The sequence below is a fragment of the Pipra filicauda genome, unplaced genomic scaffold (assembly GCF_003945595.2).
Source record: "Pipra filicauda isolate LSUMZ 115617 unplaced genomic scaffold, ASM394559v2 scaffold63_size3267554_pilon, whole genome shotgun sequence".
NCBI lineage: Eukaryota > Metazoa > Chordata > Aves > Passeriformes > Pipridae > Pipra > Pipra filicauda.
Genome location: NW_024104798.1, coordinates 2,172,283 through 2,243,233, shown reverse-complemented (window position 1 = coordinate 2,243,233; position 70,951 = coordinate 2,172,283). Strand labels below are relative to the sequence as shown.

At 44.1% G+C, this 70,951-nt stretch overlaps 2 protein-coding genes across 6 annotated transcripts; both read left to right on the top strand.

The window, feature by feature from the left end:
• The first annotated feature begins 5,200 nt into the window (after nt 1–5,200).
• On the top strand, nt 5,201–14,733 carry KBTBD8 (kelch repeat and BTB domain containing 8). The gene is made up of 4 exons (XM_027723027.2): nt 5,201–5,277; nt 7,341–7,551; nt 8,162–9,276; nt 11,052–14,733. The coding sequence occupies exons 1-4, from the start codon at nt 5,262–5,264 to the stop codon at nt 11,513–11,515; spliced, it is 1,806 nt and encodes a 601-aa protein (XP_027578828.1). The 5' UTR covers nt 5,201–5,261; the 3' UTR covers nt 11,516–14,733.
• Nucleotides 14,734–20,566: 5,833 nt separating this feature from the next.
• Nucleotides 20,567–59,156, top strand: LOC113988920 (monocarboxylate transporter 2-like). 5 transcript variants are annotated; one of them, XM_039388381.1, is made up of 7 exons: nt 20,570–20,639; nt 22,798–22,872; nt 23,501–23,758; nt 23,989–24,246; nt 48,117–48,260; nt 53,545–54,399; nt 57,159–59,156. In XM_039388381.1, exons 4-7 carry the CDS (start codon nt 24,030–24,032, stop codon nt 57,449–57,451), a joined length of 1,509 nt encoding a protein of 502 aa, XP_039244315.1. In that variant the 5' UTR covers nt 20,570–20,639; nt 22,798–22,872; nt 23,501–23,758; nt 23,989–24,029; the 3' UTR covers nt 57,452–59,156. The 5 variants fall into 5 exon arrangements, with proteins under 5 accessions (XP_039244317.1, XP_039244315.1, XP_039244316.1 ...); XM_039388383.1 differs by lacking the exon at nt 22,798–22,872 and having other exon boundaries at nt 20,567–20,639; nt 23,605–23,758; XM_039388382.1 differs by lacking the exon at nt 23,501–23,758.
• The last annotated feature ends 11,795 nt before the right edge of the window (nt 59,157–70,951 follow it).

The following is a 70,951-nucleotide window of genomic DNA, read 5'->3' as shown; positions in this document are numbered from 1 at the left end:
GAGTGATTCAAGTTTGCTGTATGCTCCCTAAAAAGAAACAAATGAGGTTGCAGCTTTGCTGTCTCCTAAAACTAAAAAGGAAAACTACTTTGCTCTTAACCTTCTTGGCTTGTTCCAGAAATGGCAGTCTATTTTTTGCTCTCCCCTTTCTCTAGCCATCTGTGCTCTTTGGGAAGGGCCTGCACCTTTCCCAGAGCTGAATCACATTCTGACCACACTGGGATCAGCTTGCAACTACATCAGTGCCTTTAAGTCCCAGCTCTTAATTGTTGGAGCTGGACAGGCCAGCAGTGACATATTTCTGTGGAGGCCAGTATGGGTTTGTCCATGTGAAATGCAGAGTTTTAATAACACACACACATGTAGGTAGAAGTAAATATGGATGGAGGAAAGAAAGGGCAGCAAGAAGTCCTTGTTCTTCTCTGATGTTACCTCTTCCATCATTGCAAAGGTCTGTTTGATCCAGGCCCTCTGGAAGTAGACAGGAAGTAGCCAGAAGAATCTGGAAATGAGATGGAACCACTTGTTCAAATACTGGAGACAAGGACAGAAACATGTCTCTTCCCACTCTGGATGGGGCATAATTTCTCCTTCCTGTGTGGTTTATTTTACAGTGACCAAGAAGCCTGAAGGATATGGGTCATGTTTACTGGTAAGAGGGATTCTGTGGACTCTGGGTCTTATATGCAGTGTTTGTTCCAAAGAGCTAGGAAGCTGGTAATTTCTTAAATGGAGCTTTTAAACCCCACTTTTAGGAATAATAAATAAAACATGCACAGATGTGCATGAAATACTAACAGAAATAGGTTACCTGCAAAGAAGCTGGAGCTAATTCAGTTTTGGTGGATGCTCAGCAGTGCCACATTTTCTGTTGGCAGCCTAGGCTCTGGTGCACACCTCTAACACAGCCACGAGAAGCTTGAGGGTTCCAGTGTGTTAAGGAAGAATCATCACAAAAGTACCACTAGAGACTTGAGAAGTCAGGACAGAGCTCACACTCTGCTGTAACTGAAACAGCTGTTTCCTTTGAGATGGCTATTGGGTTATACCTGCTGAAAAATAAGGTTTCCACCGGGACCAAACTCAGCCGCCTTTTCCTTCTCCCTGTGTTGGGCAGAGCAGTGAGATCCAGCAGAGTGCAGATTTCTCATCTCTACACAGGTTCCCCAGTCTTCTCTGTCAGGCTCCCAGCAATCACACACTGCTCTTGCCAAACTTTATTTTGACAGTGGATGAATGGGCATTTTGTTCTCAAGTGGCTGCTCCAGGATGCATCACTGTCACGTCACCCAAACAACTCCAGTACCACTGATTTTCAGTAGCTGCCGGGACTCGCTGACAACATCAGAGCCCTTCATTCCCAGATTAAGGAGGGATTAGCTGTGCGATTTCAGCCCTAAGAGAAAGGTTAAACGCTTTGGGGGGAGGAAGTGGGTGTGTGTGTGCGCACACGTGTCTTCCAAAACAACAGATGGCTCCAATAAAGTTGCTCCTGCTGCTCGGAAGTGGCACTTCTTGACATTAACAGAGCCATATCTCATCGGGGTTCTTGTTTCTACCAGCCTGGCTCAGCAAGGCCAAATCCACTGTCTGGTATGGGGTAATCAGGAAAGGCACTCCCATATCTGCGCCATTAATTGCCCCCTGCCACTCTTCCCTCCCTTCTGATGTAATGCCCACTGTGCTCAGTGTGGCGGGATCGATCGGCTTTGAAGGGCAACTTTCCCTAATGATCCGCAATTCCCCTGCTTAAACCACAGCCAGAACTGTCTTTTTACGGATTCTGCAAGAAATGTGTGGATTTCTTGGAACCGCTAAACAAAAACCTCTCTGCTTCAATCAATGGATCGATGTATTAAATTATTGTGCAACTAAATTAATGTGCCCCTTGGTGACAGAACTGCAGAAAATGAGCAGTGTTTTATGCATTAAAGACCAACTGGTAAAAGATTGTTTTTCAAGGTTAGATTGTTCCACAGTGAATACCAAGATTTTTCCAATTAAAATATGAGGGGTTTTGGGAGTGAAGCTGCATCAGCTCTATTACTTCTCACAGAGTCACAGCACAAATTAACAGGTACATGTAAATCAAGAATAGTAAATAGTAATTGAGACATACTTGAGAGATAGCAAGTAATGTTACTTTTTTTAGTAGTCTTGTATTTAAATTTTATAGTTAAACAATTTTACTGGAAATTATTGTGAGGTTATTTTGGTGGGGTTTTTTTGTTCTTTTGTTTGTTTGTTTTTGGTTTTGTGGTTTTTGTTTGGTTGGTTTTTTTGTTTGGGCTTTGGTTTGGGTTTGTTTGGTTTTTTTTTTTGTAAACTCAGGAGTTATGAAAAATGCCACCTTTCTAATGTTTCCATGAAAAATTCTAAAGTCTTGTCAAGCTTCTGCAGCCCTTAGTTTCCTCCGTTTGGGCTGCATGGTGTGTGTGTGAGTAGGCTGGCCCTTCCTTTCTCTGCTATCTTTCAAGTTCTCAAATATTTGAAAAAGTTTGTATTTTGTCCTGAAACTTTTTCCTTTCACTCTTTTCTTTCTTGGGCTCATGACAAAGACATTCTTTATTCTGAAGGCAGGAATCCCAGAACATGCAGTGCCAGTTCTGAGTTCATAAGGGGGGCAATGTTTCTAGTCACTTATGAAAGACAGACATGGACTCTGTGTTTCTTATCAGTTGATATTACTCAACTTTTATTTTGAACCTTTGGAATATCAAGCGGGAAAATTTCTCCACCAAGTGTTTTCAGCTATATGTTTTCAAGCTTTATCTTCAGGAATGATAAATTAGGTGTGAAATTAAAGCATAAGTGCAAGCATCCCAGTCCCTCAATAACAAGGATTTCAAATTCTTGCAAAATCTGAAAATGGTACCAACAGTTTCAGTGCTTTGCTGACCAGAAGAATTAAAAAAAAAAAGTACCAAAAATTATTAAAATACATACAAAAAATATTACAAGATAAAGGAATTTACATGAATAAATCTATTCACAGCTCCCTGTTGTCTTCTGGCAAGCCCAAATCCATGAAATCAAATTACTTGATCAACAGCATGCAGTAAATTAGTAGCAGCACCAAGCCGAAAGCCCAATTTTCTTACTTCTACACTAAATATGGGCCTTCATTGCTTCCCTGAGTAAACAATGTCAGGAGAGAGAAGGATGCATCAGAAGGAAAGGGAGATGGAACTCTTCAAGCATCTTGTAATTTCTCAAAAAACAGAAATATTTGTGTGTAATGCAATTGCCATTTGTCATATGAAGCTTTAACATGGGGTGTGACTTCCACAGATTTCAGAGCGACTTGCACAGACAACACGTCTCACTCTGCCCTTCAGAAATCCGGTGAATAATATGCAGAGCTGGGGGGGAAATCCAGATCCCTGGACTTCCATGGGAATGCTTCTCAGTTCTACACCCTCTGAGTGCTTGGGAGTTCTAATGGAGGTTTCCATAGAGGGGAGGGGGTGATGGTGTTATTACACTTGAGAAAGGCTTCAGTCCAAGTGAAAATCCTGCTACTGAAGCCTCTTAAAGCACATCTAAACCTATTTGTATGGCAATTTATTTGCTCCACCAGAAAACATACAAAGATAAGCTATTTCGAGAAGAGCTTGTGCTCCAAAGGGCTTGTTCAGTGTGGGATCTGTATTAAAAAACATTCTACATTTGACTTCTGCATTTTGAACACTCATCCAGCCCAGCCCACGCGCCCACACCGAAGGAAATGAACTGTATCAGGCAATGTCATTTGCTAAAAGGCAAGAGTGGAGGAATTCTCCAGCCCTTCGTTTTATATTTCTAGGGACAATTTCACAGGCCGTGCTGCTGCCGAATGGGGAAATTGGAAAACTGCAGAATCGATTTGCAGACGTGAAGTTCTATTTTCTTTTACACCTCCTTTCATCAGGGCCTCCATCACCCCTGAGTTGCGCAGCATTATCATGGACAGCAGCCTGGACACTGCTGATAATTGCTGAGCGAGGGGAAGGCTGTGCCTTGCAAGTGAAAGCAAACCCAGTCAGATGGCACTGCCTTTAAATTCGTCTGCTTTACAGCACTGTTCAAGTATGGAGGCTACTATTTCTGAGGGCTAAAGGGGAGTTTATTTTTAAAATATTATTTAAATTGGTTTTGTTTGCGTTTATTTTCTCTAGCAAAACTTCCCAGCTAAAAGCTGTGAAATTGCCTTAAATCTGTTCTGAGTAAACCCACACAAATATACAGGACTTCACAACGCTTCCTTTATTTAATTCTTTTGTTGATTTCGCACAGAAAAAAAACCAACAAACCTCTTCCACAGCAAATGTCTGTTAATGTCTCAGTCCCCAAGAAGGAGACCAGTGGCTAATTGCTGCAGAAAACTGCAAAAGCTGGTGACTATCATCCCCTTGACCCCCGGGATGGAGAGAGAAATGTGCTTTTGATATTAAAGGTCATGGGCTACAAAATGGTCGCTTGTGTGCTGGAGTTGTTCAGCTGCTCTTTGTGGGATGGGTACGGCTGCGTGACCGCCCACAGCGTGTTGGGGGAACAAACCCTGGGGAAATAAAGAATATCCTGGCATGACGAGCTTTCAGACTAAGCAGCTGATTATTGGTTTTCATTAAAGGTCAATTCAGCCTCACACAGCTCTGGTTCTCACATCCAGTCACTGCCTTGCCCCTCACTGCATCCTTGCAGCATTAGGACGTTTGCAGGTATTTTCTTTTCCCCTTTTCTGTGTGTTTTCATCAGTGATGGTGGTGGCAGCTCTGCCCAACCTGCTAGGCAGCCATCTCTGAGTGACACCTTCACTCCTCTTTGGAAGGGTTTGCCCCAGGAGCTGCAACTCAGCGTGGATAGAAGAATTGCAGGAATTGGAGGATAATTTATTTACGTGGAGAGGCTATTTCAGCCGGTCAGCAGGGAACAGGCTCCAACATTCCGGAACAAGGCGCTGGAGGTGCCCCCACATCTCTGCCCCAGGGCCCAAAATGGCGGCTCGCCCGGAGGCGCCGCCTCGTTGCTACGCGACGGGCAGAGCCCGCCCCCTAGGGAACTACAACTCCCAGGCATCCGGCCCGGGAGGGACTACAGCTCCCGGCATGCTCCGCGCGCCGCGGGCGGCGGGCCCGCACTACATTTCCCGGCAGGTGGCGGGGTCAGCGGCCAATCGGCGCGGCCGATGCTGCGGGGTGTGCGCGGTGCCGGCGGGGAAGCGGCGCGGTGACATTTCCTGCCGGGCCGCCCCCGGAGCCGCTGCCCGAGCGGGGCCCAGGATGGCAGCGCTGGGAGGTCCGTGCGGGGCGGCGGGGGGGGCCCGGGGAGGGGTGTCGGGGCCTGTGTGGTGAGGGGTATGTGGGGGCGGCGGTGAGGGGGTTTGGGCCTGTGCTGGAGGGGGAGCACCGTGTGAGGGTGTGCGGGATGGGGGGGCTGTGAGGGGTCCGGGGGTGAGGGGTGTAGGGGCGGAGGAGAATGCTGTGAGAGGAAAGGGTGTGTGTGAGGGGCTGTGCTGTATGAGGGGGGCGGGGAGGGGGTCCTGTGAGAGAACCCCCCCCCGCGGTATGAGGCGAGTTCAGCTGGGGCTGGTGAAAGGCTTCTGTGAAAATGGGTGTGTGGGGAGAGGAGGAGCGACTCATAAATTAATGTAGAGAGTGTTTTGAGGTGATGTTCGTGAGGGGCAGAGTTAAAATTTTGAGGTGCGAGCGAGAGGAGTGTTGATAGAGGAAAAAAGACGCTTGGGGTGGGAGGAGAAAATGAAGTTGATCAAAGCGACTGGGGAGGTTTTATGGGGTGAAAGCTGTAACGTGTCAAGGATTAAATAGAAAAACTGGAATACGAGGATGAGTGTTCTCAGCACTGGAAGCTGCCCTCATAACGAGCTCGTTGCCTGAGTGACTGGCCCGGTCAGAGATGAACAATTTTGCATCTTTTTCGCTGTTAGAAAGTAACTGAAACTCTTGTGCAACAGTAAATGCATCAAAGTTTTCTTGTAGCTTTGCTAGGTAGGACGCTTTGGAAGTGACCTAGCAAAGTGTTATTTACTTGCAACTAGTGATTAACATTGTTTTTTAACAAGTACAAATTCTCCCCCTCTCTAATGATTGGTTAGTTTCAAATGTTGGAAACATTGAAATTATCAGTAAGGATAAGGAAATTATCCTGTTGTAGATTTTACCTTTTAACTATTTACCGGTTTGTTTGAAAAAAAAAAAAAAAAGAAATAAACAAATGTTTTGAAGACTTTTTCTAACGATACTTTGAAGAGACACTGATGATGTTTGGCCTCAGTGCTGCTGTGGGAAATGGGTGCCCAGCAGCAGATCCCTCCTGGTTTATTGTGGCTGTGCTGGAAGCTGTGTCTGAATTCTGCATAAGAGAAATTGCAGCTGCTGTGTATCACCACGAGTTAGAGTTTAAATCTCCCATTCATCATCGCTGGTCTCTCTCCTTGTTTCCCCTTTGTGTTTCCCAAATTTTATTGGAAGCTCTCTCTGTTGCAAGTCAGCAGCTTTACCTGATTTGCAGCTCTTGCCACCTAATGTTTTTCTTTTGGGCTTTCCTTTGTTGTTGTTGTTGTTGCGTAAAAATTTTGTCGCTATTACGAAACGGATTTTTGTGCTTGAGCTATTGCTCAATTTTCACTTTGGGATTTACTTCATTAGGCTTATCACATGTTGTTTAGCAGCATATGCTCCACTAAATACGTTTCCACAGTGATACGTGAACTCCTTCATACCTGGGCAATTTTAAATGATAATTGTATTTTATTTATAGAGAAAAGCGTGTAACTGTAGACACAAATTTATGTGAGTTTAAATTTGTTGCCCAATATACTTATTGTAGGGCTGTTTCCTCATGAGTCTGTGCTCAAACCATCACTTGTGTAAGGCAGGAGGCAGTTCCTGTTTCGGTGTGAAGTTAAATATTTACATACAGACTTGTGTAATGGTGGGGTAGGTTGTGGACTTATTTTATTCCTCTGCATTCCTTGTTGTTTTCATTTTATAAGTCAATAAGCATTGTGATTCTTGACTTGATTTCCCTAATCCCCAGTGAAGTGTCATAAATATGAAATATTTGTATTATTTTCCTTAACATTAATGAATATAATTTTATGGGTTAATGGCAACTGACATCTACATTGTGAAAAGAAAAAAAAAATATATATATTTACCCCTGAAAATGTTAGACTTGCTGTTGATGGATGTTGACAATAAGGAACTATGGAACAAATTTGTGCTGATTCTTGGTCATGCATGGGGTTATTTGGCATGTGGTAATTTTTTTGAAGGTTGTTTTTTTTAGTTGTTGTTGTTGGTTGTTTTTTGTTAAACAGTTTTGATTTTGCTTTATAGAACCAAGTCAGTTTTCACAAACACTGAACGGAATTCCTCCCTCAAACCCAGTCAGCAGTGGAATGGACCCCTTCCATGCCTGTAGTATCCTGCAACAGCTGAAGACCATGTATGATGAAGGACAGCTGACAGATATTGTGGTGGAAGTGGATCATGGGAAAACATTCTCTTGTCACAGGAATGTTCTTGCTGCAATCAGTCCTTATTTCAGGTATGACAGTCCATTGCTCTAGTGGTAATCAAAACAGAATTAGAGCTTATTTTTGTTAAATGAAAATTAAAAACCCCTGCACCTATACTAATATTCTGTGTAATTATAGATCCTAGCAAGTAAATATTATTGTTATCTTAAGGTCAATGAATTATCAGTGTCTGTGTGTCAAGGAAAGTCTCATTGGAGGAAATGTCACACAACTGTAAAACAAACAAAACTGCCTCCAATTGTTTTCTTTTAAAGTTACATATTTTAACATTCTGGAGTATGCACATGAAACAACTTGTTGAAAGTTGAGTGCTAAGACTCAGGATGGTATGTCAAGAGCTTTGCTTGTAAACTCAGTGAATTTTAACATGAGGTTAGTGAGATAATTAGGCAAGAAGTTCCAGCTCACTGCTTTTGTTTCAGCCAGTCTAGAACTGTCAGACAGTTCAGACAGTCTTAAACTGTCCTGTGTGGGTACCTAAATGTAACACCTGTAATAAATGTATTTGGGCTGATGTGAAGACAAGTGCACTGGGATTAGCTGTACAGTGCAATTTAATTTCATAGCAGTAGTTAGGAGGTAATTGCAGATAAACTGCTGAATGTGTTTCCTCTGCAGATCGATGTTCACGAGCGGCCTTACCGAGAGCACCCAGAAGGAAGTTCGGATAGTTGGTGTGGAAGCAGAGTCAATGCATTTAGTGTTGAACTATGCATATACCTCCAGAGTAGTGCTGACAGAGGCCAACGTCCAAGCTTTGTTCACTGCAGCCAGTATCTTCCAGATCCCTTCCATACAAGACCAGTGTGCTAAATACATGATTAGTCACTTGGACCCACAGAACTCCATCGGGGTGTTTATCTTCGCTGATCACTACGGTCATCAGGAACTCAAGGACAGGTCACAAGACTACATTCGTAAAAAGTTTCTGAGTGTCACCAAAGAGCAGGAGTTTCTTCAGTTGAGGAAAGACCAACTGATAAGTATCCTCAACAGCGATGATTTAAATGTAGACAAAGAAGAACACGTTTATGACAGCATTATAAGGTGGTTTGAGCATGAACAAAATAAGAGAGAAGTGCACCTTCCAGAAATATTTGCCAAATGCATCCGTATGCCTCTGTTGGAAGAGACATTTTTAGAGAAAATCCCTCCCATGTTTGCACAGGCGATGGCCAAAAGCTGTGTACAAAAGGGACAACCCAGTGCCAATGGCTACACACAACGGCTTGGAATGACCGCTTCTGAAATGATCATATGCTTTGATGCTGCCCACAAACACTCAGGAAAGAAGCAAACAGTGCCTTGTTTCGATTCGGTCACAGGGAGAGTGTTTAAACTATGCAAGCCACCAAATGACTTGAGGGAGGTAGGAATTCTCGTGTCTCCTGATAACGATATTTATATTGCGGGTGGTTACAGACCGAGCAGCAGCGAGGTCTCCATCGACCACAGAGCGGAGAGTGATTTCTGGATGTACGATCACTCTGGCAACAGGTGGCTTCCAAAAGCTCCTTTGCTGCGAGCCAGGATAGGCTGCAAGCTGGTTCACTGCTGTGGAAAGCTGTATGCCATTGGGGGCAGAGTCTATGAAGGAGATGGCAGGAACTCCCTCAAGTCTGTGGAGTGCTACGACAGCCGGGAGAACTGCTGGACAGCTGTCTGTCCCATGCCAGTGGCAATGGAGTTTCACAGTGCTGTGGAATATAAGGATAACATCTATGTTTTACAGGGTAAGGTGGTTTGGCTGACTGTGGCATTTTGTTGGAAGTGGGGAGTTTTCAATCTCTGTGCTCTCTTAAGCACCTTGGAAAAACCCCTGGGGCACTGGGGTGGGGGAAAACTAGGGAGAGCAGTGGGCAAGAAAGAGGGAGGTTGCTGCTTGAATTCTCATGCCCTGGAAACGTGTCAGTAAGTTGTGTTGAGTTATTGCACAAATGGCAGTTTTGGTGTTCTAAGTCAACAGCATAAAACGTTTCTGTGAAAATTCTGTATTAAATCTTTACCTGGGTGAAATGTGCTAGTGTTGAAGAAAAGATACTGTCCCATGAAAAAGCATTTTACATTTTATTGGGCTAAAGCTGTGGGAGTTGCTGGTGTCTGTGTTTTTGGTGACTTGTAAAAGTCAGTTAACCACTGTAGGTCTTTGTTTCCTGCCCTGCCCTGCTTTCTGAAATCATTCTAGTAACTAGAAAGAGATAAATTGTCATTCTTAATTAGCTCTGTTTCTTTGGTCAGTAATTACAGTACTGCCTTTACATCCTTCCTTCTGGTAAGTGATCAGACTTATTGGTGTATTAGATATTGATTCTTAAATGAATAAAAAAGATCATTATGGCAATGAATCAAATAATTTATTCTTCCCTTTATTTTACTTATGGAGATCTTACATAAAATATGTATTTGAGTGTGTGTGTGAGCCATACACAGCCTACTCTGAAAAGTGCTGAGACTGGTCTGTGGGGCTGTGGTAAGAGGCCCAGGAAGTGGAAAGAAAGAAAGGAAGACGAGGAGGTGTCTCAGTTACCACCTCTGTAAACACCTGTAGAAGCTGGGTTCTTGCATCCATACCAGTTCCCTCTTTGGGTCACTTCCCATACTAAGCTGAACCACAGGAAAGAAACAGGATAGGGAATACTTGTTATTTACCTTGTAAGGTCCTTGTTATTTACCAGAGAAAGTCAACCTGATTTCTTGACTTTACATTCCTGGGCTTTCATGTGATTTACAGAGAGTTTTTTTCCATTTATTCTTTATCAGGTTTGACTCTTGTTGGTTGTGGCTTTAAATGATTCTGTTACGTTCACAAGTTCTCTCAATGTCTCTCTCTCTCTTGGGTCAAAGAGACATTAGGTGGTTAAAAAAGAATGCTGAACTTCCATTATGCTGCCCTGAGCAGTGAACAGCAGAGGTGTTTTATGACCTCATCACAAAGCTAACAATGAATCAGTACTTTCATGCAGGGATTCACCTGGCCTCCTTTTAAGCAAATCAGCCTAAGTGTGTAACTTGACCACCTCATATGAGTAGCTTCAAGATCTGTGTGAAGTACAAAGCACAGTTATTTGCTCAGGTTTGGCAGCTTTAAGCACTGAATTCTGAGACTCCCCAGTCTGTAGGTGACATGTTTTGAAGATGTTAAAGAGTGAAACAAATGTACTTCAGACATTTCAAGACTGCAATCTTGAAAGGTTTTGTCCCGAATTAATAAGCGTGGTTTAGAAGGAATAAAGGGTAGCTAGGAAATATGTAAAACATTGTGGTTTTGATGAGCTTCAAATTCCCTTTTCTACTGCTGGAAGAGAAACTCAAAGTAGTTTTTATTCATGATGTTAATGTTGTTGTAATGCACTTGAAGGAAAGCAGGTGATGGTACTGGGAGTGAGTGTTTGTTATGGGAAGAGTATTTCTGTCTGTGGAAGAAAGCACCTGAAAGCTTGATGGCCGCAGAACTGCTGGTCTGGAAACGAAGCGTAAGTTATGTTTTATTTTTCCTCTCTCTTTTCAGGGGAATTTTTTCTCTGCTACGATCCTCAGAAGGATTACTGGGGATTTCTGACCCCCATGACTGTGCCTAGACTCCAAGGCTTGGCGACGGTGTACAACGACTCCATCTACTACATAGCTGGGACCTGTGGGAACCATCAGCGCATGTTCACCGTGGAGGCCTACGACATCGAGCAGAACAAGTGGACTCGAAAAAAAGACTTCCCATGTGACCAGTCCATTAATCCATACATAAAACTCGTACTCCTCAAAAACAAACTCCATCTGTTTGTCAGAGCTACTCAAGTCACTGTTGAAGAACACGTTTTCAGAACCAGCAGGAAGAATTCTCTCTACCAGTACGATGAGGTTACTGACCAGTGGCAGAAAGTATACGAGACTCCAGACAAGCTCTGGGATCTAGGCCGGCATTTTGAATGTGTTGTTGCTAAATTGTATCCGCAGTGTCTTCAGAAAGTTATTTAAATTTCTTTTTTTTTTTTTTTTTTCGGTAACAGGCCTTAGTGATTTCAGTGGTAATTTGATGCTAGAGAAAACATGTCTTAAAAGAAAACAAAGAAATTCTGTCAGTATTTATTGTAAGCTGAAACAGACAGTTTTTTGTCTGTGGGGATGGGTGCTCTTTAAAGGTTGCAGTCTGGGGAGGGAATTGCTGGTTCAGTTTCATATTTACTGATATCTTCCTGGGAAATGAGAAGGAGGTTACAAAGTGCAATTATCAGCATTTTTTTTCTGGTAAACACTTAATCATGTCATACTAGAGGGGTGTTTTGGTGGTAAAAGCAAATTAAGTGGAAGAGCCAGGATAACTATGCACTACAGTGAAAGAAAATCTAGCATTAATAGTTAAGGATGTCCAAGATGTGTTGAAGTGACTTTTCTTTTTTTCTCTTTTTTTTTTTTTAATACGGGTAAAATTTGAGGCAATATCACTAAGTTTTGTTGCTTTTTTTTTTTTTTTACTTTAGATTGAAAGTACATAGGAATGGTAGATCCTGATTCATAATGATCTGTTCTTTTTGTACTGTTTTTGAAGTCCTCTGAGATGTTCGTGATTTGTTTGTGCACTACAATTTGGGAGAAAAGCTCAGTCAGAATTGGATTGTGGAGTACTTTAGCCCCGGATGGAGGCCTGTTCATATTGTTGTACCACTTGTTGTCTGTGGACTTTTGTTAAAATTGAGCTTAATGATAGTGGGGGAAAAAATCCCACACCTGTTTTTTGCCACGTAGATGTAGTGCTGTAAAAACATTTTTTTTTTTTAACACTGATTAAAACCTTTTTTTCATCCCATAAAGGGCTTTAACCCAAAAGTTGATGGTGCTAGTACATTTTTAATACTTGTTTGTCTGAAATGGGCCAGCCTTCTGCTACTGTTTAAGACAGCCTGTTATTTTTCATGGAGTGTGTGTCTGTCTTCGGGCCCTGTCCTGTCATCAGATTGTCTTTTCTAACATAACATTTTTACTGCAGTGGTATTCTTGCACAGAATGGTGACAGGATATGGCCTTAATAATATTGGTTCTCTTTTATTTTTTTTTTTTTTTTGTGTGGAGTGTTCATTCTGTCTCCACTAAAGTACAGTGCTGTGTGCAGAGTTGGCATGTGCTCCAGTGATTTGGAAAAGTGTGGCTTAACTTCACATGTTGTTTTTCTTTTCTCTCTGCAGTCAAGCCCTCAAATATTTTCTCTTCCATTCTGATCTATAATGTGAAAAATTGCACTACTGAGCTGTCATCATTATCCAGTGTATTAAAGCAAAATTGACAATAAATGTCCATGGCTTAAATACTCTTAGAGAAAATACAGAATAAGGATCCAATGTATTACAACACTTTCTGTTATTTTTTAGCTTATTTTTAAGAAGTAAATAAGTTCAAAGTTCAGCCTCCACTTCAGTAGTGAAAACTGAATTTAAAAGGGAAAAGATGAATTCTAAAACTTGCATCAGCTGTAATTTGCCAGGTTTAATTTGTTAATTTTTGCAGAGCTGTAAGTTATCTTACTCTTTCCTATTTTCTCCAACTGACCTAAGTAAACCAGTTAACTTCACATGGCACTGGCCATCACTGGCTGAAGGTGCTTACCACTATCTGACTTAACAGCTGACATTTCAGTCAGCCAAATATTTAGCTCATTGTTTATCCCCCTGGCATGGCTGAGGATTTGGATAATGTTTGTTTACTACGTGGTCTTACTGTTCCCAAATGGAATCTTTCTAATACACGAAAATACTCTCCTGGTTCTATTTCTTAATTCTTGCACAAAATGTCTAAAAAGAAAAAAAAAAAAACAAACAAACAAAAAACTGTGAAATGGAAAGGAAAACAAAAATGCCTCTTTGCATTACATACCTCATCTTCCGGAGATTCACCAAACGCTTCTCTCCAGTGCGAGCACCTGTGGTTCTTTTTGTCCTGAATTTGGCAATTCTCGCTAAGACTGCATTTTCCAACAGTGTTGAGGTGTATTGTTCCTTTGTTTAGTTCTCTTCTGGATAGTTTTATATATATGCATAGCCAAGAATAAGAGGCTTTTTGAAGAGTACAACTAATTTAATTTTTAAAATGGTCCTTAGTCCTTGGCTAGCTCTCTTTGCGCTGTTGTAGGCCTCTAGCTGCAAGCTTTCTGAAGCACCCTCCCTAACAGTGTTGCATTTGTGTGTAAGACCATTTTTTTTTTTGCAAAGTGTTATGGAGCTTTTTCCTTGTTTCTTTGTTTTTGTTTTTGGTTTGTTTTTTTTTTTAAGCTTGGTTGAATATTTACAAGATTTCTTGCTGCTTTTTGACAATCTTCTATATTTATTTAGTAGAACAAATTTCAATATATTACTTGAAACTATGAAATAGGATTGAGTTAGCAGTTGACTGGTCATGTGATGTATAGAAGTACAATATGCTGTGGTTAATTCTGCAGTAGGTTTGTTAATTTTGTTTATCTGCACTAAAGTACGAAGATCTCCATTCTGTTTAACCATTCAAACTGAGGGTGTGATCCAAGTCTGTCATGTGTTTGAAAGCTAAATCCTGGAACTTGCCGTGGGAGTAGAATATACTAAATCTTTTGCATGAGGAGTTTGTTGAGACAGTAATGTAGCTGTGACATTTTGCCAATTCTTAAATGCTTCTACGTTTTGCTGAAAGTCAGATTCCTGGTAAAGTTTTGCTTTAGAGTCAGGCTTAAGTAAACTTGCACAGCACAAACAAAAAAAAAATAATTGCACCAAAGGTACTGGTAATATTTGAACAGTAATCTGTACATTTTGCCCATTTGGTATTTTTTCTGCATTCGTTTATTTCCCTTTATGAAATGAATTTCTAGCGTTGTAAGGACTTAGGTGAGTGTAAATCTCTTTTCCAGAATTATTAGTTAACTTTAGAAGGAAACATTTTGTAACTTCCACTTGATTCCATCAGTAAACTCTAGAATAACTAAAAGCAGTTTTGGTGCACCAGACATGCAGTGTATGTTCTACAAGAGATCGAAGAGCTCCCTGTTCGAGAGGCTGTTGAGAAGTGGCATCCAACATTCAGTGCTCAGGTATGTTAGTAAGAAGTACTGTAGTCCTATGAGGGCAAATGTGTGGATTTTTAAACATTTTGCCATAATTGCACAATTTTGCATTTTTACTTAATGTCATGTTATGTTTCTTAAAATAAACCTATTGTTGAAATACAGTGGAGTTCAACTGGTTTTGTGATAAATCTCTTGTGTGCATTTTAGTAGAGTAAATTTCTGAAAATTAACCCAATGATGTATCTTTTTGATGTTTGTTCAGTTCTTCTGTTTCTGCACTTGTGTCTCAATTGTGTGTGTCACTTCTTTTTTTTGTTTTCAAGGTGGAAGGTGCTTTGTTCTACTTTTTTGTCTCGTTCCTTGTGCCTGTTCAGGTCTAACTTTTTACTTGTTTGCACACAGGCAACATGTTCTTTCTCTTTACTTTCCTTCCCTTGCCTTCTTCCCTGCCTGTAGCTGGAGCTGACATCCTAGCAGGAATGTCAAGTAGGGCTTTTCATCCTAATAATACTGTGTATTGGAAAACCCTGAAATGCTTTATACTGAATTTCCCAGCGTCTTTGCTGCAGAGCTGAGCACAAGAGGCCTCTCCCCTGGCTGTTTAAGCAAAACTCTTCAGCTTTATTTGTGGCTTCTGCTGCAGTGATTTTGCTCAGCAGAGCTGCTTGTGCATGATACTGGTTGTTTGTAAACCTTTGTTCCCTTCCAGAGGGAGGGACCCAATGACCAGTGGAGTTGCCAAGTCATGGCAGCCTGGGAAAACAACATGGGGTTCTCTTGTTTGGGAAGGTGCTGCTCTTGTCAGGCTCTCCAGGCACCACCTGTGTGCAGTCACAGGGCTTTGATCTCACCGGGATTGCAGAGATGTGGTGGGATAGCTGGTGTAACTGGAATGTTGGCATGAAGGGCTGCACACTGGGAAAGACAGACCGGGCAGGTGTGGTGGTGGAGTTGCCTCTATGTGAGGCAACACTTGGAATGTGTTGAGCTCTGTCTTGGGGTGGATGACAAGTTAGTCCAGAGCTTATGGGCTCGGATGAAAGGGCAGACTAATAAGGATGACATTGCTGTGGGTGTTTGCTCCCAGCCACGTGAGCGGGAGGAGGAACTGGATGAGGCTTTACAGAGCTTGAAGCAACCTCAAAGTCACAGGCCTTGGTTCTTGTGGGGGACTCCAACTACCTGGATATCAGCTGGAGAAGCTACACAGCAAAGCACAAACAGTCCAGGAGGTCCCTGGAAAGCGTTGGTGACAGCTTTGTCACAGGGAGTTGAGGATCCCTCAAGGAATGGTGTGCTGCTCAACCTCATGCTCACACACAGGGAAGGGCTTGTGGGAGATGTGGTGGTTGGGGGCAGCCTTGGCTGCAGTGACCATGAGATTGTGGAGTTCAGTATTGGGAGAGGAGGAAGCAGGGCAGCAAGATGGTAACCATTTTGGGAGAGCCAACTTTAGCCTCTTCAGGGATCTTCATATAGCAATCCCATGGGAACAAACCCTTCAGGGAAGAGTGGCCAAAGAGAGCTGGTTGATATTCAAGAATCACTTCCCCCAGGATCAAGAATGATGCATCCCAGTGAGCAAGAAATTGGGAAAAAGAGGCAAGAGATCTGTGTGAATGAACGAGGAACTCTGATATTACTCAAGCGTGAGCAGGAAATACACAGGAGATGGAAGCAGGATCAGAACAAAAGAGGGACAGGAGTGGTTCAACCAGGTTCTTCGATTCTTTAATTTCCCTTCTCTTATTGTGGCAAAGAAAAGATACATGAATTGTCCCCCAGTGTCCCAAATTCCCTTGGGGTCTTGTGAAATCCTCCCAGTGCTTGGCATGTGTTAAACTGCCAATGATATAGCAGAGTGAGTGGGATCACTTTGCAAGGTTAAGTTAACTTGCTCAGGAACGAGGAGGGCAAACAGGGAGCTGGGGAGCCACAGATCTGCAAATGATTTTAGATTTTCCTTCTTTGGACACTAAAGTAAATTCCAATGTAGCTTTTTGAAGAGAGAAGTAGGTGGGCATCTGAGAGATTATTTCTGTTTGTGGGTTGATGGTGGAATTATTTGCTGGGCGTGTTTTTCCTTTCAGACATCCTTTTGGAAGCAAGGTATGTCATTTTGGAAGCATTTGGTGAAGGACAGGAACACCCCCCCCAACCCCCCAAACAAAGAAGCATTACTTAAATGAACTAATCCACTAGGTTTGTAGCCCAAAGCTGTGAACTAGACTCGTGTGTGCTGCATGCAGGGGAGTATCTCACTTGGGAACTTGGCACTTGTGTGCTGTCAATAGGTGGGGAAATAACCACCCAGCTGTTCCTTTCTCCTTATCTCTTTACAACATGTTCTCCCCTCTGGGCCTCTCAAAGAGGGAAGAGTCAGACCAACAAAGCTGGAACCTCTCCCATTTCTTGATATCTTATTAAAGTCCCCTGTGCCTTACTCTTGATTTTTGTATTCCTGTGTTTACAGAAATAATGATGCAAATATCCACTGTGAGAGGCAGGCGTTTACTAATTTTAGCAAAGTTTATGTGATCAGGTTATGGTTTAACAACTTATTTCAGGAGCAGCAAAAAACAGCTGATTTCTAATGTATCTCTTCAAGTGGATTTTGAGTTGTAACAAAGGTGTTTGTCAGCTTTCCCTTTCAGAAGGTGGTGGTGGGATCCCTTTCTTATTTAGCCAACTAATAGGACACAAATCCTGTACAGACTCTTTACATATTTGAAAGCTTTGGCCCTACACAAAATACATTTTAAGGCAGGCACTATCTCAGAAGTTGAGGTGTGTGTGGGAGCAGATAGTGGGAGTGATGGAGCACATGTACAAAACACTGCATATTGTGTTTCCTCGTGGAAAAAAATGCTAAAATCTCCACTTGGAGAACATTTGTCTGGGTTTGACTGTTTTTGAAGGACCAGGTGGCTTTCTGGGCATCACAAGCTTCGAGTAAAGAAGGCACAGATCTGCCTGAAGAGGAACAAAAGGGAAATAAATAAGAACATGATGTCCTACACTTTGTAGTACCTGGGTGATGGTGAGGCCTTCCCAGTGTGGAAGGACCATTGCTCCATGTAATTCTGCAGAAGTGGGGCCTGGTTTCTCCCACGCCTTCCCACTCTTTCTGGCTGTGGGCCAGGACATAACCTGGCCCCAAAGCCACACTGGGTTAACAGGGCAGGAGGCTGTGCCCAAATGACCTCAAGCTCTGCCTTGCAACAGGTCAGCTCCACACTTTAAAGATGGTATGTGCTTATTTAGAACATTTAAGTGTCACTGAGTGCAAGCGATGATAACATATCTGTAAAACATCAACTAAAATAGTACCAAATAAATGTACTTTAAGGAATGCTCTCTGTGTTCCCATATCTCCTTAGATCTGCATGTGACCCCTGCTCTGCAGCTTTTACTGCCCCAGAAAGCTGCCCAGTACAAATATAAGAAGTGTGAATTTTATGCTCAATTTGTGCCAAAATTTGGTTCTCTTGTTTTTTTAATGATACATATCTAGTTTTTGATTATCCATAAACTCAGCTCTAAATTTCATTAATGATTTTGAAGTCAAGATGGCGTGTGATACATCAGCTGCAGAAAAAGATTTGTAGATAAATTTTGAAACACTTTAAACCCTTCCAGTTTGATTCAGTTCGTGTTCCTTCAGGAACAGATTTCTTCATGTATTCTGAAAAGTTTGGGGCAGGAATATTTGGTGAATACCAAATTAATCTTCTTCCAATAAATGAAGTGTTTAAACTGTACTTGATCTGCAAATTTGCATTTTGTTTTTCTTAAATAAAAGAGGTACCACATTTTATATCAAAACTAATATAAGAAGTATTAAGATGACAGAGCCCCTGGCTTAGACACTCAAGCTTCAATTTTTCGTAGGCCAGTGAAATGGTAGAGGTGTCCAAGGTTTTCCAAAGTGATTTTGAAGAGCAATCTCAATGGTGTGAATGGCTATTGTGTCTGAAGTGCATTGACCACTGCCCAGTAACTACCAGCAGAAAACCTTTATAAATTAGGCAATTTCTATTAACATGGAGATGGAAAGAGGGTCAACATAATCTAACAAAGGCATATTCATGTTTTGATTTGGTAAAGCATCAATCTGAAATGGCTCAGAGCCAAGGGAACTGTGAATTATCCTCAAGCAAAAGAGAAAGTACATTTTTGAAATTATAGAAGTTACTAGTGGGGTCCCTAGGAGTTTTACCTTTTGCAATGCCATAAAGTTTTTACAATAACATTATTCCTCAAGGTGTAGCATTGGAAGAAACGACTCCTGTGAACTCCAGGTCTGGTGTGATTGCAGCATCCTCAACAGGCAGATCCTGGTGCCCTCCCATGGGATGGAGCACAGAGGATCCACATGCACCTCCAACAATCTGTAATGAAATCACATAGCACCTGTAACTACCTTTAAAGATTTTTTTCCTTTTAGAAGACAGAAAAAGCACCAGATATACTTGTTACATTTCTGGTCATAAAACATTTTCAGAAAACGACTGGTAGAAGCCATGACCAGTGAGGCAGGAAGAGCTGGACCATAAGATCAATCAGCCCAAGGTATGTGCAATCGGAATTCTCTGCTGAAAGTGAATTAATGGTGGGTGCCTGGGGAGACAAGTATGGAGCTACCTGTCAATACTCCCCAGGCTCCAGCAATTTGCCATCTGCAATGCCAGAGGTGGCATCTCTGTGTTTAATAGCACTCAATGGATTTCTCCCCAGAATTTATCTTCCTGTCTTTTGACCACTGGAAATTTTTTATCGTGCTGTTACAACTGGCTGGTAGAAAATTCTTAAAAGTGAGGAGGGGTGTGTGTGTGTTGTGTGTCCTGTGTTCGTGAGAAGAACATCTGAGCTGGCTGTGGGAGCACCATTGGCAGCCTCTTTTGTTAATGCAAACTGGGAGCCAGTGTGTGGTTTTGAGCACTCATTGTGTCCTTGCAAGGAAGATATTTCTTTTGGGGCAATATGAAATAGTGAAGATGACTCCATGTGGTCACAAGGCGGGAAATATTCGCTACAGTAGATGCTGACTCACAAAGTTAGTTCAGATGGATGATTTTTCTCTCTGTCTCTGTTTATCTTTCTACAGAGTTTTCTACTCAGACTGGATGAAAACATTGCCCTGGACCACCTACAGCCAGTTTTTTCCTGTTTTTCCTGTGCTTAAATAGTGTGTTGCAGGGTCTGGATTATAAACATGGCAGGGGAATGTTTTAAATCCCCCAAATGGGGATTTGCAGCGTAAGTCTTGTGGAAACATTCCTACAGAAACTGGGTTACATTAACCTTTCCAAAGCACAAACTGGTGGTGTGGACGTTGCTCAGTCACTATCCAAGTCAACTGCTTGGTTACTGGCAAAAAACTCAGGAATATTCTGTATCCTATTCTGTCCACTCCAGAGCGACATTTACCCCTGATAGGTGTTGCTGTGGCTTGTGAATCCCTGCATTTGTTTTTGGGTGGTCTGAATTAATCTGATGCAGGATTTTAGGTGACCCAGAAGTCACAGAGGAGAACTTCAGGCAGAGGGTTAAAATTGCCATAGCAGGCTGGGCAAAGACAGGGGATCTCCATATGCAAGTTCCCCCGGAGGAGGGTGGGAGCAGAGTCTGTAAAAACACATTGTAAAGAGAGAATAAGTTAATATGTACAAGGAAAAGGGATATCTGACAAATAATTTATTAACCTCCACAGAGACCCGAGAGGCCAATGTTCCAAGCACTACAAATGGAAATGGATTTGTTGCTCCTGGGTGAAGTGCAATCCTGTTCACGAAAAGTTAGTTAATGTGGGATACAGTAGCCTTTGGATGTAACATGAGGGGTTGGGTGACAGACGATGTTCCAATTGCTGGAAGGTTTTACATCTGAGAGTAGAGCCTCTGATCTCAACCTTTGATCTCAATTGCATTTGGAGTGGGGGACAAGGTCAGCAGATGGCTTTAAAAGCTGAGCAGGTCGCTGCTGAGGGAGCCAGCAACCAGCATTCCCAAGGGAAGGGAGCCCGAGTGGTGCCCGCCTCTGCCGAAGAGGGAACAGTCCCACTGGACAGTGGTTAGTGAGTGTGTGTGTCTGGTGTGTGGTGGCTTCCTTGGGTTGAGGGAAACTTGGCATCAGGGAGTCCCTGGATCGACAGGCGAAGCTGCATTAGACTTGGGTTTGATTTGTCCTGGTGCTCTCTCACTCAACAAAAAACCACAATTGTTGTAGAAAATAATTGTATAGTCCAAGAATAGTCCCCGGTTGATCTGGCTTACAGAATGCAGACTGTGATTGCATATGTTGGTTCCAAAAGACAGCAGCTCGATAAATTAGGGAAAGAAGATGGTAATATCAGCTGGATTGAAATATAAGGGCCTTGATTGTGCAAGAGACCAGGAATTCCTTTATTTTGAAGTTGTTGTTAGTAGCCCCAGACAGTTTCCTGAAAAGGAGGGAAGAATAGTGGAGAGGGAAGATCCAGATGTGACCAGTGAATAACTAAGTCTAAATAAAGTGATGGGAATAAAGCAGGAAACCTACAGGGAACGATAAGTGGAGAAATGGGAAGTCCAGACTTGTATAATTTCACGAAAAGGAAATAGGAATAAAGTGAGAGAGTCAACAAGTAAATTTGTGCCAGATCATGGCTGTACAAAGACAACTCTCACTTTAAAATTACAAAGCAGTGGCTAAGAGGGTGGTAACAAAGGGGTAGCACCCCATGAGGGAATGGTCCTGTGCCCTCCTTAGTGCCAGTGTCCCCATAAACCATGAGAAATGAGGGGAGACTGGGACTGTATCACTGCCTGCTCATTGCTTAGGTTATTAAACTCTGTTAAAATAATCCCAAAGTTTGATTTCCCAAGTCAGCCTCTGTAAGCCTTATTTTACAGTTGGGGAAGCAAGTCAGCTGATGTGATTTTTATATTTTATTGTACACTACATTTTCATTTAACTTCAGTTTGTCTCTTTGGTTTTCTGTGTTGTGTAAGAGTTTACCTTGATATAGAAAACCTGGACAATGGGCTGATACCTTAATCTGATTTTATGGTGATATCTTCTCAATATATGTCTCATTGTACATAAAAGCAAATTAAATGAATTAATATATTCATCATGCAAGACTTTTAAAGGTGGTGTAAAATTAGTCATAATTTTACAAGAAGAATGAACGGGTAGTAATTAAAAAATAACCTTTCTTGTTAGTCCCAGAAAATATATTTAAAGTTCAGGCTCAACCTTTTTTAAAGGACTGCCAAAAAAGATCTAAATTTGAGGGGCCTGAGAATTTTGTGTATCCTAAATTTTTGGTAGATTGTGAATACCAAACACAAAGTTAAATAAGAAAACATATCCTCACTATACCCACCCCTCAATCAGTTTTATTTTTCCTAATTTCAGAACCACAAGTACAGGTCAATATTTTTGGGAGCTTGGTATTCTCCGCAATATTTGGATGGTCTAAATTGAGTAGAATAACCATAAACAAAAGAAACAGTGCAATGAAATGCAACTTGATGGGTAATAAAGTCTCTTAAACATCAACAGGCAGTCATTCCAACATTACCACTGTTGCTTTTTAACTTGGGTTTTCTTTTAAAATCCCACCCTACAGTACGGAAGTATAGCTAATGTAATTCCAAAAGACAATTATTTCTTTTAATGGAAAAGCTTAGGTGAGGGTGGATAGTAAGACTCTACATCAGAATAACTTGTTTATATATTGTGGATGCCTGTAGAGGAAAAAGAATGTTTCACGAATCTCTATCAGATCATTTTATTACCTAATATAAGAGCAAGAGAAATTTTGCAAGTACAATCTTTCTTGATCCTGAAATTACAATATAGCATCCCTCATAGTGTAAAGGGGTATTTTCATTATTATGCATTATTTTGTTGTTGTGAAAAGCTTCTTAGCTGGTCATCTCGATATAGCGATGAAATCTCAGGACAACCAACAACTTGCCATCCTGGATGTTATTAGAGTTCTTAAATACTGGATTTATTGAATATCAGCATTTTGGACTAACGTTTCCTCCAGCTGCAGCTGGGAAAGCTTGAAGCCTGTACTGTAAGGGCCCCATATTGGTGTTACCACTAAACAGCTGTAAAAGTAGATGAAAACATTAATTCAGGAGTTTATCTGCAGACACTCATCACCAGCTTAAAATACCCCCCTTTTTTTTTCCTGTATGGTTAAAGTAGTTTCCTTGTTTCCTCCTACTTACAGGTTGAATCTGAATGACATCTCTCAAAAGGCAATGGACTCTCAAATAGATGCAAATTACACTGTGCTTTTCCTAAGGTGTTTTTTCTTTTTTTTTTTTTCCCCCCTCCAAGATAACCAAAGTTTCCTCTCTCCCTAGCTAGCTGACTGCTGCTATTAAGGTTGAGCAAAATGTTCTCAGCTGATATCTGTGCCTGTTCCTTCCCATTAGCTCTGATAATGCCCTTTCCTACCAGCTTCTCTTATTTCTGAGTTTCAGTATATAAGGGCACTAATCAACCTTTTATCCAACTTACCTGCCACCTTTTGCTGTGGGACCTACTCCTCTCCGGTTTAAGACCTTGACCTTGATAGAAGGCTTGTGGATTAACTCCTGAGAGACATGTAGGTTTTTCTTCTTTCCTTTTTACCCTCATTTTACATTAATGACAAAAAAAATGGGAAGAATGCAAATGAGTGAATGCCCTCTTTGATCTGTGTTGCTCCTGAGCATAATCTGCTATCCTGGCAGGCACTAGGCATGAGTGGAATTGCTGCCCCCAAGTAGGAAGAAACTTCAACCCCTTTGCAAGCAGCTGCTCAGTTTGGTTGTTGGTTTGGGGGAAGCAAAGAGCCAGAGGAGCCTCGTGCTCCTGCAGAACAGGGGGTGCTGGACACACTGGGGCCATTCACCTGCTGCTCATGTCATGAGAACTATTCTTTTAAGCGGGGATATCTTGAAACCACAAGGATTTCCACCTACGTTTGAAAGATACACAGTGAAGCATTTGCCCTAAAAACAGTACAGCTGGAGCATCTGGTTCTCTCCAGAGGGACTGTGACAGGAGTTACCTCCAGAAGCCATTCCCAAGGTGGGACACCGAGCCACCAGCTGGATGGGGGACAGAACAGAAAGTGGAGACTTTGACTGAGATTTTGACTGAGGTCCATCCCTGAGCCTGGAGGCCATGGGAGTATTTTGAGGGTATGTATTTAAAATCCAGGTGGAAGGGCTGGACAGGGTTATTGGAGAGGGAAGGGTGATCTTGGCTGTGTTAGAATTGAACAGCAGAACCATTAATAGGTAGCAAAAAGTCCAAAGCTTGGAGAATGGGGGATCCTCTGTATCTCTAAATTATTTAATTATGCTTTAAAATGTTACCTCATTACATGATATGTATATTCTGTATAACACACGTATCCTCTGCTCTGCAGGACAGTGGAAAGTGGGTTTTGCTCTGAAATCTGCTCTGACCATGTCTCCTCCAGTCCTTTCGGACCTGGGCTATGTCCCCCCTGATGGTGGATGGGGCTGGGCAGTGGTGTTTGGAGCCTCCATCTCCATTGGGTTTGCGTTTACCTTTCCTAAAGCTTTCACAATCTACTTCAGAGAGCTCCAGGCTGCTTTCAGCATCTCCTACAGCCAGATTGCCTGGACAACATCCATCATGTGTGCTACCACCTATGGAGGAGGTAAGTGAAGCGAGACTGTATTTTCCTTTGGGAAGGAGGAGATCTGATCTCTACGCCAAAAGGGGAGAATATATTTCTTTGAGAAAGTTCTTGCTGTCTCTAAGTTTGGCCTTCTGTTTTCTGATGATGTGCATTGGTAAAACTGAGAAAGTCAGTAGTGCTGAGTATTTTATTGACAATATATATGATGTCGTCAATTATTATTTCATCAGAAATCTTGCTATATGTGGGTGGAGGCTTGGCCATGGTGGAATTATTTGACTCTTGGACTGTCTGAGTGCTGTCTTTTGTTCCCTTCCTATTCTTGTCTTTCTATTTTAAACAAAAATATGTTACTTGCACTCATGATTGCAGAGAAGTTGCTGGAAACTTGAAATCTAAGCTTTGCTGATGAACAAACATGGGATGTGTGCGTGTATATATTGATATAGTATTTAAATATGTTTTTCCCTAATTCTGCTGCTAAAATTTTGCTGCAAATAATTAAGGGATGATGTTTTAGACTTTTCTGTGCAGAATCTTTCTGAAAGAACAACTATGTCCACTGGTTACTTCAAGTAAAAATGTTCTCTGGGTTTTTTCTTGTACCTTGGCTGCAAAAGTCGCTGTTGTGGGAAAGGTATCTCTTGTCCTCATAATGAAATCATCAAGTGGATATTCTCAGAGGGATGTTTCCCTCAGACACTGGTGCCAGGTGTCAGTCTGTCACTTTGATCTGAGTAGCTGGTGTGTATCTTGGTTAGTAGAGGACCATCTTGCTTTTAGGTTACTAATGCCTGTGAGGCTCAGCTGCTGATGGTTATTTCTGGGCTGTGAGGAGATTTCTGGTGGTTCTTAGCTTGTTTAGCAAGGGTGAAAGGTAAATGGATTAACACTTAAGAACACAAGAATAGCCACACGACTTGCATCTACCCAAACATGTATTCTTCCTCAAGCAAGGTCACTGTCACACACACTGTGTGTCACACACACTTTTGGAAAGACTACTACAAAAGAAGTTGTAGGATCCTCCTGGTACTGTGCTGCCTTCAGGACAGGGTGGTTTGGAGGCTTCTTGGGTCACACATTGCAGACATTGGGTACACCCTGTGTATGGAAGTGTCATGCACTCATGTACTTTAGGAACCGGTTTTACATGGCAATAAAAAAAAGGAACTGTCTTGTCATCTGATATGGGATGGATTAAGGTGAAAGGCAATGTACGTGACCTGAGAGGTGTGAGGGATGAGCTGCTTCCCTGCTTGCAGAAAGAACCTTTTCAGGTCTGGCTGGAGTTGATGAGCTGGGCAGTGAAGCGGCTTCATTGATCTCTTTGGGCTATGGTCTGCTGCTGCAGATGGACAGAAGGGTTCACTTCCAAGGGGATTAAATCAGCAGCTCTACTGAACACTGATTCCCCCTTGAAACAATGGATGTTCATCCTCTGGCTGCTGTTTGGCTCTGGTGGTTTCATGTCAGGAGCTGAGAAGGACTGACAGAGTCAGAGTGAGAGACAGAAGAGAGACTTATTTAGAGGACTCATTTCCTCAGGGTTGCTGTTTAGGGCAGTCTGAAAGTTGGATGTCTGAAGCTGAGCACCAGACTTTGGACATGTCTCAGAGTGGTTGAGATTTCTGGCTTTTCATTCTCCACATTCCCTGAGCTGGTGCCCTTGACACCAAACAAAGATACAGGGGAGAGTACAGCAAGGGAACTGCTGTTGGTGGTTTCGATGGGGGAAGAAGCCATTACAGTATAAAACTTATGGGTTTCGGCCCTGATCTTCCCATCCTTAAATACGGACTTCTATGAAATCTTACTGCTGCAGAGCTGTCATTGTAATCTACAGCTGTGTGTGCAAGTGCCTGACTTCCCCAGATGGCACATGTAACAACAGGAGGGTGTCAGCACAAGCAGAGAATTGTGAGATGTTATGAAGCAAGGTGACGTTTCCTTTTCAGCACTGCATTTAGCTTCGCACAGACTTTGGTAGGGGGGTCCTGTCCCTTTCAGAAATACCTGTGTTCATTGCTGCCAAGAGCATCTTTCCTCTCTGGGGGGTCTGCCTGTGCTGTGGTAGCTGTTGCTCTTCACCTCCCTCAGTTTTTAAATCACTGCAGCAACTGGGTTTTAAAAAAGCCAAACAACCAATGAAAGAAATAGATCTTGGAAAAGCATAAGTCCTTGGAAGAATCCCTGTGTAATGATTATAGACTCTTCTAGAATTAAGGAATATCAATTATGTCCTCTGTTCTTGAGGATGATTCATAATTCTAAACATTTCCCTGTCATGTTCTCATCTTTCACTTGTTGCTTCCAGTAAATGGTGTTGACATCTCCATAGATCTGAAAGCAGCAGCATGCAAGTAGTAATAGAAGATGGAATGGCAATAATAACAGATTTAGGAGTTTCATCTCGGGGAATAAATATCTTTGAGTGAATAAGTAATTGAATACTCAGTTTGATCTTCCTTTCAGCTACAGCAGCATAAGTCTACAGCAACTGTGTAGCATCCAGTGGAGCTGCACGCTGTGTTTGAGGGGGGAGGAAAGCACCAGCAAAGCCTACCCAGAATGACTGAGGGAATGCAGGGGATCCCTTCAAACCCCAGCTTTCATTTTACAATATTCGGAAATGCTACAGCTGACTGTCTACAAAGTAGCTGTTTGGGACAACATATGCTTCTTTGCACTGGAGTAATTAGGAAAATAAAAAAGCTTCACCAAACATTGAATATTATTTCTGGGTAAAGCTTGGGCTGCACTGAAGTCAGCAGGCACCTTGCCATCACCTTTAGTGGAGCCAGGGTTTCATCTTTCAGCTGCATAATTGATCTGCTGAGCTACAGCACTAGAAGCCTGGCAAATTTCAGCCCCAAGCATGGCATTTGGGAAAAGGGGCTTTCCCGAAGATCTGCAGGAATGTGAAGTGATGGAGTGCCCAGTAAACAAGAAAATAGGTGCATCTTTGAAGCCTGTCTTATGAGGAGTCATTTGTGTGGTACTTTGGGGGCTCTTAGGAAGGCCAGTCTGTTAACCCAGGATTACAGCAAGCTTTGGGCAAATACCACACTTCGACCAAAAAGTCTCCTCTTTTTATCTTGTGGGGTAACATGGATGCACAATGTCAAAAGTTCAACAAGTTCCTAAAGAACTATCTCTGCAAGACCTTGAAAGTTAATACTAAAGCATCATGCTTGATCTGCTGGACAATGGTCAGCCAGGAGGGCAAAGCAGCACAGAAAATTCAGGCTCAGGAGCCTGGTTGAGTTAACCTACAGCAACATTGTGCATTGCATCACCCTGTGTTAAGGGCACAGCGATGTTATACACAGCTCTGCACCACGTGATGCAGGCACTCAACTCTTCCCGGGTTTGAGTCTGCCTCTTATTTCCATATCCCAGCATTTAACTGAATTTGAAGGCTAATGAGGAGCTTGCCAGGTTTCTTCCACCCCACTAAGAGGATCTGGTTGTGTGCAGAGCAGCTGCAGGCTTGATCCTGTCATCCTGCTCCCCACCCGCTCTCTCAGTGCCCAGGAGCCTCGCTGGTGACGAAAACTGCGTGGTGAGGAGCCAACAGAGATTGGCTTCTGCTCAGTGCATCCTTGGCCTTGAAGCACATCAAAGGTGTCCTAGATATATGCAGCAAACAGCAGTACCTGCTCCCAGAATGCTGCAGTCCTACAGGAAGACTTCCTGGGGAAACTCATGTCAAATGCAGAAACCCTTGTGGAGTTATGGTCACTTGTCACAATTTTATTTGATGGAGAAAAAAAAATCAAAACAAAGCTTCAGCTACCTCTCTGTGATATTTTTCTGTAGTTTTAGTTGGCTACCCATCCAATACCTTAAAACTTGGGTGAGGTGGGGTTAATTTTTTGAGAAAATACCTGCGTTATATTATGACTCAGAGTACTGTGATCTGCAAACAGCAGTGTCCTAGAGACTACTTGCAAACTGGTGTGACATCCCCCTGTCCGCCAGCCATTGACCTTTGTTTCAGGCACAGTCAACATGGTGCAGCTCCAGGTTTTTGCTGCTCTGGAGTGGGAATCATTCTTCATGGTGGCCCTGCATCATCTCTCCTCTCTCAAACATTGTGAAGGTTTAATGAGACCTAAAGCTCTCCACCTTGGTGAAGCATTATTCAGGCAGCCCTGAGGCAGCTGATCCTCTTCCTGCCCTGTTGAGAACTATTTGAGAGTTTACTTGGAGGTGGGCTGGAGGCAGCACTGGTCCTCTGGACCCAGATGTGGCACAGCTGCTGAGGGCCATGCCTTATGGAGGGACTGGATATGTCACAATTCATTGGATTAGTTTTGACAATCTGAGCTGCAGATTTTTGCTAATCTCCTTCCTTTTTACTGAAGTGAGTGAAGAAACTCCCACGAGAACATTTCCATCAGGAGTCACAGGCAGGCAAAGTAGGTAAGACAGGCTGGAATAAGGTGGGATATCGCACTGGTTTTACTTGGACAACACTAAAGTGCCTTTATTCACCATTTGTTTACCTTGAGCAAAAGGGTATGAACTCATTATCCTGTGGTGAAACCTCAGAGCAAGGACAACAAGGCTGGAGTCTGCAAGTGGAGAGCTACAGGGTGGGAAGGCAGAGGTTTCCCTCTGCAAATGGTGTCACCAGAGAAGGGTCCCCTTTACTCTCAGTACAAATGACAGAGTGACTCTCTCTGCTCTGGCTAATGTGTAATTACACCTTCAACACAACCTTCTGCCCCAGCTGCTTGTTTGCCTGACCTTGTGTGCACAATCTGAAATGGCACCAGGCTCTGCATTCAGCAGTGTTTGAGAAAAAACCACAGTATTTGTCCTAATTTTCAGCCATTTAGGACTTGGCATAGTCAGACTTCTGCCATAAAAGTTAATAGCTAAATTCTGGATGCATCTTTAAGTACTTTCAACCATGTTGTTTTTCCCTTTTTATGCAGTCATTTTCCAAATATAACACAGGAAGATCCTTCTGGGATTAAAATGTAAATGAGACAAAGATGCAATAGCAAAGGAATAATTTGTTTTAATTCCCCAGTGAAAACATTCCAGTTATTAGATTTAGATTAATTGTCACCATCTTTTTACCAGCAAAAATACTTTGGTTTGGACTGCTGATTAAACTCCTGCAACAGGGGAGAAACAGAAGAAGTGATGTTGCTGCTTGGTTTATTCTGTTGTCTCCAGGAAACCAGCTCATCCCGCAGTGATGCTTCATGCACCTGGCTGGTTTGATGGCACAGACACAGGGCTGGGGCTGTCTAAGAGGTTTGCTGGCTCTGAAGAGACTTATTTCATGTCATATGAATCCCTTTGCCTGTCTGGTCTCCGTGCTATTAATACTGGGGTTTAGCAAAAAGCAAGTTTGACATTTCATAACTTTCTATTTTGACCTCTCCTTGACCCTCTTGTAAAACATTACTCAGTGAAAAGCAAAGCCATGAGGCTCTCCCAGTGTCTTGGGTGGTTTTGAGCAGTGCCAGCTCCATTGCCTGGCTCCATGCATTGTCACCAGGTGTAGGGTTGTGAGGGGCTGGTGGCTCTGCCTGCAGCAGAACATCTCACAGAGCAGCAAAGAGGCTGCATGGAAATTAAAGGTCCCCTCCAAATAGCCTTTGAGATGTCAAGGGATGTGGATTGGCCATGCTTGACCCACGTGTCCCACGTGGAGCATGTGTGGGTGCTGCATTGGTGGGGTGCTGCCTGCATCCTTCCTGCTGCTCGGTTCCCCTGGGAGCCTGCAGCCAGAGTTAGGTGCCCTTTAATTAAAACCTCAAGCATGAAATTATTAGTGGTAAATCCCTGAATGCTGGAGGTCTTGTGGAGGAGAAGAAGACCTCCAACATTCAGGGGTTTACCACCAAGATAAATAACAAATACTGAGGAATGTGTTTCATCAGCCTGGTCACGCTCAGGGTGAGGGGAACGTGGGGTATGAGGGTGATTCTGCACTCACCAGGGGAGGGAACTGCTGCTCTTTCCCCCCAGCTGGCATTTCTTGATGCCATCTGTTTCAGATCCAATAATTTTGCTGAATTGAAATTTGTTCTTGTATTAGTCTGGACCGATCCTTTGAAAAAAGCTAAGAATACTATTAGGAACATAGCTGTGTAGGTCTGTTCTTGGAGGACTGGGATATCTCCCTCCTAAGACATTGCACTGAGGATGCTGATGGTATCATATCCCAGCTGTGAGGTCCAGCCCTTTGGCTTTGGGGACAATGCTGCCTGTAATCTCATTCATTAATTCAGAAGCTCCATTTTAACCATGCTTATGGATTGCATTTTACTGCTGCTGCATTTTATGAGCAAATGGAACATGACAACAGAGTTCTTTTGAGAAATGGGGTGTGCCATGGAAATGCAGAGCTGCCTCTCTGTGTTTACTTACCAGATGCTGTTTTCATGCAGCAGAACTAGGTAAAGATTTTTTTTAATGTGAAAGCAGTTTCTAAAGCTTTTAATTGACTTTCAAAGACTAAATGAAGGAAAAACACTGTTGGAGTTATAGAGTTGGAGCTCCTGCCTTTGTCTGCCATTAAATGTTTTGCATTAAAGGCTTTGAATGAAATTATTTCCAAATACTTAAGTGGTCCACTGAGAATAAATAGGAAAGATTTCCATTCTCGAGGAAGCCCAGGGTTTCTCCACTCTCCCCCCCCCCACTTTTTTTTGTTTTTTCAAGAAAAGAAAAACACTCAAGTTGTCATCACTAGTCACTTTTTTGGAGGCAACTTATATGCTTCACTATGAGGTTGGTGAGGCACTGGCACAGGTTGCCCAGAGAAGCTGTGGGTGCCTAATCCCTGGAAGTGTTCAAGAAGAACAAGTTGGATGGGGCTTTGAGTAACCTGGTCTAGCAGAAGGTGTCCCTGCCCGTGGCAGGGGGTTGATCCCTGCCCGTGGCAGGGGGTTGATCCCTGCCCGTGGCAGGGGGTTGATCCCTTCCAACCCAAACCATCCTAAGATTCTGTGATTTTAAATGTTGTTCATGAAACTTCGGGCTGTAAGTAAGTGAAGGATGTTAGTTCATTTGATTTAAAAATCATGACATGGGAACTGCCACGGAAAGCTTTGCAAAGATTGGAAAATGAGCCCTTTTGGGGAGAGAGGAAGAGTTTCAGATTCTGCCTTGCTCCTGGCCCCTTTTCCCGGTTTGCCCCTCTTCTTTCAACAGCTCTGGAGTGGAGTGCTGGGAATACAATAGCAGTCACTTATTTACATGGAGCACTGTGATAGGGAGATGAGTCATTTGAAAAGGTACTTTACAATTTTAATCAGTTTTGTTGCTGCTTGCCAGCAAATTAAAAAACCTGCCCTCCAGGAAGCGACTGCTGTCAGTGCATGAGGGAGCAGAGCCTGGCCCTGGGGGGCAGTGTGTGCTCCCGAAATGGAGGGGGAGCACTGGCACAGGCAGCTACTGTGAGATGAGTCCAAGTCCCCCTAAACTGCTAGGAAGTCTTTTTTGACCCAGTGAGCCCAGGATTTCTACTGTCAGTCCCCTACCCTTTGCCCTCAGGCTGTTGTGCTTCGCTTGTGAGCTTCTCTTCAGAGCAGACACGTGAGTGTAAAAACTAATTGCATTTAGACATCTTTAGAAATCATTTGTTTGCCCCCAGTATCTCCTGCTGCAAATGATTTCCTGCTCCAGTTTTGAGTTTGCCACTAGTTTGCGTAAATATTTACCCAAGGCTGTCCTGTGGGGGACATTCTTGAGCATGACATGCAATTTAATTTTTCTGCAAAAGGAAACTCTCAACTTCCAGCTGGGAGATGGAGCTTCCATGGCTGGAGCTGTACCTACTTCTTCATCCCTTTGCTCCTGGGGGTTTCCTTCTTCCCTCCCATCTTCCATGCTGCTGCTAAGGGTGTGCCAAGGTCAATCTCAGGAGGGCATTGGAGGGGGAAGCCCGTTGCCCCCTGTGACATCCCCATGTGGGTGGTGCTCAGCTCAAAAAGAAGAGGAGAAAAGAAAATTGTGAACAGCAGCAGCATCTGAAGGCAGATTTTAAAACCAGCTGATTTCTACACACCTAACTAGTGTGCCTTGGTTTTTTGAGTTTTGGATTGTCTTTTTTTTTTTTTGGAAACAGACTGAATGCAGCTTTGTAGGATATTAGGGAAGAGTTGATCTGAGCCTTGACACACAGAGAAACCAAAAGGGAATGAAAACTCCTCTTAGGGAAAGAGGGAAGAAAGGGCCATAGTTGCAATGCAGATGGTATAGTTATTTGCAGGCAAAATGTCTTTTGCCAAAATGATTTGTAAGATCTGCCCCATTGTACTCCAGTCATGGGGATGGAAGAAGGTCTCCTCACAGGAAGAGACAAGGTGCTGACACTCATCTGCCATCTCCATATGAATTGCCACCAAATTGGGCCCAGGAAGGCACATGCCTGCATTCCTTCAAGACCCAAGGAGATGCTAGTTAAGCCAGAGGGAGGCAAGATTGAGTAAGATAAACACCTTGTGGTGAAACTGCAACTTTCCAGCCAGAGCAAACACTGCTTAATGTTTTTCCAAACAGAGTTAAACATGAAAAGTAGAATATACAGCGAATTGGTGAACATAAATAGAGGGTAGAAGTCTGCAGTGATCGCAGAATCACAGAATTCAGAATTGGGTTGGAAGGGACCTTAAAGATCATCACGTTCAACTCCCGGTTGTAGACAGAGATATCTTCCACTAGCCCAGGTTGCTCCAAGCCCTGTCCAACCTGGCCTTGAACACTTCCAGGGATGGGACATCCACAGCTTCTCTGGATAACCTGTGCCAGGGCCTCACCACTCTCACAGTGAAGAATTTCCTCCCAACATCTAACAAGTCTCTCCTCTTTCAGTTTGAAACCATTCCCTCTTGTCCTATCCCCACCTGCCCGTGTAAAAAGTCACTATTTTTTTTTTTTATGATGATGATGTGGTCTGGGGGCAGAAGAGCAGCCTGCAACTTGGTACCGAGCAGAAAAGAAGAGGGATGCTGATGGAAACACGGGAGGGAGGCGAGAAAAAGAACAATTTGCATTAAGTAACTGAGGGTGGTTTAATTAACGCCGACGGAGTGGCTGGTGCTGCTGCGAGCAAGGGGGGCGAGGAAAACACGGGGGAAGTGGAGAAGCGGGAAGGGATGTAGCTCCCGGGGGAGGTTTGGTGCGTGTCCCGTCCACCGGGGCGGGCGGGTCCCGCGCGGGGCGGTGCGGGTGCTCCCCCGCCCCATCCTGCCCGTCCCGTTCCATCCCATCCCATCTCATCCCGTACCGCGGGGTCGGTGCCGGCGCCGCGCTCCGCAGGTGGGTCCGTGTGCGGGGATGCGGGATCCCACATCGCAGGCGTGTCCCGGGGGGCTGGGTAGGAACGAAGGGGGAGGTGCACCGGTTTGGAGCCGCTGTTCCTGGTTTTACCTAATTCCACGTGGCATTTCTGCACCGTCCCGCTCTCCCCAGCACCGCTGCCCGCGGGACGGTGACACGGGGCTGGTGGGCTTGGCGTTAAATGGCCACGCGAACGGCTCGGGGGGGCGCGACACGGGAAGGGACTCACTAGTGTGTTGTAGGCTGGGGGCAGGGGGAGCAGCACCCTGGGACTGGGATAGCAGCATTCCGGGGCTGGGGGAGCAGCATCCTTGGAGTGGGGTTCCAGGCAGCAGCACTCCAGAACAGGGGTATGGAGGAGCAGCGTCCTGGGATGAGAGGCCCAAGGAAGTGACATTCCCAGGGCCGGGGTCTGGAGGAGGAGTACCTCTGGACTGGGGGAGCAGCATCCCCGGACTGGGGGTCCGGGGCTCCGCATCCTAACCCGGCAACTCTGCACTTTGTATTCCAGAGCTGCCCGAGGAGCGTGGGCGCCCCTCGCCCCCCCAGCCATGCAGCCCCCCGGGCGAGCCCCCGTCCCGCCGGACGGCGGCTGGGGCTGGGCGGTGGTGTTCGGGGCGTTCGTTTCGATCGGCTTCGCCTACGCCTTCCCCAAGGGCTTGGCCATCTTCTTCAAAGAAATCCAGGATTTCTTTGGCACGTCCTATAGCGAGGTGGCGTGGATCTCCTCGATCATGTTGGCCACGACGTACGGTGCAGGTGAGTGATCCTGCACCAGCCCCTGCGGCGTGGTGTGAAAGCAGAAATAAGCCAGAAATCTCTGCTTTGGGACAGTGTAGATGAGGAGCAGCAGCAGTGCCCATCTGCGTGGGCCCCACCCACAGGTTTACTTTCTGATCCTGTTTCTAAACGTTAGCTCAGGCAAACAAGTCATACGTGAAGCATAAGGGGCGAAGGGGCAATATTTTTGGTTGAATTAGTGTTGGTTGGGACACAGGTCTGGTGCCTTTTGAATTTGCCGCTGGGCTCAGTGGGTGCAGGACTCTTTTGACCCCTCTTTGTGCTTTTTTGGCCTGTAGGGGACTCCAAATGTCTTTGAAAATGTGTTTTGTGGCCAGTTTGGTGCTGATATCCCCTTTATTTCCAGTTGGGGTTGCAGCACCTTTGCCGCTTTTCAAAATAGGATGTATTTCGCTGATATGGGCATAGTGTTATGCAAAAGCCTTTCTATAGGGGTACAATACCCTCTGTGCACCAGAGGCTGAGCCACAGCATGGTGTGTTCCCTTGCTGCACCCCCTTTCCCAGGACACTGCCAGCCACAGGCTGCACATCAGGGGCTTTCTCTGACACCGTGAACAAAACAAGGGCTTCGTCCTGTCACCCAGCAGCTCCGTTCCCCCCAGAGGCAATACCAGACGTATTCCTTGTATCCAAGTGGCAAAGGGATGGGCAACACTAGCATCTTCTGCCTTGCTTTGATACAAGTCAGTAACTTTACAGCCAAGAGACTGTGAAGTACTAGCATGGCCAGACCCAGCGTGTTGCTGAGGTCACCTACCCAGAAATCAGAAGATTAAGTGTGAAAACTTTCCATGGGCATCAGGGACAAAACCCTGGGAATAGACTGGTGTGAAGCAGCTGGTTCTGGGTTTCAGCCAGAGCTGAGTGTGGATATAGAGCAATAAATGAAGTAGCTGCTTGTTTATTGTGGCAGCTTGTAATCACAGCAATGAAATCGCCAGAGTTAGTCATTCTTATCAGTTGTAAAGCACTGCATATAATGTTGCTCTTTTTTATGGATTTTAGTATCACTTTCATGACTCAATGAAAAAGTTGGGCTGCTCTTGATTAAATCTGCAGTGGGAGGTGGACAGGAACCATGCTCTGTGATTGCAGAAAACTTCATCAATGTTTATCCTGGCTATTAGAGCAATTCTGAAAATATTCTCATGGCCAACGAGCTGGTGCTGGAGGAGGTGAAATGCTGCTCTGCTTGCCTCTGCCTCCTCCCATCTCCTCACTTTCCAGCCCACCTCCTTCTCTGTCTCTCCAAGCCAGTGCCGAGTGCTCTGTACCTGGGATGTTGTAGTGGACTTTTATCCCAACGAACTGAGTATCTCCTGCCTTTTTGCAAGGATCTTTAACTTTACCCTCCCTAATATTACACAGTAATATGGGGGATGGTACAGCTGGACACTACTAGATTTAATTGCAGGCAATTGTACCTTTGTACCTTCCCACTTGCTGAGTTATGTCTATTTACCAGTCCTCCCCTCCTCTGCTCTGCTCTGGAATATGACTGATGCTTGTTTGATCCTCACTCTCTCTGCAGGGTGAGATACCAAGTCACTCAGTGGCTGCAGACAGGGCCATGGTTGGAATTTGTGGAACATGGAACAATAAAATGCACGTGCCCAAGAGTGTATTTAACACGACTAATTTGATTGACCAGGCATTTAATGCCAGAGTGGATTTAACTTATGAATGACTCCAGTGATTTGGAAATTCTCGTTCAAGGATGGTTCCTGTGAGCTGCCCAACTCTTGCTCTGCTACACTGCCTGTTAGAGCTGCGTGGCAAAGTTTGATTTACTTTGCTGAAAGACGATAAAATAGTTGAACACTGGATTTTTGCTAATCTTTCTGAAAAGAAAAAAAATCTATAAATGCCGCACTTTTAACATAGTCCTGAATAATTAATAATGTTACTAAATATTGCCATGGCTTGTCCATTCCTTTCCTTTCCCAAATCAGTGGTGGGGCAGAACTGTCACAGAGCAGAGGTGCAGGGGGTGCAGTCTGCAGCTGTGTGGGAACTGTGTGCGGGCACTGAGCATCTCCTACGTGAGGCAACAAGTCCATATCCTGAGGGGCTGGAAGGGCCAGCGGTGCCTTTGCTGGGGTCAGGTGTGGGCATCACAGCCGCTGAAGGAAACCCCCAAACTTGCCTCACACCCCTTTCCCCTGCTCCAGCTGCAATAAATGGCAGTGATTTGGAAGGTGGCCACAAGGATCAAAAGCTCTCCTCAAGATTGCACAGGCACTGCTGTTTGCTCAGCTGTCCTCAGAGAAAGGCCACGGTGTTTCTGTTCCCTTCCCAGTGCTGGCCTTGTCTCTGGACTGTGCCATGGCCCTCAGAACCAGGACTCAGGGCAGTGAAGTTGGCACCTGGGCACAGGAATGTCCCCTGTGAGGGCTGACGCTCCATGGAGTCTCATCTCCCTCTGTCCCTGGAAGCTGGAGGCAGCTGGCATGTCCTGGTGCCTTGGCAGGGCACACAGGGGCTGATGCTTCCACTGACCACAGCTTTTGTTTGCAAACATCCCCAGGAAACAGTTTCTGGTTTCCTGGTTGTGCTCCTTGATGTAGGGACTTGCTTTTGGGACGTGCAGCTTACTGTGTGACAGAGCTTATGTTTGCATTTCATAAATAATGCAAATGAAGCTTATTTTCTGAAAATACATGAACTAACTCAAATCTTCACTGGAGAAGCTTTGTTGACTTTGACAGCATGGATGCAGATTTACAGTGCCACCTGAGGCTTTAGCTTGTAGCACTAGAGCAGTTCCAGTTTTTCAGACTAAAACTGAGAATCAGCAGCCGAGACTGTTTCTGCTCTTCACTTTCTGCTTAATTCCCCCAGGAAGCTGTTTTATACCAGCCGAGGCTCTGGCAATATATATTACAGAAGTTAATGTGTCTTATCCCCCAGTTTCTTAATCTGAACTAGGTTGCAGAAAACAATTCTGTCACTATAATACAAGTAGTAAAACAGATTACTGTGCAGTAAAGTGGATAGCCTGGACTTTATGATGGGGTACTTGTAGTGCTTGTCAGTGCTCATGTTCAGCAATTCCACGTTTCCAGTCGTGGAGGGCAGACTGGGAGGTTTGTGAGTAAGGAGCATGAGAGAACATTGCTTTTCTCTGACTAAATCCCACAGGCTGAAGCCCTGCCAATCTGATAAAGAAGGATTTCTGTTCTACAGTCTTTCCACCATTTTTTGTTGTTGTCGTGGGTGAGGAGCTCATCCCTTACCCCAAATGAGAAAGGTGTTACAGAGCAGAGTCTTTGATGGATGAAAAGAAAAGGAACCAGGATCTGATCAATGATTTTAGAGGACTTTTCCAGCCTTAACCATTCTCTGATTCCATCAGGGACCAGGAGACATGGCATCATCCTTCCCTAAAGGTGCTTCAGCTGCACCTCAGCACCCAGGCAACAGGCTCTGGGGGTGACGAGGACACACCAACGTTGTCAAAATGTGGAGCCCCACAGGGCATCCATCATGCTGCCAGATGCCCTGGGCAGGGTTTCCCTTTGCAAATTGCCTCCTTGGACTTTGCTATGCCAACAAAATACCAAGGTTCCCGAGGTCTTGCCTCAAGTACATTTTGTTCAGGAAACAACCTCATTGCAAAGCCAGAAGTCTTTGGCCTTTGCACCTCCTGATTTGGGCCCTGTGCCTGTGTCACGTTCACAACACCAAACTGAGCTTCCCTTCTCCCGTTTTTAAGGGTGATACATTTAAAGCTAAGCCACAGATATGTCCCTGGGGATTACTGTTACCCATGGAAAGCAGGAGGCAGCTGAGCTCCCAGGAAAGAAAATACAAGCAATATTAATTTGCTAATAATTTAGTAGCAGCAATGTTCTTGTAGCTGTTACCTTCTCCTGTAAGGCTATAAGAGAGGTATGGATCATGGGAAGAAGTAATGTCTTTTATTATGACCGACTTACGTTAGAGCTTGAACAACAAGCCAGCTCTCTGGCACATGTGCCAGAATAGAGAGAATAATTTAATGCCTAGAGCAGTATCTGCATTTTCAGTGGGTTTTTCTTTTTTTTTCCTTTTTTTTTTTTTTTTTTTAAATGGTGATGTTGTGGCCAACTGCTTCCTTCATTTTTATAATGGAATAAGAGGAGTCATCTGACTAGATCCTGACACAGAGTCATTTCAGCAGCTTGGTTTGAATAACTGGGGCTAAAGCAGGGAACGTGAGATCTTTTTAGTAATTTTGAAGAACTTCAGTCTGTTGCAATTGCTGTGCAGGTTTGTGCACAGCTTGTAGGTGTAAATGTGTGCTGCTTCTGTTGCCCTTTAATACATAAAAAGCTCAGTTGCATCAGCATTGTTTTTATTCAGTATGCGCTGAAGTGGAATTTTGGTCTCAGCCTTGCTGTGCGCTGCTGTAACACTCCTCCCAAAATCTCCAGGGTGCTGCTCTAACACATCCAAATTTCTATTAAAATTAAGGAATCACCTTCTGTCTATTTTTCAAAGACAGCAGCAGAGAGCCACATTTCGCAAAAACAAGAAAAATGAGAGTTTTTCTAAAGGAAAAGCCTCAACCTGAAGTGTTTATTACTCTTGTTGTTTGTTATTTATTGTTTTGTAATTTGATGAAATATCTGAAGATTTAATTCTGGAAATGCTCCACAACTGAATCTTTTCTCCAAAGAAACTTTCTCCCAGAGCTTGTAGCTGCTTAATAGAGCATCTCCTAAAGCAGCAAGGAAGAGATGGGGAAGCTGAGAGTCCACCATTGACCTTGAACATTTAATCCAAAATTTTATAGCTGTATTTTATTACATTGCTAGCATGATAAATTGCAGTGACAGGTTTAGAAAGCACCTTACAACATGCAGTGGCGTAGAGCTATATTAATAATAAGTTTGATTCTGCAGTTTTTAACTTTATCAAAACTGCCAACGTTCTCTTCTGCTGTGGTCCAGACTCCATCAAAACCTTCTCTGCCTCCAGGAGACCCCACCCAAGGCTCTCCACCCATCCCAAGAGCTTTCAAATAGCTGTAAGGTACACAGCACTACAAGGGGAAACTGAGGCATGGGAGGAAAGTGGGTTTTTTCAAGGGCAAGCAGCAAGTGGCTAACAGAGTCCAGGCTATGCCTTGAGGGGTGCAAGCTCTCTGCAAGCCAGTTTTGGCTCTGGGATGGCCTGATGGACCAAAACACTAGGATGGCTGGAGGTTTTGCCTGCTGAAAGCCTGGTGACAGGGGTGACTGGTAAAATTGTGTGCTGTGCATTGCCCAGCATGTTGTATAATGTTGGTTTAGCAGAGAAATAAAGGGGTCAGGACCCAAACGGAGTTTGCATTCAGAGTTACTCACAAACACAGTGTGGATTTGCAGCTGGCTGCTCACTGGCCTTTCCAGGAGATCCAGCACCTACATCCTCTGGGTCCTGGGCTGTGTCTGGCCACCCCAGGGGATGCCTCACTGACCCAAGGGTGTCCGAAATGACGTGAACATCTCCTCATCAGCCCTGAGTGCTGAGCAGGGGTTATGAGAGAGGAGAGGGACAGGGAGAGGAGGACAGGTTGTTTGTAGTATTGTAGCCTGTGTCAGCTCTCTGCTGCTCTGCTTGCAGCACCGGTTCAACAAAAATTCTCAAGTAGGGTTTTTGCTAGGATTTCCCTAGGCATGTGTTTTTCCACCTGGATATTTTGTGGAGGCTGAAACAAAAGGAATATCTCTGTTTATCACAGCAGATATCCAACATCCTGCCATCCTGGTCCAATTTCAGGTGCTCCCTGGAGCTGCCCAGTGCTGGACTTCACCCTTTTCTTATCCTCCCCACCTCTTGGAGTCCCACTCAGTCAGCCTCCTCATGCCATTGAAACAAGACATCTTCCCATGCTGAGGCAATCCCTGGGGTAGCAGCACCATTACAGTTGTGGATTTTGATATGAATGCTGGATGAGGAATGATTTGATTTCTGTAATGGATGGTGCTGCAGATTCATATACTTCTCCTGACTCTCAGAGAGCACTCAAGCTCTGCAAGGTCACCATGTATGGGCTTATATTTTTTATTTTTTTAAATAGCTCTGCTCTACTTAAGAGCGATAATAGCACTATAGGCTCAGGTGAAATATTTCTGTGTTCGTGGGCTTGGTCACAAAGCTTTATCATTTTGCCCTTCATTGGAGCTAGCAAGGTCACCAGGCAGCAGTAATAGAGATGTGATAGACTTAATAAAAACCAAGATTAATAAGAACTAGGAAGAAGAAAGCAAAGAGTTTTGGTTGTGGGGGTTGTTAGTGGTGCACAGGCAGGTGTTAAGCCCAGGAATAAGTTATAACCACTGCCCCAAGTTGAAGGCTTCTTTCCCCAGTCAGTACAGGATGTGTTTTGGGTGGGCAAGAGCTCTGATGCCAACCTATCCCACAGCACTACAGCTCTTCTGCCCCTGGATGGGCTCTCCAGCATAATTGGCCTCTTGGTCAAGTCACGCAGGTCTTTCCAGGGATGGGTAAAGCCCTTTGGAGAGCGTGACCAGGCAGGGGCCAACTTGCTTGCAGAACAATGTGTTAAGAGAGGCAACGAATAGGCTGTTGACCTCCAGGAAGGAACTCATGCAGCTGGGCTTTGAATGATGGAAGAGATAAAAGTCAGGGGTCCTGCCAAAGCCAAAAGTTAGGTAAAGACATCATGGGAAAGCAGTTCAAAACCCGTGATGTTGTGACCTTCTGAGGGTGAGTGCCTGTTATCTGCTGTGTGGGTGAGAACCAGACCGGCAGCCGGGGCAGCCCCCGAGCGCAGGAAGGTGGCACGTCCTGGGCACCTGAGACGCCATGCCCTTGCAGGAGCAGCTATTTAACTGCCTAAATACGAAGTGACATGAGGGACCTTGGCTGCAGCCCCAGTTTTGGAGCTGTTGGCCTGTGGCTCCTCCGTGCGCCGCAGGAGCAGCGCGTGTCAGCCGGGTTATCTGGGAATTGAAATGCCTGAGTGCTGATCAGAAAAGATTGCTGGATAAGGAGGAGAACACTTTGTCTTTCTGAAGCTTGGGACTCGTCTATTTTGTTTTTCTTCTTTTTTATTTATTTATTTATTTTTTAAAAAAAATTGGAAGCTACTCTGGTAAATGCAAGTATTTCTGATGAGAGGTCAGGGTCATTAGCTGGAGGCATCACGGTGGTTTAGGTGTGGACAGGTCTTTGGAAGCTGCCCTGTGGGGTCTGGTAGAGTGGTATTTGATGCTGTGGTTGTCACGTGGGGCCTTTGCTCACTGCCACTTGTCCTCCAGCACTGGCATGCGTGGCCATCCAGTCTTCAGCAGCACTGCCCGAGGAAGAGCCAGTTGTTTGTGGGCTCCTCAGCCAATGCAGGTGCAAACAAAACCATCTGAACCAAGCAGCCGAGATTAATAATATACTTCATTATTAGCAGGTACCACCAGTTCTTCTCCAGTTATCCGGAGCAGGCACATGCTGGGCTCAGCTACTGTGGATCAGCTGGTGAGCAGTAGTTCTCCAAGCTCTGGTGGCACAAATACTCAGGAGTATGAGCTATCCAAGTCTCTTCTGGTGTGGCAACGAGTTAAATAGGCTGCAGGTTTTAACCCTCTCATCCCTTTTCCCCTGCCTTTGGAAGTATGCCCTGTGTTTTCTCAGGCCACCTCCCTTTCAGGCTCTGCATGGGTACCAGCAACTGATGGCTGATCCTCTCTGTCTCCAGAGGCTGGTGGGGTCTGGCAGCATGTTAATAACGTGGGGACACTTGCTTTCATTTTCAGGGTAATGAGGAGGTTGCTCTGTTACAGTGGGCTGGTCCCCTGGTGGATAAATTACGAAGCCAAAGGCAGTGTCGCTATTCCACGGAGGGAGTGAGATTATTACTGAGGAAATTGCAGGCCTGCTCCTGTCGTTTTACTATTGGTGTAAAAATAGACTTTAGTTTATTAGCATAAATGATTCCCCCCCTTTCCTCCCAGCTGAGTACACTCCGCTCCTTCGTGCATCCCCAGTGACTCCCCACAGTCAGCACTAGTTATGTTGTGCTGAGTTCCTGTTTCTGTGTTCACAGAAGTTTGGAAAAATATTAACTACCTGGGCAGTTCTTTTGGTGCTGACCAATGTCCCTGTGCAGGAACAGCTGTTTAGAGCCACTTCTCACTGTGAAAAACTAGGAAAAGGTGAGCTGCATGTTGCAGCCCCAGCGATGGGGGCACTGGTGGTCCCAAATCTCCCAACACTGCAGTTCCACGCACTTGCTGATTTTAAAGTGTTGCTATTTTATCATCTGCGTGGCCACCAAATGCTCTTACCAGCAGACCTAGAACATTTGCAATGGCTCTGTGCCACTTTACACTGTCAGAAGGTCAGTCTTGTGAAACCTGGAAAAAAACCCTGTTGCTGGAGGCCTCTGGGTGACAGAGTCAGTTTTTCAGGGTCTCAGCTCTTAGTTACTTCTCTGAGAGCCCTGCACAAAAATATTTCAGGAGAAATTCATCCAAGACAAGTTCCACCAAAAATGAGGAACACTGTGTCTGTTAGTGTGAGGTTAAGTTAAAAAAACCACACCAAACTTTACAAATAAGGGAGATATATATATATATATAGAGGTATGGGAGAGAAGAATGTTTTAGTCCCTGTTAGAAATACATCAGTGTTTTGTACCGAGACTGGAAGTTTTGTGGCTCATAAAAAATTCATAAGCCTTGTTGAGGAAAACAGAAAGGCAATTCAGGTGTCTTTTTTTTGAGCACTGTCATACTTGCAAGAATTTAAGCCAGTCTGGATTGATGTTTCTTGTTAAATGCCAACTCTGCATTATCATCCTCTCTGGATCATAGTTCAGCGACTCAAAAAGAATGAATGACAAGATGGCCTGGCTTTGTGGAGGAGAAGAGAGGGGAACTCAGGGTATTTTGCATTTTCTTTTTGGGTTTACAGTCTCCTCTTCAGGGTCCTTTTCACTTCTGCAAACACAAAACTCAAGGTGAAAAGTAATTGGACAAGCTAACAAATGAGTTGGGGCTTGCTGCATTCCCCACTGGCGAGTTGCTGTGTTTCTCTTGCCACCAAGAGCAGCCTCTTTGACATGGCCTTTCATGTACCAGCTAACAAAGAATGGAAATCTGCCACAGATATGAGAAAAGAGAGGCTTTAAACAGGACAGGCACTAAACCAGCATGATTTATAGGGGCTGAGGATAGTGCTTTACATTTCATCAGTCTTCCAGGGGCTCCATGATCCCAGCTGCATCTTTTGGAGATATTTGGTGCAAACTGTTGCTCACCAGACCACAGAGTTTTACTGCAGGCAGAAGCAGAACCCTCATTGTGTGCACCCTGCTCTCCAAGGGCTTGGGGTGTAAGTGAGGCATTTCTGAGTGGGCATTCCTGGCTCTTACCCAGGGGTGATGGAGACACTGATGGAGACACTGAGCCAGGGGAGCTGCAGAGACACAGGCACAGCTCCAAGCAAAGCCTGCAGCAGGATGAGGCTCAGCTTTCCCTGTGTCCTCCTCTGCCTTGTGTCACCCCCCTGCACTGGATGATACATGATGGCCGTGGCTGGAAGTTTGTCAGAAGGGAGGAAGCCACTTGCTGGATCTGGGAAGGGGCTGCTGTGTTTCCTAAGGCTGAGTGTGTGGGAATGACATCCCTTCCTGCACTAAAACACTGGTGATACTATCCCAGCACCCTTGTCATTGCAATGTATCGGGGTGCCAGGGGTTGATTAAATGTTACTTCTAATCTCCTCATTAGTATTTTCAGTGCTGTCACGGTGGTGGGTTGTGGGCACAGCCCTGGCGGGGTGACACCGGCCCTGGCTGCTCTGCTCCCTGAGAAGCCATGCACTGGGATGTGCTCAGCATCTGGGATATCTTTTGCTCCTTGCTCTGACATTTCAGGGACTTGCAAAGTGTTTGTGTGGTTCCTTCTGCAAGGTCGAGCCAGGCAAATGGCAGCTTTCTGAGAACTTTACCAGCTGTTTCTCTTGCCCTTCTCTCACCTGCCGCTGTAAATTAAGAGGCAAAAATCACCCAGACTCCTGTTAGCTTCTCCTGCTGAAGGCTTGCAGGAAGGAAGAATTATTTCCTTTGGATGCCAGGACAGGGAGCCTGTGGCTCCTGCACATTTGACCAGGCAGGTATTATCAAGTAAATGTGCCTTGGGATTTAAACTGCACACATTGTTACCATAAATGGTTCTCTGTGGTAATATACATCATCTTTATTCTTTCCATGCCAGCTGAGTAACTGGTAAATGACAGGTCCTGCTTTTCAATCCCACCGTGTTGCCAGGGGCTGTCACACTTTTAATTTTTGCAATAGCTGCGAGCAAAGCAGTAATTGTGTTTCCCACTTCCCACAGCTGCAGTGCTGGCTTTGTGTTCCCTCGTCTTAATTCCTCTGCTGTTTGATGTTTCCTGAAGTTCCCCACGACACTGCTGTTAAAGTTATCTAATGTTTGATGGCTGATCAACCCCCCCCCCCCCAAGAAATACACTGCAAGTGTCACGGGGCAGGAGGGGTGCACTCAGATCTGCTGGGTGTGATGCTGATCACTGAAGACACCTGGGCAGGGTGAAGGGCAACGTGTCTGTGCTCTGTGCCCCTGCCCAGACTGGTAGGATTTGGGAGCTGAAGTGTGCAATATGTGACACATTGCGTGCGCTGGTTTCTGCTGAGAGATGGGACAGCTTTTGAAGGGCTGCTCCGTTAAATGTGTGGGTGTTTCTGTAGGTCCAGAATGACTTAAGTGGAAGTAATTTTGGGGATGTGATTTTGCACTTGCTTCAGTGTGTTTGAAAGGTCTGCTCAGGACTATTAAAGACCCTCCGGCCTTCGAGCAGCAGCTCGGGGAAGTTTGGCTTCCCAACTCTTTGAGGCTTTGGGTTGGATTTTTTGGTGTCTTGTAAAGGGTAGGTCTAGGTGATGCTTTTGCTGCAGGTTGAGTGCTCATCATGGCCTTCGCTGTGGATTCTCCAGTGGTTGGAAATGTTTAATCCAGGTGTTCTGTTCCTGTTTTCTTCTCTAACTGGCTGCACTCAGTACCTTAGAGGTCTCCAATCCTCAGTGCTCTGTGGGTGAGGCTACTCAGGGAGATCAAATGCTGTCACTCACAGGCATGTGCTGTACACTGTGTTCTTCACCAAAGCAGGCTCACAGTGCCTGGACTTACAGTTTCAAGGTGTGAAAGAGAAAGGCTTATATGCTTCTGAAGTTTGCTTGAGTTCCCTGTGAGTCCAGCCCAGCCCAGGCAGGTGACACCTTTGAAGAGCACACCAGACTGGCAAACAAGTGGGACTGATTATCCCCCCGTAAAACTGATAGTGCTGGTTACAGCAGATGAAGGCTGTTTGCTGAAGGTCATGCAGACCCGCTGTAAAGCATTGCTGAGAGATCACACATGACAAGAACAGGGAGCAATTGCAGTCTTGTGGCTTAATAAATGATCACTGGGAAGCTGGGATGAACCTAGGGACACTGCACTCATGGAAGGTCCCCAGGGACGCAGGAAGGGTTCTCTCATTTGTACAGACAGTGTTTTGGACATGAACTTTTATTTTTCCCTGCTCCAGCGTCTACCCTGGGCTGTCCCCATATCTGGGCAGCAGAGCAGAATGTGTCCTACCCTCAGCCCTTTCCAGTTCATAATCTGCTGTCATGCTCCAAACCATCCTTACTGATGGGTGAACCTGGTACCAGAGCTTATGGACTGAAGTGAGAGGGACATAGATCCATATTTCCCTTTCCCAAGCTGGATGCTGCAAGAGTGGACGTACATGAGCAGGCTGTTTCACTTCTCGTAGCAGGGGCTTCTCTCCCTGGTTGCTGCCCTGGGTTGGAACAGGAGAGGGACCTTAGAAGGAATCCCGTGGGCTTTAAATGCTCTGCTCTGTGGTACAACATCCTATAGTTCTAGGGCTGATGTGAAAGCCCTCTTCCAATGTGAGAAAGTAATTGGAACCACATTTTCTTAGCTGAGTAATTAGATTGATTCTGGAGAAATGTGGACATGTGGAAAATTGAAAAACGGAAGAGTTGCATGCCCTTGGGCTGCAGATGAATGTGTTGGTGCCTTTCTGAGGAACACTGGCTCGATCTATTGAATTACAGGACATGCTGAGACCAGCTCAAGCATGATGCAAGTCCACACCCTGACCAGGGGAAACTCAGACAGAAAGGGGGCCCTTTCTCACTGTGCTGATCTGAAATATGCATCTCCTTCCCCAAAACTTCTCATTGGATTTTGTAGTGCTCTGTGCAGCAGAAGGGTGTGTGTATGTGAATCCAGTTACAGGATTAGGGGACAAAAACTCTCCACATAACTATACACAGAGAAATTTTAATTGAGTGGTGCAATTGATGGGACCAGTTCACAGATCACACAGTTACAGGGATGCTGTTGAGACTGTGCTTGTGTGTATTTTGTCTAGGAGCGTTTTGACCTCAGACATCTAGTGGAAAGTATTTCTGTGGGCTTCATTCCCCAGATTAAACCAGTCATACCTACTGTTTTCTATTTGTGCACATTTTAACAGCTGAGAACTTGTTTGTATGTTGTCAGCCATGCTGAGGGACTATTTGGGTTTCTGGGTCTTGTTCCTGTGCTCAGCTGTGCTGTGGTTTGCAGGGTTTGGAAAGAGCTCTGGCCCTGTTTCTGGCTGAGATTATTTAAGCAAAGGTAAATATTCTTTCACATGGCTCTATGGAAAGGTAGGTCCCCACAGGCAAACTCCTAAGAGATGCTTGTACGTTTAAAATACCTGTTTCCAGTACTCTGTGTGTGGATGGTGTGGGCTGTTCATAGCGGCAGGAAGGAAGGCAAACAGGTACATTGGGCTCTGGAATACCATTGCTGTGTGATGAGTAGAACCATGTAAGATGAGATACTAAAAGCTGCCTGTGTTCCCCTTCCTCATTTCCAACATTATTTTTGAAGCATTTTGATTCAAGGTTTTTGAGTAATACAGAATCTTTTCCTCACATCTCATGGCTTGGACTTCTGGACTGCTCTTTCCTGCTTGGTTTGCTTTCTCTGGTTCTGATGCCTCAGCCTGATCTAACTTCAGAGTTGGCTTTGCTTTGAGCAGGAGGTTGGTCCTGAGTCCATCAAAGTCTCTCATATATATATTATTTTGTGATTCTGATTTTTAGTGGTCCTCCATGTTTCACTTCCTCAGATTTCAATGCTTCCTTTCAGTGTGCACAGTCTTTGCTAAACCATTTCCCTCTTTCATAATTTTACACTTTCCTGAACCTCCTTTTTGCATAAACGCAAGGCCAAACTGATTCTTTTGAACTCTAGCTAATCCATCATCCTAAACTGTTTCTACCTACATGGACTACTATTAAGGTTTAATTAAAACTGTTCTGCTGAAGCTTTGGTCCTGGTCAGCAGTATTGGAATTGCATTAAATGGGGGCATTAAAAATGCAACAGCATTCATGATATCAGCCTTGTAATATGAACCACTGCTTTGTGTGTGTGGTTTACTATCACCGTAAATCAGGAAGCTCCTATGTTGAGATCATGTGTTCACCTGATTTGTTTTTGCTGTTTGCCTTCTCTGATGACATCTGAAAGTCCCGGGGGCAGGAGCTGTCACCGAGCACACAGCCTTGGCATCAGGCATGCCGCCATCTCCGTGTGGATCATCTTTCTCTGGTTTTCCATTTTCTTCCTGAAGTCACCCTAAAAGCTGTCAGCAGCACCTCAGGAGCACTGATACTGCAGAGTTTTACCTGCTTTGTGACAAATATACCCTTCTGTCAGAAGATACCAACCTCAAGGACCCTTTTTCACTCTTTCCCCAGGTCCCATTAGCAGTATTTTAGTGAACCGCTATGGCAGCCGCCCCGTGGTCATGTTTGGGGGCCTTTTGTGTGGTGTTGGGATGATCTCAGCTGCCTTCTGCACCAGCATCCTGCAGCTCTACATCTGCGTGGGCTTCATTACAGGTAAGAACAGAGCACCTCCTTCCCCTCCACGGTTGTGGTTCACATCTGATGGCTTCGGACATCCACACTTGGGCAATGTGAGGATCAACACAAACACAATGGGAAAGTGGTGACATGAAAAGCTGGTGGGACAAGGGCCCTCCTTATTAGCTGCTCCAGATGAACTTCAGCAAAGAGCATGTCCCTGCTCAGCGCTGTGTTCCCGGCTGAACATCGCGTGTGGGATCTCAGCAGGGCTGTGCTCTTGGCAGCTGCGTGCTCTGGGCTGGGGGGGACAGTGGAGAAGGCCATCAGTGCCCTCAGCAACCACTGAAGCAAATTCAGGTTGACTGTGCTCTGCCCTGGGCAAGGCAAGTCTTTCTGGATGCAAGTGTGGCTATAAGAGAGCACCACTGTTCCCATATTACTGTGTGTTATCTTCCCTCTGTGAGATACATAAAATGAGATTTCAGGATTTTGCTTTAGTTCACTTGCCCTTTGCCAGCTTGTGAGGTGAGGAGGTCCTTTATCTGAAAATAATAACCTGGGAGTTGATTGGAAATAAGCAATATTCTCCCTATTGTGAACAAACACCAACTGTATTTCCTTATCGAAGTTGCAATTTGAATTGTCTGTATTCTATGTACATATTGGAAACAGGAGAAGGTATAGGCTCAGTCCAGCACTTTAAAGCCTGCAGGTGCCAGGTTATGGCTTTAAAAGGTAGACGCATTAGAGTTCTCTACCTGAGTGAGTATAGATGCTTAATTATAAACATTTTTGTTTATTATTTTGGATAAGGTACAGACAATGTCTCTTCCAGGGTAGCTAGGACATCTGCTTGAAAACATGACACAGTGAGTTCAAAATTGGCTTTTGAGGTTGCAAGGTGTATGTTTTAATGAATGTTCCCCATCTCTCTACAGATGCATTGTGTTGCTGCTTTCTGAATGTGAAAAGTGTGAGCTCAACATTTAAAATCAATAAAACCAGCCACTAGCGAAGTAAATTGGGACAGAAAGATTGTCATCCTACTCTTCTACACCAATATTGCTTTAGTAAATCCGTAGAGTAGTGAATAAATCCCCATATAGGATTCCTTCTCTTAAACCTTACTCTTTCTAAGGAGTGTCACTGTAATTAGATGAAACTGTGTTATTGCTGGATGAATAAGTCTTGCAGATTCCTTGAAAGAGATTCCAGAAACAAAGCAACGGGAAATAAAAATAACCAATATCTCCCACTATTTATTGATGCATGAGCTTGCATCCTTCCCTGCTGAACAAATGTTCTATAGGAAGTGCATTTGGTGACAGGACAAGGGGGAATGACATCAAGCTGACAGAGGGTAGGTTTAGATTAGGTATTAGGAAGAAATTCTTCCCTCTGAGGGTGGTGAGGCCCTGGCACAGGTTACTCAGAGAACCTGTGGCTGCCCCATCCCTGGAAGTGTTCAAGGCCATGTTGGATGGAGCTCTGAGCATCCTGGGAGATGTCCCTGCCCACGGCAGGGGGTGGAACGGGAAAATATTTAAGGTTCCTTCCAACCCAAAACATTCTATGATTCTGAGTTGACTGACACTGGATTAGCACATAGAAACCATAAAACCTTTGCTAATAATATATGCATTTTGGTAAGCAGAAGGGCTTAGGCAAGAAGCAGGGCTGTAGGAAGACACCAGCTTCTATGTTCAAAGGTCCTTGTCTAAAAACATGGTAGGACGTGTTTTGTGCCTAACCCAAATGAATTGATGAAGACCTTGATCTTTTTTGGTCCCTGAATATGTTTGTAAATCTGGTCTGCTGCCCACCTCAGAAAGCTGATAGTCTGCTCTGTGCTCAGTGCACATGTGTAACCCTCCCACCAGCCTCAAGGTATGGGGCAAACCACCCCCACGTCTCCTTGTCTTTAATGCTGTGTTGTTTCCTCAGAGCAAAGCCCATTTTTTGTTGTGTACCTCTTTTCCTCCTGCTTGCTGAACGAGGGCAGCCGTATGGATGAGTTCTTGGCTAATAACCCATCATTTCCAGGCACGGTGTGTGTGCTGGAGAAGGAATATTAATTTGAGAGAGAAGGGAAGATGCTTGTACGCCTGCTAACATGCTTGATGCCTCTAATTACGCTTGAAGTGCTTTTGCTGGTCAGGCCTTACATGGAAGCATTCAAGGGCAATTAGGGAGCTGCCTGCTCATCATGGAGCTGACAGCGTTACTGGATGAGGAGAGAGACTTTTGTGAAGGGGATTTGCAGTAACTGCAAAGCAACCTGTAAACATCACCCTCTTTTTAGCCTCCTTCCTGCTAGCCTGGAAAGGAAACAGAGAGATGTGAAAGTCTGTGTTCATGTAATTCGCAGGGATGGAGATACAAACGAGGTAGCTGGTGCTGGGAGGTCTCTGCTACAGCCCCGTGCCTGTGGCATGTTAATGGAAATCTCTTCAGAGGAGCAGAGCAGGAAGTATCTGCTTGTGGTGGAGAGATTAGACACGGCAATCTCAGCTGCTTTCATGACTATGTCTGTGCCATTTGCATGCAGAGCAGGAGCCAGGCTCTGCTGTCGGAGGCAGCTCTGTCCTTGATGGCACCGAGCTCTGGGCTGCGCGAGGCTCTTTGCACACGCTGCAAACCCCGCAGTCTCTTCCCATTTGTTTCCCTACAGCGCTTAGAAAAAGAAATGGGGTTTGCAAGCTGTCAGCCTGGACAGCTGCCAGCCTGGATGCATTAAATAGGTGTTTTTAGCGTGCAGCCTCTTCTTAAGTCTGAGGTAGAAGAAGCAAATTTCAAAGCTAAATGCAAGGCAGTAACAACTGGTCAGAGTTTAACTCAACCTGTACCAATTAGACTGCCGGGAAATAAAATGGGATCTTGGATGAAGCCTGTTGGCTGATGAGAGTACAGTCTTTGCCACAGATGAAAACACTGAACATTGAAATACCTGGTCAGATCTCCCCTTGGTGATAAAGTAAGAACATGATCAATAGCTACACAGCTGATTCCTGTAGCAGCACTTACTTCCTTCTAATATGAGGGATATGTATTTAATCCAGGGAAGGACATTGTACCTGGCACAGGCTTGCTTCTGCCCATGCAATTCCACTGACAGGCCTCTCTGTCATATCCCTGGGGAGAAAATGTGGTTTTTGAGTAACAATTTCAGCTATGGAAAAGCTGCTGTAGTTTCTGAAAACTGCAATAAAATGGATGTAAATATTTCCAACTAAAGTAAGCCAAAAGCTTAAAGTAAATTGAAATTCCAGTTATTAAATTTGGAACTCTCCAAATTTAATTAATGGGAAGAGCATGAGGTAATATTAAATTGGATTTGTCTGACTGGCAAATTAATGTTCACATAATAAAAAATTTTAGTTGATTATTGTTTAAGTGGGTAGCTGGCATCCAGTCTGGATTTCCTTCTCTGGAAGACATGTGGTAGGTCCCTACCAAAAATGATTCTGTGGAAATGATGGTTCAATTTCCGCCCTTAATGACCAGCCTGAGAAATGGGGAGTTAAGGCAAATTCTCATCCACTGTACTGCATCTTCTCAGGTGAAAGAAGATGCATTCCTATATCTGAGCACCATCAAGGGTGTTCTCTAACAGAGGTGGTCTTTACCCTCTGTGGTTCTCAGGTCAGCCTGAATTTGGCCCCGTATGTGTCATGAGCAGCTTGTACTTCCCAAAGACGTGCCCTACCAAATATATGGACTATCTAGCAAAGTTCATGCTGAGAATGTGTTTCATATCAAGATTAATTTTAATATGTTGCCATTTGAATTTATTTTTAATGTTGTAAACTTCAAAGTAATTAAAAAAAAAAAAGAATCTTAGACTTGGCAAAAATCATAATTTTGTAAACCCATTCGAACTAAAGGTATCCAACATCAGCTGAATTCTGCTGCATCAGTTGGATTCTACTCTATCAGCACCTAATGATAGCGTACCTTAATTAATTTTGAGGACCTTGACCTTTCTAAATTCTCTTCTGTAAAGCAATATGCCTAATTATGTACTGCACAGTTAAACAAACTAATTATATAGACTAATGAACAAGAAAAAATCCTCATGACCCTATTTTCAGGATTCATGTTCTCTGATATAATCACTCCAAGGATTATATTTCTGCTTTGGTCTAATGTGGCTCATTGTTTCCTGGATGATAGAGTGGAAAATATGATTTCTAAATGTAATTTTGATGGAGATTATGAAGAATTAAATTTTTAAGAAAATACTGCACATCACAGAAATTTTTGGAAATATTATTGGTGTTCGATTATTGATTATTGATGTTGGGCATCAGGAAGCATTTTTTCAGTGAAAGGGTGATTAAGCATTGGAAGGGGCTGCCCGGGGAGGTGGTGGATTCACCATCCTTGGGAGTGTTCAATAAAAAACCGGACATGGCACTTAGTGCTCTGATCTAATTGATAAGGTGATGATTGGTCAAAGGTTGGACTCAATGGTCTTGAACTTTTTTTCCAACCTGAATGATTCCATGTTTCTCTTATTCTGTATAGTAGTGCTCTCAAACAGTACCACAGAAAATTAAGACTGTCCCAGCATTTGGTATCTCTGCCTGTGCAAGAGAAGCTCTCTAACTGAATTAGCAATGCAGATTTATAATAGCATTTATATACCTAAGTGCAATAAAAATAAATTTTAATTAAAAGAAACACTCTAGGGTTCTGTGTAATTAGCATCCTCAGTAGCTCTTTTGCTGTGTACTTTCAGACCTCTTAATCTCTTGCATTACACCTGCATTGCTCACACCACCAAATTAGTCATGGCTGAGAGGGGTGATGTTATTTTCTGTGCAGGGCTCTCTGCCTGGCAGCAGTGTTGGGTGCCTGTGGCCCATGGAAGGGAGGACCAGTCCCAGAAGGATGTGCTTTGGTGGCTGGCACTGTCCAAGCCAGAAAAACCTTCCTCAAACTGGGAGTTGTCATTTTTTAAAAATAAATCCATGCTCTCCCCCAGCAAGGCCGCTGTGTCCAGACAGAACCCATCAGCATTCATTGAAGGAACAGTTTCAGTTTTTCCCGAAGCAAACTCTTTGTCCTAGTTTTGCCACCCAAGAGATTCACAGTTCAAAAGCAGGGGGACAGTCTGACTGAGAGGGTCTTTCTGGAGTTCGGTTACCCAAATTTGGCAGCCAGAAGCTCAGGGACACCTTGAGCAAAGTTTGCAGTAGATTATCATGTTGAAGAGACACCAGTGGTCCCACTGTCCAAGAATTTCCTTAAACAATGACCTGAGGTGAAATGGGTCTCAAATTTTCTTTTTTTTTTAATCTTAACTGTTTTCCAGGATTTGGCCTTGCTCTCAACCTCCAGCCATCAGTGATAATCATAGGGAAATACTTTCTGAAGAGGAGACCCATCGCAAATGGCCTTGCTATGGCAGGGAGCCCTGTGATGCTTTGCACCCTGGCACCTCTCAACCAATTCCTTTTTGAAAATTTTGGCTGGAGGGGCAGCTTTTTAATTCTTGGGGCAATTTTATTAAACTGCTGTGTGGCAGGAGCTCTCTTCAGACCCATCGGGGCAGCCACGGCATCAGCCAAAACCCAGGATGCTCTGACAGGAAAGATCACTGAAGATGCCATGGAAATGGGTAGTCCCAAAAATGTCCCCATGGAAAATAAAACAGAAGAAGGAGGAAAGGGCTGTTGTGAAAAAATCAATCAGTACCTCGATTTTTCCCTCTTTAAACACAGAGGGTTCTTGATTTACCTGATCGGAAACGTGCTCATGTTCCTGGGTTTCTTTGCCCCCATTGTTTTTCTGGCACCCTATGCAAAGCACACTGGCATTGATGAATATTCAGCTGCTTTCCTCCTCTCAATCCTTGCCATCGTGGATATGGTTGCTCGACCCACCACTGGCATCATTGCAAACAGCAAATGGGTGAGGCCGCGCATTCAATACTTCTTCAGCTTTGCCATTGCTTTCAACGGTGCTTGTCACCTCCTGTGCCCTCTGGCTTCCAGCTACACGGGGCTCGTTGTCTACTCCAGCTTTTTCGGCCTGGCCTTTGGCATGGTCTGTGCCATGCTCTTTGAAACACTGATGGACCTGGTGGGAGCTGCCCGGTTCACAAGCGCCGTCGGCCTGGTCACGATCGCGGAGTGCTGCACCATCCTGCTGGGACCACCTATTGGAGGTGAGTGCATTTCCCTCCTCTGCTTCCACTGGCTTGTGGCTTATATTTAGCCTCTTGCAAGCACAGTTTGTAGGAAATTATTCTAAATGTGTTTTCGCTGCTTCCCAACCACTAGTAACTGGACAGGGAAGGAGGTCCTTGGTATCTCCTCCAGCATTTCCTCCTTCCTCCTTTCTGTGTAGTCCTCCAACTGAAATCAGTTTTGGAGAGTGATCTTTTAATCCCTGATCCCTTCAAACACTTGAACTGAACTTGCAGAGCAGGACTTCCTACCACACCAGGAATGTTGCACTTCAGATAGTTCCTCCTCAAGATTGCTCCTGTTGCAAAAGGATGGAGTCCACCACAATTTAAAACACACTGGTTGTACGAAATCCTTTCATTGAGTCAAACTTAAACCTTTCTCTTTGTCTCTAAGGCTCTGAGCACTTCACTTACAAAATTGAGTTATCTTAGTGTAGCTGATAGATTTAAGGCTGTTCCAAAAATAATTAAAAAAAGTTTATTTTGGATGGTTTGAAATATCAAGAGACCCTCAGAGGTCCATGTGGACAATATTGAACCTTCAAGAGGACTTACAGTCATAAAAAGGTAAGTGGGAGCAGTGATCTCCTGTGATTTAATATCCTTAATATTCCCTCTATAACATGTGCTCTTTCCACAAAAAACACACCATATCAGAAAGACACCGTATTTGAATCTGGCATTTGGCTCAGGTACTATCAAATTTGAGTTGAACGTGAATTAAATGACTTTATAGGTGACATTCTCTCAGTGTATAGATACCGTCCTACCTATTTGCCCTGTCCTGCAATTTGCATTTCACCTGCGTGCAATGTTGAATAACTGGTTTGGAAACTGGTCACCTTTAAGCATGCAAAAATGTTTAATTAGGTTGTGTATGCTGTCTTTATTTGGATGTATAAGGTGCACAGAAAGCAGGCAGTTTAAACCCATTTCCTGGATTCAGCACTGAAATCTGGCTAATACTCCATATGACACATCTTGCAGAGCCATTTAATTCTTCATATTAGCATGTAGCTCATACAGTGTGACAGAAGCAGCTGTATCCTCTTGCTGTCTTAGAGATTCATTATTTAATTAATGACAAACAAAAGAAAATACAATTTTAAAATGACTATTTTCTGAATTATATCATTTTCTGTGTGGAAGATTAAGTTAATGACCAGAGACTCCTAATGAGGCTAAAACAGTTCTAGGTAATAATCAGTAATATTAGTTTTGTAGGGTTTTTCCCACCATTTTAATAAGCAGCAAATTTATTGGTTCTTTGGCATTTTAATAACCTACTACAGGGTTCTGCTTTAATGAACTAAGTAAATTGTTCCCAGTGTGTTTTATGACTTTATCTTATTCTCAAAGGAAAAGAGGCAAGACTATCCTACTGTTGAATTTTCCAATACTCTACTCATTAAAACTCTCATTGAAACGTATTTAGGAGACCTCTAGGTCATCCTGATGAGCAGAAAAGGAAAAATTGTTGCAATTAACACTTGGTTGATGTTTCACCAGTAATATGAATTGTGCAGTTACAACACAGTGCATTGAAAATGGTGTACCAAGGCAGCCAGGGATGATCCAGGAAAAACCATTGACCAAAACAAGTGAAAAATTATTATTTTTTGTGATCAAGAAATCTATTTGGTGACCATAAAATCCCTTGTTAGTGTAATGCAGTGGGATAAATAATCATCAGCTTTTCAACATTATGGGTCAATCGGGAAGTAATTAAAGGTCCCTCTTTTTAAGGAGGAGAACATATTCCAAAAAGTCAGAGAGCTAATGGATGATGGGCAGTTTCAAGCAGGACTATCTGTACTATCAAGGCCAGGTTAGGAGTGGGTCTTACTTTAATTAGGATTTGGGATGTTAAGAATGGTCCGTGTTGCGCCAGTAAATGGGAATTAATGCTCAGGATCGTAATCCCAATAAGATTTGCATTACATTTTGACATAATGGAGAACAGTGACATTTCAATTAAGCCATCTCCCTTCAATTACTCTGCAGCTCCGTAGCAGAGGCATTAACCTTTGAGAGGAACCTGTCACATTTGTCTTGGCATTGAAATTATCTGACATTGACAGCATCATCTTTGCTTTCCCTGGAACTAATGTTTCCCAGTTCCACTCTGTGCCCTTTCATCTTTAGATCATGAGTATAAATGCAGAAAGGGCAGCTGTGACCAAAAGCTGAGTCCCCTCTAATGCTGGTGAACAACCTGTGGTGGAATAAATCTGAGGGTCTTTGTCAGGAGTCTGAGACGAGATCCAGTGGGCAGGTGCCTTCTCAGGAAGGTCTTCTCAAAAGCTGCCAGTTTTATTGGCAGCCTGAGAACTGCCAAGTCAAATGGACATCCTTGTAGCTGATCATTGGAGTCAGTGGAAAGGCTGCCTGCAGGCTCTGAGATCAGAGGAATAGTTTCTCCATGATAAAAATAGGTGTGCTGGAAAAGTCCAGGCTTTACAGTGTAGGTTCTGTCCTCTTCTACTTAACTATGCAAATTATGGGTAGCATTACCTGTACAAATGTCAACTACCCACAGCTGTATAGCGGAACATGTTTGAAGCATTTGCAGGTTCAGGATGTCTGTGGAAGAGATCAGAAATCCAGAAAATGTTTTATCCTATTCTAAAGCCACAGGGGTGTTCCTTTATATTTAGGGTCTGAAAACACAATAATCTTGCCTTCATCTCTAAGTTTCTTTTTCTTTTTTCCTTTTTTTGATATATATTTTACAGGAACTCTTATTGATACCTTTGGGGACTATAAATATATGTTCATTAAATGTGGAGCTGTGATGGTCCTGGCAGGAACCTTCCTGTTCATCATGAATTATTATAATTACTGTATGCTTGCCAAGGAGGAGAAGGTAAAAAAGACAAAAGAAGAGGATCCTAAATCTGTAAGGACAGAAAATGAAGGCAGAAATAACTGGAACAAAGACACCACACAGGTTGGACCGGAGCTGGAACCCTTGAGAGAGGAACAAGAAGGAGTAAAGAAGGAAATGAATGGCACAAATGAAGTTTAAACCTGTTCTCATAGGCTGAACAAGAAATGACTTCTGGGTTTCTTAAGTGAGCACCTGCTGTGAAATCACAATAGGTTTTTAAATTTTGCTCTATCCACGTGCATTGTTGTTGTTGTAGGAGAAAACTAGAACAGAATCAAGTCTTGATTCTCATAAAGTGCTGGGACACTGTGCAGTATCCATTTGCATACCAAAGGTCCTGCAATATTATTTTCCTTTAGATATTTTCCATTTCCCAGAGGGGCTGAGTTGGGGTATAACTGACACCCTGCTGTTATTCCCTGTACTACAGCTGCACTCAGAGAAAAGACCAGAAAGGTGGTGTTATGCAGGAGGCCAGGACAAGGCCAACATACTACAGGAGTCCTTCTTCAAGTGCTTTGTCTGTGTGGGGCAGAAATTTAGTTTTAAAGGGCTTAAACTTTGATCTGCTTTCAAACAGTGCAAATTGAAATTTACCCTGGGAGGCTACAAAGTCCTTATTATCCAATTTCTGAGTGCCTTACCATTTTTAGCATGCTTTTTCTTTACAACACCCTGGTGAGGCAATAAGTGCTACTACTATTAATTAATTGTACAAATGAAAGACTGGAGCACAGAGGAGCTATGGGCATCATTGCATCAGTGAATAAAGCTTAGACATGCCAGAGCTGAAATGGGGATCCACTGCCCTGAGCTGGATGCCTAAAAACCCTGCTGAGCGCAGGTATCCTGTGCTAGAAAATAGGGAATACCATGGATAGTTGTGCATTAAACCACAGCCTTCTCTGCAGTGCAGTCTGCTCACTGTGTGCCTCATGCTACAGATTAGTGGTTTTAAACACTGTCTCAGAGCTGTGACCTTGTGCCATGTTTTTTTAACCTGGTTAAGTTGCATCCATCCTGGAGGGAATACAAACACAGCTGCCTCCCCCTTGTCTGGGCCGGGATAGGCACCTCCCTGGTGCTTGCACTGCAATACCTGCTGGCCTCATGCCATCCTGTGGAATTAAATAAATTTCCCCAGGTCAGTGATGCAGAGGGGCAGCTGAGGCCACGCAGGAGACTGTCATCCTGTGGTGATAATTTTGAGGTGGGAAGATCAGGACTCTGACTGATGTGTTTTATACTAAGCAGCTGTTGCCCAGGAGCCATGGGGGCTGAGCATGGCATCATGCTGTTGAGTGCATCAGGCTTTTGTGGATTTAACTCCAAGTGACTAGATAAAAAATAGGACTTTTCAGGCAGGTCACTCAAATCTGAAGTCAACACCAGTCCAAAGGCTAGCTCTCCTTTTAATTTACTTCATTGGTGCCCATATGTGATCAGATAGTATTTTTTTCATGACTTCGTCACTGAAAAGCTCTATTTAATTATCACTTATGTACACACTGTGAAGAAAGCCATGCAAAAATACTTTCATAAATACACTGTACTCTTGAAATACATCCTCTTGTACAAAACCTTTTCTGTGAAATCTTTTATTTCGCTGAAGAATAGTGGTCTTTGGCCGTTGTCTTCAGTAGGACTTAAATTTTATCCTTATGTTATATCTTGTATTTTCTCTGAAAAAACCCCAAAGTCTATATGAAATATTCAGGCCTTTGGTGCTGTGTTTTTAATACCCTTTATTTCTGTCAAATCTACCTGTCATATTTCAGTAAAAAAGGCATTGAAAGAGGTGAACATTTTCCAATATGCCTTCTGGAAGCTTTCATATACTTAATAAAACTATTTTTAAAAATGAAACGGATTTACATTTGCCCACGTGTGTAATGCTGCCTTTAGATTCAGTAAGGAATTTATCCTCAGAGGATTTCTAGTCCTGGCTCCCTGTACATGGTCGTACAACTCTTGGTCATAGCCTCTTACTCCAGGACCACCACTGGGAGCTCCTTGCCACAGGGTTCCTTTGACATCCTCAGTGATCTGGGCCAGCCTGACTCTCACCTCCAGTTGTAGGGGCCCATGAGTCTTAAAAGAGTGGAGAATGACCTGGCAAGAAGATTTTCATACCTTTCCACCAGGTCATATCAATTAATCCTAGGAACAATGACCCAGATTCCCAGCTGTCCTTACAGTGGGAGCTGGTGTGAGGCTCCTTGCCTAGCAAAAACCCAAAGCAAGCTTTTGAGGTTATAAAACTTTGTTAATACAGATAAAATTTTTAATAAAAGGCGTTCTGTTCAGCTAGGTATGAAAATCCTCTGGAAAAAGAGACACTGTTGTTAAACTGTCCCTGAGGGCAAAAACCGCTACATTGGATAAGTGGATCTTTAAGGCTTCAGAATTCTTCTAACATGAAGCAGCTACTTCATTTAACCTACTCACCCTCCTGTCATAAAAGCATATACTCTGTTTAAGATTAGGGCACTACTTTTGTCATGTAGGAAGCCTTAATAATTTTAAGACAATTTTGGTGATTACAGCTGGTTTTTGGTGGTGGGTGGCCTGAGTCTTCCCTGTTCCCTTCCTCCTGCTCCCACCCCACACTCAAGCCTCTGATCACGCCATCTCACTAGTGATTACAGCAAAGCAATGCCAAGTAACTGTACTTAAAAGTCTGTGAGCAGCCCTAGAAATGCTCTGCTGACTCAAATCCTGTGAATTTAGCACCTTGCAGGCTCAAGCTGTAATCCATTCTTGGAAAACTCTCAAACTTTCCTAAGAACATTTTCAATTATTAAAAATGACTGGTGCAATATGAAATATCCATTACAAAAAGCTCTTGTGGCAGAGTAGAAACTGCCTGTGCATCTAATTTAGCGATTTGTGTGGCAAATTGAACACAATATTCATATTTACTTAAGCCTGGAAAGCACCTGTGTAGGCAAGTCAAGAAGTGCAAGTGTTGTACCATAAATATATGTACTAGGCACATGGGGGATATTTGGGATGTCAGACATGCGAGGATGATTGCAAACACTTTCTTTGGAGTACAATTATGAGACTTTTTTTTTTCTTGTATTTCATTAGCTCGTGACCGTATTAGAAGTAATTGCCCATTGTTTCCAAGGTTGCTTGAACTTTGTCAAGAGCCTGATTTGAATGCTGAACCGTCATTCCCAACAAGCACAAAGGAAGCCAACAGAGCAGGAGACCACACAGCACTCCCAGCTCTCGCCATGTTCTGCTGGTGAGGCACAAGTGTTATTTGATGGGGAGGTGTGACAAGTATCATGGATTGAATTTAGATTTATCCCATGTATTCATTTCTTATTTATAGTTCCCCTCACTTTTACCCTCCCTATATTTAACTTTCCAAATTTAAAGGCATGGAGGTGGAATTCAGATGTTTCAACACTTGGACGTGGCAAAATTTGTACACCTTCCCACCTCCTGTTTTAACAGAATGGTAGAGCAGTGACTGTGCCACATGGGGGAGTGTCATACTACTTGAAAGGGACATTTTCTGTCATCACACCTTGTGCCAGATGCTGCTTTGCTGCACACAGCCTCATCCTCCTCTAAATAACGAGAATGAACCATGTTCAGAAAGTGCAAAACACGTGAGGAGACTTGAGAAGTCTGGAGCTACGAATGAGTAGAGGCAACTTGGTAGTAACTGTGTTAATATAAAAGCAAACAAGCAAACAAAGAAATGAAATGCCAACCTATATGTTTGAAATATGTAATTGTTTTAGATGACACAAGAGATTATTCAGGATGGTTCCCATGGCAGCTGATGCCAAATTTATTTGACTGTGTTCAGAAAACACCTAATAGGCAATACAGGTGCATTCAGATTACATCTGGAATGAACTTAAAATATGACTTTCGTGTCCTCTACAGCAATGATGACATTGTCTGTAAAATAGTGTTACTTAGACTTATCGGAACCATGTGAGGGTGTTTTGATGAGTGACATTCATAGCTGTCAGCAAAGCTTCCCACAATGGAAGTGCAGCTCAGAAACACAGACTTGACCTGCTGTCTGCTCTGGCACTCACTGAGGTATTGCTGTGTCCAGAGGAGGCAAAGTATGGATCTACTTCTGACCAAGTATCTGACAGTCCTAATGATGCAAACACCTTAGCTCGTACTGCCCATCATCACACCATCACCATCTCTGAATTGTCCAGCCCATGGTCCAACTCCCTAGCCCGTGAATTTGTCATTTTTGACACCAGGTTAAATCCGTGGGAAGAGAAAACCAGAGAAACACGGGCTTCCCATTGGTTCTCCAGAATTTTTTAGACTTGTCTGCTCGGCGCAAGGGTATCCCACCAAAATGTGTCACATGAAGAAATTCCCGCCTTCTGTTGGGAGCACTGCTGTTTGGAATAAGCACCAAACAATAATGAGCTTCTATGCTTTCCTGGTCAAATCCATTGGCTTCCGAGGAGGAAAAGATATCCATTCACCAAAGACATCAGCTTCAAGATCTGATTCTGACTAACCTTGGACACATCAGGATTCCTGATGTATCCTGGACCCCCTTTGATGTGCAAAGCAGAGTCCCTCAGATTAATGGGTACAGTTGAAATGAAACAGGAACAAGCACTTTCCTCGTGCTGCAGAGCCTGGCATTCCTCTCCTGGACAGATGAAATTCTTAAGTAGTTTTTAATCAGTATGTAATCAGTCCCAGCCATTAGTTATGCCATCTGATCATAAAGCACAACTCCAGAGAGGGATCCTTAGAATATCTAGGAGGTTCCATGCATTATTAAGTGAAAAAAACACAGACTCTACCTATCACCCATTAATACTATGTTTAAGAAGTGCTTGTGGAGCAAACCTGCCAAGCCTAATTATTCTCCCAGCAGACTATGGGGTTTCTTTTGGCACTTCTACAAGTCTGATGGAAACCTCTGCAGCCCTGCTGCTGCAAAGGCAGCATGGGGAAGAAAATCTCTCTGATGTGCTTCAGACGTCTGAGATAGCCCTACCTTGTGCACGCATGCAGATACACACATCCCAACCTTGCTCCAACAGATTGAAAGGAAAATCTGCCTGCTAAAGGCTTGGATTTGGGGGTGCACTCCCCAGAGCTGTCAGGATTGATGTGTTAAAAGACTGTGAATCACTCAAATCTGGTGCCCAGAGGGATCCTCGGAGCATCTTTGATGGTGCTGGGTGGGTCCCAGCCAGGTGCCAGTCACAATGAGAAGTGAGAAGGAAGCTTCTTTCAGCACTGACCCCCTGCCTCAGACCACAGTCAGGGACTGAGGAGGCAGCACAGCTTATTCTGCATGGCTGGGCTCTCCTTTCCGCTCTTCCAGGCAGGACAATTAAGTCTCTTCACAGCTCAGGACCTAGGACATGATCTATGGTAATCCACATTTCTTATTTCTTTGGACTCTTTTCTTTTTTTTAACATGTGTACCCCTTCATGAGATGCTGTGTTGTCCAGAAAGTTGATCAAAAGTCTGTTGGACAACAGTCCTATTGGGTTGATATGGATCATATGGATGAGTGAGTCCTCACCCAAGAAGTTTATAAAGACAACTGTGCTGATTCATTAAGACCAGAAGCAAAACCTTGCTGCTGCTCAAAGGGTGGGACTTCTTCTGCAAGGAGTGCAAACATGGCATCACTATCATTATTGTGATACTGTATTTAAACAGAGATCTATGAGGAGGAATCACCTCTCTAAAGATAAGCTTCCATTTGGGTCCTCCATCAGGGGATTGGCTTAGAAAATCCCAAATATCCAGAAGACTGGTGCCCTTGTGACTAAAGTCAACATTTTGGAAAACAGCCTGACCATTTGGGTTTATCTTTTGTTTCTTTTTGTTCTTGTTAACCAACCATTGCCATACTCTTTTTTGATTAAAGAAACCCCAAATGATCACAGCTGCGGTGCCTAGAAATATATTGAATTAATTTACTCACTAAGTATTTGAACTGTGGCTTACCTGTTACAAATATCCTTCAAAATACAGTATTGTGTAGCACATTCCAGTACGAAACATGAGGGACAATAATATCATGATTTCAGCTTTCGGCCAGAGCAGATAGCAATTGCACACCATATAAATAGAAGTGCAGTGAAGCCACTTTGTAATTACAGTGTAATTAAGCTGTACCTCATTTACTTGTATTCTGAAGTGCATCTGAAGTTAGCACTTAGGGCCAGTCCATGATTAAACAATTACCTTCACCAATACCAGTATATATATTAATACACTTACCTTCGCAGTGTGTATTATTTTTCACTCGTATCTACCACGAACCCAGATATTTTCCAGGGATTAATGATAGGCTGTGAAAAGTTGATAGCCTGAAGTTCAGCAGAGAGCCATTAAACTGGCCTGGTCATTAATCCCTAGAAAATATCATGCACCAAGGTTGTTTTAAGGTGAATATGGAAAATAACTTTCCACTCATGTTGCCTTCTGTCTTGGCTGTTACGTCTTTGTCAGTGTGCATAACAACACCCCAAAATGTAAGTGAGTCCCTCGGATTTGGGTGTGTCTGATGTTTAGAGGATGAATCCTCCCTCAGTTCACCTTTGTATATCACTGAGGCTTCCAGTAAAAGACCCTGAGCAGACAGTCTGTGTTCCAGCAAGTCTGTCTTAGCCACAGTTGTCTGGCAATGTTTGGAGGTTAATTTTAGACTGAGCCTCCATTTTCTGAAATGTGTAATTCCAGCTTCTTTGAGCTGAGAAACAACACTGGCAGACAAATAAAAATATCCACTACCGGGGGAATATGTAAAAAACACTGTTTCATCAGTCATCCTGCTCACACAACTCCCTCCCAGAACTGAGAGTGGTAATGAAAGTAATTTAACATACATCTATAATTAATTTACTACATCCTTCCTGCCGATGGCAATCACCTTACCCACGAAAGTTCATGAAATTGATCTTAATGCACAAGAATAGAGATGGAAACGCGTTAAGGGCAGCTAAATGTGGTTTACTTCTAAGCATGTAAGCAGTTAAGCACTGTTTGGAGAACCGTTTGGGGCTGATTTAGCAGGAGCCATTACCTGTGAGAAATGAGCACGGGAGCTGAGCAGGGCTTTCCCCTCGGCACATGCAGTTTGTGAGCACTGCTGAGAGCAGCAGCCTTTGCTCCTGTTTTGCATAACGTGAACAGAAAGGTGAGTGTGGGTTCAAAAAGACTTTACGGGGGGTACAAAGCTGCCGGACAGCTGGAGGTGCAGCCGGGACATGAACTGCACCAGGTCGTGGCTCTTACTTCAGTGCCATTTCAATCCATGAGTCCAGGAGCCTGGCATTCTGTGGGAAGGACAACTCTGGCCAGTGTGCAGAACATACAGATGTGCAGATGTGTCTGGACACTCTGGGCACTGCACAGAACAGATACCATGTGCATGCTGCAGACTCCTATTTATACCTGATACAGGCTGTTTTTAGGGCTTCCTTGTGGCTTAAAATCATCCTGGGGTTGCTGGATCCTTGTCTGTGAGCCATAATCACCTCACCAGCCCCGGCTTTTCTGCACATCCATGAGCCCTACGCTCAGCTGGGCTGCTGGTCTCTATGCTCCCTAGAGCTGCAAAGAAACACTTGGAACTGCCATACACTTATCTACAGGCTGTGATCTGCACTTCTCAGAGACCCTACTTTAAAATGCAGGTGATGACATTATGACTTCAATATGAGCTGGAAAAAATCTAGAAAAGTAGGAACCCATAACAAAGAATGCTCTGTAGCAGACATGTAAATATGTATATAAATAAGTAGGAAGGATTTTAAGTGTGTCTCCCATCACTGAGACCTCCAAATGGGGGAGCACAGTAGCTTTACATGGATGGGGACCAGAGGAAGAAGAGCCACAGGCCATTTTGGTGCCCCCCTTCAAAGTGAAGCACAGCCTGTCCTGCCTGCACTGCAAGGGGGGAAGGAAACCCTGCACAACAAACATCACTCCTCCTATGGAAGAGCCCCAAAGAGCAGGAAAGTAGGGTAAATCTTTCCTTCCCCTACACTTACCTGTGCCTGAGAGCCCACTGAACAGACCCATGGCCTCTGTAGCTGGAGTTGATCACTGTGAGTGTAGTCAAACAAGGAGGATTCCTCAGCAACACTCAGTGAGAGGCATTTTCTACCTGCTGCTTCCTCCAAACACAAAGCTGCTGACTGGCTTCTCCTTAACGCCAGGAAGAGCAGGATGTGTCAGACCCATGCTGCCAGAGAGGCATGAATCAGCCTAAGCATCCATACAGACAGCGGCAGGTTGCTGCAGGACTTTTATTACACGTTGGCTGTCACTCAGCTCCTCATCACAGGGCAGCAAATGCTGTCAGGGCTGGCTGCTGGGCCATGAGAGGGACAGCCAGAGGGAAAATGGGAAAAACAGGTCTGAAGCCAGCAGAAAGTGTTCAGGGCTGCTTTGAAATGCTGGGGTGTGAGCCCTGAACAACTGCTGTCCCCATGGCAGGAGCCTGGGAAAGTGTCTGCCCCACCAAAACCCAAACCAAACCCCAAACCAGGCTGCTACAGAAAAGGTGACAAAATTGAGGAGCTTCCTCTGCAGGGTTTGTGCTTCCAGTTTATGCTGCCATGCATATGAATTATTGCCACGCTAGAGGCTCCTGCCCAGCCCAGCCCTGACCAACTCATGGCATGAACTTTGTGCAAGACCTGAACACTTTCCTCCCTTTAATGCCAAAGTGACATTAAAACCAGAAAGGCCCCGTAGTAAATCCTTTCATTACAGTCATTAAGAAAATTTCAGGACACAGACATTGCATGGAACGACTGAAACCTGCCCTGGTTCCGGGATGGATGGCACTGGCAACCCCTTTCCTGAGGAGCAAGGTCTCTCTCTTCCCATAAGCACTTGTCACTAGTGAGGCATCACTGCAGAAGACAGCTCTGCTTTTGCCAAAAGGGAAATGTTTTAGCAAGAGGCAGAAGAAAAGAAAAGCTTCCTTGGGTTAAAAGCACAGCCTGAGGAGTAGAGCTCTGTGTGCAGGAAAAAAAGGACATTGGCTGTGGCAGCACAGAGGTCAATGAGGAGCACAGGGTAAGCTGCTTTCCCCAGCTCCACTATTAAGAGATGCCCTAAAACATGCTAATCACCCAGATCTTCAAATGTGAGGAACATCAGAGAGAATTTACTTGCCTAAGAAAGGGGATTTTACTGGTGTGGTTGGTGGGAGGAGAATTAGATCAGTTTTGGACACTTAAAAATGAAACCAAACCTGCCCTTTCTATAAATTCCCATATCCCTCAACTTGGTTCCTTCCCACTACATTACAGTTATGTGCTGATTACGTGTTTCTGTCTTTCCCTGAAGTGGCTGTGGTTTTGGTGACGAAATTATTAGCTGTTGTTTGTGAGATGCCCAGCCAGAAAATAGATCATGGAGTGCAGCTGCTGTACAGGCAGAATGGAGACCAGTCAGGATGAGAAGGATGCAATAGGCAAAGCCCCTTGAATGAACTGTGCTAAATAAATTTAGGGTATTCTTAATCATATATTCTGTAATTACAGAAAGGTAGTATTTTATCTGGGAAAAAATGGCCTGTTTCAAAGGACAGTGATGGGTGAAATAATTTTTGGAAGTTTGTAGGCTTTTCTCTCTAGACTTATGCAATGTTCATCAGCAAATGTTATTGATTAACAATTGCTAATGGAATATGCAGAATATACAACAGGGTTATGTGTTTTGACAGCTCATAAAAGAAAGCTCTTAGATTAAGAGGGTGTGAGCAAACAGAATCATGTAAGTAATGCTCTCAATGTGTGGTTTCTGTTTCAGTGACTTGTCAGCATTATGTAGAACACAAAGATGTACAAGAACTGCAAAAGCAACAGTATTGTCACTATTAGTCTTGCAACTTGAGAACAAATTAGTGGTTTTAGGTGGTACAGCACAGCCCAGAGGAACATGACTTGCCCGACAAATCTCATATTTTATAGCCCTTCAAAGTACACAGTGGTCACAATTTTTGTCTGTTTTGAAATGTATTTTGGATTCCTTTTTTCCTCCTGATTACTGTGAGTGGTGGCTCAAAGGCACCTGATTTTCCCAGTTGCCCTTTCAGAGACTCTGACTGAGAAACAAGAAAATATGAATCAGGCATTCATTGATGCACATTCATTGGTGCTGACTGGCTGATGGCATAAACGTGCACTTTGCTTAGCAAGGAGTTGCATTTTGCTACTGGATAAAAACCATCCTATTTATTCTAAAGAAATAATGTCTTGGGTTTTTTTCTCCCCTTTTCTTCTTTTTAATGGCCCCTCAAATATTATGCATGAAGGGCCAATACTTTTATTTTTTTTTTATTTTATGTGTAGAACTAGGAAGAAAACTATTTAAAACAAATGAAAAATACTTCAAGTCAGGTTTTGACTTCTCTTTTCTCCACTTTTGCTCCTTCCATCAGTCATGGGAGGAACTGGATTGAACAACAACACAGAGGAGTAAATAGAAACCAAGTATTCAACAGAGAATAAAAAGAAACAATTGTTTTAAACCATAATCTAAATAATTCTAGAAAGATCAAAAATCACTGTTTTCCTTTCTTATCCAAACAACTCTTGTCAAGAAGCCCAATACTGGAGAAGAGCTCTGCTCCAAGAGGCACAGGGTAGTGCTGCTACAGAAACGGCTTTAGCGAGTGAAAATACATTCTGCCCTGCACTCAAAGGCGAAACAAAAATATCTGGGCAAATTTTCACTCTGCTGTGGGTGGTGGTGCTGCAGTGAAGCCCCCGAAAGCTGCCGCTCAGCTGCAGAAGGCGGAGGTGCGGGAGCAGCAGCCGCTAGAGATCAGCCTTGCCCCGCGCTTGCCGCCGCACCAACACCCTTCCCTCGCCTTCTCCTTGCTCGGTCCCGCCCGACTCTCGGCTTTTCGCACCCTACTTTTTTTTTTTTTTTTTTTTTTTGGAATGTGCACGCTCTTCCCTGTGCATTTGGAGATTCCCTTGTGCTTTCCCCCATCACTTTCAGCTCGGCTGTCATTAATTAGCCCACAGCACGAGAGAGATGCATTTTCCTGCAGAGAGGTTGTGTGCATCTCTCTGCAGCAGAGATGCCGAACTCCCTCTGTCCCCAGGCTGTTTGCTTTATTTTAGCTGCTTTTTTATACTATACTCTGCTATAAACTTTTAGTTCTGTTTCCCCCTCGACTCCTCTCTGCTGTCAGATGACTGTCTTAGTGCCATGCCTGACATTTTCCATTCTAAGATATGCAAATCGGGGAGGGAGGATAAAAACAGACAAAGGAAAAAGGATATTTCTCTTTTCTACAAGGGTTCTCCCATCCCACCCCGCTGCCTGCTCTCTGAGACTGGGGACAGTGGGCAGCAGGACAAGCCCAGCACTACCTTACGTGCTCAGGGCAGGGCTGGTGTGCATCCATCTTCCATCCTGCCCTGTGCCCACAACAGTTCCCTTACACACTGGGGATACTGGGGACAGTGATATCACACTGCTCAACAACCAAAGTGGCAAAGCAGTGCACAGTGGTCCTCTAGGAAGAGCAACTCCACAGATGCTTCCCCTGGAGCAGAGCTCTTCCATCTCCCACTTTGTGCCCCACTCAGCCTTAATGCTGCAATTAATCTCCTCGTTTCCCTGTGTCAGGTATTTCAGAACTTCTCTGATCTTCTCTTGTTTTGCGCCTTGGAAATGTATTGAACATGATGTGCCGACGTAACCAGCCGTGACAAATTGTCGGGTAGATGTGGGAAGCACATGGCACACCAAAGGATGGGAAATGCCAGAAACTGGGCTTCAGCTTCATTTGTGTTATAGGACCTCAGCTATATGCTTGTCTCAGGCAGAACTCTTTTCACCCTCAGGATTTGTCCCAGTTCTTTACCAAAATATCATCTTCTGAATGCAGAGCTCCAGATTTAACACGCGTTCCTGTGTGTGCACATATTTATGCCTCACTGTTAGAATGAAATAGTTAATCTTCAATAAATATTTTCAGTTAAGTGCAGCCTTTTTGGGAAAAATATACAGCAGTTCTCATTATGCCACACTGCAAAAACCTACCCATGGGTTGGCTTAAACTGAGGAGGCTGCTCTCCTGATCCTCCAGCTAAAATGAACAAACTGAAAATGGAATCTAAAATGAACAAGGTGACTGTGTGCTATGCTGAGAACAGATGTGGGTTCAGTCTCCTCCTGCTCTAAGCTGGTCAGATGTGGCAGCCCCCAAGGGATGTGCCTGCCTCATGTCACTGCTGCTCTGGGAATGATGCTGTGCAACTGTCTGAATGGGTGAATTTGAAAGCCGCTTTCTTCAGGTGCTGGGAACATTCCTCCTCCTGCTCATCTCTGGGAAACAAAATCAGAAAGCACAGGAAGACGGCAAAAATTAATTTATGAATTCTACAGAGATTGCAGTGCTCACAATTTTCTTGAGCTGACAGCTAGTGTATACAGTATCAAAAGTCTCTTCTTGTACTGGAAGGACAGTTATTGATCAGCCAAAAATTCGAATTCTGACACCAGTATCTACCTCAGTCTTGAAAGCCTGAAGTGCCAATATCCACACATGAGACTTGTGATGGCTCTTTGAAAAGTGAAAAGCGACAGTACATGTCCTGGGTGATGGAAACCAGACCAAAAGAGGAGTCAGACATTCTTCAGGAACCAAGAGCCACTAATACAAACTGATCCCTGCAAACTGGGATGGGAGCCTGAGAGTCAGAGATGGAGTGGCAGGAGAGAAGGCTGAGAGAAGAGAGCACACTGAAAAAAGTGTCAGTTCAAAGTACCATAGCTGCCCAGACTGAGAGCTCTTTTCTGTTTTCATACGTGGGATGTGGGCACGTTATTCTTACACATTCATTTAGTGTCACTAAACCCGTTGTGCCTGCAGAGCACAAGAATGAGTCCAGCATTATAATTTCCATTCCTGCATGTGCACAGTACAGAGGATTTTACAAGAAACATGACAATATCTGAGAACCGAATCTCTTTCAAAGTGAGAAATAACCAGGAAACACTGGAGTGAGTCCCAAAAGAGATGTCACAGCATTTAATGTGTATTTATGCAGCTATTTAGAAGCAAACGAGAAGCAGTGATTATGTATAGAATAAAATGGAACAACAAATTTAGATTGTTTTAGTTTCCGCTCTATCTGATTAGCCAGGAAGAACAACAGACTGATATGCTCTGAACAAACAGGAATATGCTAAGCCTAAATGCTCTGGTCCTTGGGGGATTCATTTTTTTTACTGCACGAAACAAAGAGGAGAACAAAAGAGATTTGTTTTGAATCAGCTGAGGGGCTTGGCAGCCCAGGCTGAGCCAGTCCTTCTGTTCACCTACGTGCTGCTGAACTTAATGGGACTTCTTGGTGCCACTGCCCTGCTCCTGGGCTGAGATGAAGTCCTCAGTTAATTGTAGGACCTACTGTGGTAGCTTTGCAAGTCAGCCCCGGCAATTGGTGGGATCTGGGGCATGGGAAAGGGCTGCAGCACAAGGTATTCCTCTTCTGAACACATTTAACAGTAGAATATGAGGTTGAGTAGCTGAACCCAGTGCCTCAGGGTCCCCTGGCTCAGATATCTGCTCAGTGCTGTGAGACATGAGCCAGATGCTGAGGGAAAGAAAACCCATTAGGGACACA

Excerpts from the sequence above, each read along its gene's own strand:
- KBTBD8 (XM_027723027.2), top strand. Across the intron at positions 7,552-8,161 it reads GCAATCAGTCCTTATTTCAG|ATCGATGTTCACGAGCGGCC; the intron begins GTATGACAGTCC and ends TTTCCTCTGCAG. Across the intron at positions 9,277-11,051 it reads TAACATCTATGTTTTACAGG|GGGAATTTTTTCTCTGCTAC; the intron begins GTAAGGTGGTTT and ends CTCTCTTTTCAG.
- LOC113988920 (XM_039388383.1), top strand. The coding sequence starts at position 24,030 with ATGTCTCCTCCAGTCCTTTCGGACCTGGGCTATGTCCCCCCTGATGGT. Across the intron at positions 24,247-48,116 it reads TGCTACCACCTATGGAGGAG|GTCCCATTAGCAGTATTTTA; the intron begins GTAAGTGAAGCG and ends CTCTTTCCCCAG. Across the intron at positions 54,400-57,158 it reads GCTGGGACCACCTATTGGAG|GAACTCTTATTGATACCTTT; the intron begins GTGAGTGCATTT and ends TATATTTTACAG.